Genomic DNA, 58268 nt, shown 5'->3' on the forward strand with positions numbered 1-58268 from the left:
TGTTGAAAGACCGCCAGGAGCAGACACGATGGGTTGCCTTATTCCACTGCAAGGACAGGAATTGCCTCGAGGAGGTTTGAGAGAGAACGATGTGATGAATAAACATGATAGGAATTGGTGAAGAAACAGCTCGCTGAAACTAAACATGCTAAGCTCGTGTTTCAAGACCCACCAACCGCGTGGCCTATAGGGTGTTTTTAGCTTAGCAAATGCTTAGCAATGCTTAGTAAATGTTTAGCAAATGCTTAGCAAAGCTTAGCAATTAATTGTTACAGTTCGATAGGGAAGACCGATGGTTGTTTTGAAGTGCGTTTGTCATGTGCAACTTAACCTTCATTTCGCTGTGTTTCACCTGCATCGGGTATTATATTATGAAAACTAAAACTTGCTTATTACATTATAAGATGGAGTGTGATGAATTGCTAGAACAACTGTTGGTGGAGGGGGATAGTTTAGGGGACGGCGACAAGACTGAGAGACTGGTAGCTGGCTGCTGGTGGTAAAGCCAAACAATACTTTGGGGACTACACCTCGATAAAATTCACAAAATGTCAACCGGAAGAAATCGATAAGCTGTGCACGCATCTGAGATACGCAGACTAGACTGGGGCCGAGATGACAGAGACTATAGGATCGGCTATGACCCAGATCTACACTGGTATAGTGTCGTGACTTCCTTCCCATTCCACAGGAACGCCGACTTTATCTGTGGAGGACCTTGAGAAAGACCCGCTTATTGAACACGCTTTGAGCTCTATCAGCTGTGTGCTGTACCACAAATATGGTATGTTTTTAGCCCCGTGACGGCGGCGATTATCACAGCAAAGCATTGCCAATTTAAGGAGGGGAAAATAATAATAATAGTATACAAGATGGATGCTGCCCAAGAAATGACAGAGGAGGTGAACGAGGGAAATCCACCCCAACTGGGGAGACCCCCAGGAGGTGAACCCTACAGTTACCAGGCAGAAGAACCCTAAGAGAGTCACCGGTAGAAAAGGTGGTCTAACCAACATAAGAGTAACTACACGCGGAACCGGCTCCACTCCTGTGGATTGCAGGTTAACTGCTGCAGCGGCTCTCTCATTATTGTTATTTAATAAACAACGGCCTCGCCCGAGGGGTCCTCTCCCCACAATTAGAGGTCAACCCACATATCATGTTATAAATATATATTTTTATATCATATACATAATGTCTGAGGGTAAAACGCTCAATCAACGATGCATACCACGCCACTGTGGTCGCCAGTCTAGTCAGAGGGTACGCCGGTTGACCAAAATGGTGCTTAAACAACCGACTATCAAGTTAGATTTCAATCTGCAGGATATGGGTATGCTCATAATGAACCTGAGTATGGCGATGGCCACCAAGGACATCCTCGTGAGAAACAAGGGATCCTACCGAAAATGTAAGTAAATGTAACTATATATAGGATGGCTACGATCGCCATGATGGTTGACGGGCGCTACTAAACGCCCTGGCATTTTCCGAGTAATTTCCTCTTCTTGAAACTACATGGGTCGGACGCTGAAACGAAAAACGCCAATGATTTGGCTGTGGAGAAATTACAAGCCGCGCACGCCGAAAGTACGCCAAGAAACGTGACATACAGTGGCTCGATAACATTAAACTAACAACTCCAGCGCGAGAACCATGCCTTTAAAACATTCGAGTGAGCGCTGAAGCCGCGATCGAGAATACTTCCTGGTAACCGCAACAGCCCGAACCACTTCTCCCTCAGCCCACACTCGCCAGTATTACACACCATCCCCGGGCAAAAGGACCGAATTGATCTTTATCGCTGGGCCTAGCAGCCACTGGGCGCTTGGTTGTAAAACAATTAGACTTAGTACTCATATGTGTATACCAAAGATGAGACCCGCTCGCACTAATGTGAATACATACTTAGGGGAAGACCGAGGCTCGCGGTAGGAGATGCAGGACTGAGGGGTACTGTTGTTTTCATATAAAGAGTATCAACTACACGGTTCTGTGTGTGGTATCGGGTGAAAGGTCACTACTGCCTATGCAAAGCTCACGGAGCAAACGTAGTCAGACATCATCTTATCTACGAAGAAGAAAAAGACTACAGAAAAGAACGAGGGCTTCCTCAGGATAGAGGTGTAATTAGAGATTATTTACAAGTATAAAAATAATGAATAGCTGGCTTAATTGAACATGTATCTATTACTGATGCCAAGCCTCTTATTATTAACAAACTCAAGAATTGGGACACATCAACTGTCAACTGATGATTGTTGTAAATCAGGATGTCTTCAGAGAGTATATTTTGACTGAGTCAGTTGATTTACATTCATATATCAGCGAATTTCTGGAAATAATAAAACGGGAATACGACACTGAGCCAATAATCGATACGGTTATTATTGGTGAACAAATTTTTTGAGTTACCTTCCCGGCTGCCCAATTAGAGATTGATCTAGTTATGTGTGTACACAATGTCTACTACTCGGGAGCTCAAGCAGATCGCGAGAGAGCGAGGTGTAATTGGTTACTCTCGAATGAGGAAACCAGCGTTGTTGAGATTACTTAACATACAACCCCCTCCCACGGTAAAACAATTAAAACTCCGAGCAAAAGAGCTAGGGTTGACGGGTTATTCCCGCCTGGGAAAAGCCGGGTTAGTCACATTATTATTACACGACCCTGTAGCAAAGCCCCACACTGTGAAACAACTCAAACAGGAGGCCCGCGAGTTGGGGTTAGTAGGTTATTCCCCGTGATGAGGAAACCACAGCTTTGTAGAACTATTCACGCATAATAGAGCTATTGACCTAGAGTTCATGCGCACTGAGCGCGCTGTAGGCAACTATTTGAGAGGCTGGCGCATGCATGTTGGTAGGAACATAGACATCGCCGATATCAAGCCTCTAATCGCTGATAAAGTCAATGAGGAACTAAACGATTTGGGAAGTATAAAGTTTCAAATCACAGTGAAAATGTCACTCGATAAACAGCAGGGGGGAACCCCCCATGGGGGGGTCATTGAGTACGTTCAGCCTTACTTCCGAGGTAAACAAGAAGTCGTGACTCATACCGAAACTACAGACGAGTCAATCGATATCATTTTTCAGCAGATACAAGAATACCTAGAACGCTACACGCACATGGGTTCCGGGTGGGTCGTGGATAAAATCGATAATGTCTATCTAGACATAGCTTACTATCTACTCTACTCTACTCTACCCTACTCTGCACATGAATAGAACGTACACGGAAAGACCTTGGGTGATGACTGACCCGGATGTACACAGAGTCGACCCGGGGACACGTCTGCAGGACTGGTTGAAGGCTTATCACAACAAATTTAAAGGGGAGTCGACGCTGTTCATACTGGACGACTGCAGCGTTAATCGGGAGATAACAAAAAAGAGAGACATGCTATCGTACCTGGCCTTCTCCGGCCGGCACGCAAAGCACAGCGTCTGGGTGCTAACGCAGAAGTTCAACTCGGTGTTGAAAGACCTCAGGGAGCAGACATGATGGGTTGCCTTATTCCACTGCAAGGACAGGGATTCGTTCGAGGAGTGTTTGAGAGAGAACGATGTGATGAATAAACATGATAGGGAATTGGTGAAGAAACAGCTCGCTGAAACTAAACATGCTAAGCTCGTGCTCAAGACCGACCAACCCGTGGCCTATAGGGTGTTTTAGCTTAGCAATGCTTAGTAAATGCTTAGCAAATGCTTAGCAAAGCTTAGCAATTAATTGTTACAGTTCGATAGGGAAGACCGATGGTTGTTTTTGAAGTGCTCATCATGTGCAACTTAACCTTCATTTCGCTGTGTTTCACCTGCATCGGGTATTATATTATTAAAACTAAAACTTGCTTATTACATTATAAGATGGAGTGTGATGAATTGCTAGAACAACTGTTGGTGGAGGGGGATAGGCGAGGGGACGATGACAAGACTGAGAGACTGGTAACGTTGGCTGTTGGTGGTAAAGCCAAACAATACTTTGGGGACTACACTCGATAAAATTCACAAAATGTCAACCGAAGAAATCGATAAGCTGTACGCTAGATAATGAGACTAGACTCGGGCCGAGATGACAGAGACTATAGGATCGGCTATGACCCAGATCTACACTGGTATAGTGTCGCACTTCCTTCCCATTCCACAGGAACGCCGACTTTATCTGTGGGAGGACCTTGAGAAAGACCCGCTTATTGAACACGCCTTTGAGCTCTATCAGCTGTGTGCTGTACCACAAATATGGTATGTTTTAGCCCCGTGACGGGCGGCGATTATCACAGCAAAGCATTGCCAATTTAAGGAGGGGAAAATAATAATAATAGTATACAAGATGGATGCTGCCCAAGAAATGACAGAGGAGGTGAACGAGGGAAATCCACCCCAACTGGGGGAGACCCCCCAGGAGGTGAACCCTACAGTTACCAGGCAGAAGAACCCTAAGAGAGTCGCCGCCGGTAGAAAAAGGTGGTCTAACCAACATAAGAGTAACTACTACGCGGAACCGGCTCCACTCCTGTGGATTGGCGCAACTGCTGCAGCGGCTCTCTCATTATTGTTATTTAATAAACAACCCGAGGGGGTCCCTCCCCCACAATTAGAGGTCAACCCACATATCATGTTATAAATATATATTTTTATATCATATACATAATGTCTGAGGGTAAAACGTTCGTCAACGATGCATACCACGCCACTGTGGTCGCCAGTCTAGCCGTAGGGTACGCTCGGTTGACCAAAATGGTGCTTAAACAACCGACTATCAAGCTAGATTTCAATCTGCAGGATATGGGTATGCTCATAATGAACCTGGGTATGGCGATGGCCACCAAGGACATCCTCGTAAAACAAGGGATCCTACCGGGAAAATGTAAGTAAATGTAACTATATATAGGATGGCTACGATCGCCATGATGGTTGACGGGGCGTTACTAAACGCCCTGGCATTTTCCGGGAGTAATTTCCTCTTCTTGAAACTACATGGGTCGGACGCGGAACGAAAACGCCACGATTTGGCTGTGGAGAAATTACAAGCCGCGCACGCCGAGTACGCGAAGAAACGTATACAGTGGCTCGATAACATTAACGAACAACTCCAGCGTGAGAACCATGCCTTTAAAACATTCGAGAGCGTTGAAGCCGCATCGAGAGAATACTTCCTGGTAACCGGCAAACAGCTCGAACCACTCCCTCCTCAGCCCACACCCAATGGGGGGGTCATTGAGTACGTTCAGCCTTACTTCCGAGGTAAACAAGAAGTCGTGACTCATACCGAGACTACAGACGAGTCAATCGTTATCAGTTTTCAGCAGATACGAGAATACCTAGAACGCTACACGCACATAGGTTCCGGGTGGGTCGTGGATAAAATCGATAATGTCTATCTAGACATAGCTAACTATGTGCCATTCAGAGGCGGGTGGTACCTAGACTTACCCCCCTACTACAAGGCAAAACAGGCCATGGTCAACATCAAGAATAGAGGAGACGATTGCATGAGGTTAGCTATCAGGTCAGCCTTGTTTCCAGCTGACACTCATTCGGACAGGCTTTCTAGCTATCCCCAAGACGATGGGCTCAACTGGGATGGTATAGATGAACCCGACCCCATATCCCAGATCACTAAAATAGAAAAACAGAATGATATAGCCATAAACGTCTTTGGGCACGAAGGCAACAAAACGATCGTGCACAGGGTCAGTCCAATGTTGGGTCGCCGCGTGATCAATATATTCATGATCAGGCGAGGTGATAAGTATCACTACACGTGGATAAAACACCTCAGCAGGCTGTTGCACGACCAATCGAAATACGACGGGGAAAAACACTTTTGTGAACGATGCCTACACGGCTTCACTCGAGCTTATTTATTAGAATCCCACCGGGAGGATTGTCAAGGTGTGGGGCAGACGGCCATACGAGTTGACATGCCCAAGGAAGGCGACAATATACTAAAATTCGATAACCACAAGAACCAGATGTCCGTGCCTTATGTCATCTATGCCGACTTCGAAGCCTTGGTCGAACCCGTTGAGGCTGCTGGGGGTACCCCAGGCATACAAAAAACACAGGAGCACGAGGCCTGTGGGTTTGGATACGTGGTCGTCCGTTGGTGATGGGGAAACGAAAGCTCCCATAGTGTACAGGGGTCCTGATGCGGCTAAAAAGTTTCTAAAGTGTTTGCAGGAGGAAGAGAAAAGTATTAGGAATGCGCTGCATACAGTCGCTTCCATGCGTATGGCTCAAGCCGACCGGGTAGCTCACGGCTGCAGCACTCACTGCCACGTCTGCGATAAACCGCTGAACGGCGATTCTGTGAGAGATCACTGCCACGTCACCGGTAAGTATAGAGGCGCCGCTCACAACAAGTGCAACCTCAAGCTCAGAATCAACCCCAAGACAATAAACATCCCCGTGGTCTTCCACAACTTGAGAGGGTACGACTCTCACTTGATCATGCAGGCCATCGCGAAAGTCAACGGCAACCTGACGTGCATCCCCAACAACATGGAGAGATACATCTCCTTCAGCTTGAATGGCCTGAGGTTCATCGATTCGGTTCAGTTCCTCCTGTCGTCACTCGACAGTCTGGTCAAGGCCAACGATACCTTCCCCATCACCGATCGATACACCGACGCCGAGACTCGACCCCTGCTGATGAGGAAGGGTGTGTACCCCTACGAGTACATGGATGGCTGGGCCAAGTTCGCCGAGACCCGACTACCCCCCATCAACCGATTTTACAGCAACCTGACCGACTTGGCAATCACCCAAGACGATTACTCGCACAAGATTAACATATGGAATAAACAGGGCTGTAAGAATCTGGGTGACTACCACGACCTGTACTTGAGGACAGACGTACTCCTGCTAGCCGACGTGTTTGAGACGTTTAGGAGGACGTGTTTTAAGCAGTACCAACTCGACCCCGCATGGTACTACACCAGCCCAGGTCTGTCGTAGGATGCATTGCTGAAAAAGACCGGAGTTAAGTTGGAATTGCTCACCGATCACGACATGCACCTATTCATTGAGAAAGGCTTGCGAGGTGGGATTTTCATGGCTACCAAACGATACGCAAAAGCAAATAATCAATACGTGAAGGGCTACGACCCGAGCAAGCCAACCAATCATATTCTCTACCTCGACGCCAACAACCTGTACGGCTGGGCCATGAGCCAGTATCTACCCACAGGGGGATTCGAATGGGCATCGCACGAGATCGGCTGGGGATCATCCGATATCGATGTTATGAGCATCGCGCCGGATTCGAACAAAGGCTATATCCTCGAGGTGGACTTGGAATACCCCAAGGCATTACACACATCACACAACAGCTACCCCCTGGCCCCCGAACGTATGAAGGTTAACCAGGACTGGATGTCTGAGTACCAACACAACTTGCTAGGTGGGCGGGTGGCAGACGTTGAAAAACTAGTGCCCAACTTAATGAATAAGACCAAGTACATCATGCACTATCGCAACCTACAGCTGTACCTGTCGTTGGGTATGAGGCTGACCAAAATACACAGGGTGCTCGTGTTCGACCAGAGCCCCTGGATGGAGCCCTACATCAGAATGAACACGGACCTGCGAAAGCTGGCCACCAGTGACTTTGAGAAAAACCTCTACAATCTCATGAACAACTCGGTGTTCGGTAAGACTATGGAGAACCTGAGGAAATGCGTGACCGTGAAGCTGGTTCGGTCGAAAGAGGAAGACAAGCTCAGGAGACTGAGACCGGCCTGTTTACGTGGGGATGAGCATCCTCGACTTATCCAAACACCTGATGTATGACTTTTACTACAACGAACTGAAGAAACAGTACGGCCACAGGTGCGAAGTGCTGTACACGGACACGGATTCCCTGCTGATGGAGATTCGAACCGAGGACGTTTACGAGGACATGAAGAAACGCCTCGATTTGTATGACACCAGCGACTACCCCAAGGACCATGCCATACACAGCACGGTAAATAAAAAGGTCCTCGGTAAGATGAAGGACGAGTGTGCTGGCACGCCCATAGCCGAGTACATAGGTTTGAGGCCTAAGATGTACTCCATCCTGAAGGCCGACAATGGTGAGATCCGAAAGGCGAAGGGTGTTAAGAAGCACGTGTTGAAACAACACATCAAACACGCCAGATTCAAGGAAGCCCTGTTCAAGACCCATACCTTCAGGCATAAAATGAACAGGCTTAGAAGCGACGGGCATAGGATATAAGGACTGACGATAAACAAGACGTCCCTGTCGCCAATGGACACTAAGCGTTCGATAGCCATCGACGGGATCAACACGTACGCCTACGGGCATGAGAAAATTGAACCAAGAACATAGGTGTATATATAAATACGATACCCTGTCGGGGCGACATGTCACGGAACCAGAGAAAGTTTGAGGCTATTTACTACAGCCCGCGTGGGTACTGGAAAGGAGCTAGCGCCGTACATAAGCTGGCTAAAATGGCGCGAGTACCCCCGAACGAGGTCAAAGCGTGGCTTGAAAAACAAGCCCTGTGGCAGATCTATTTACTGGCACCACGCTACGTGCCTAGAAGGAAGTTCGGTATTAACATACCCAATAGCGTTCACCAGGCTGACCTCCTGTTCCTACCCCACGACAAGAGGTACAAGTATGCCCTAACCGTCGTGGACGTGGCCAGTCGCTACAAGGAAGCCGAACCCTTGACCGCGAAAGACTCGGCCCAGGTAGCCCGCGGATTCGAACGCATGTACAAACGCAGTCCGCTGACGTGGCCCACAGAGCTGCAAGTCGGCCCCGGGCAGGAGTTCATGGGTGCCGTGTCACAACTGCTAGACAAACACGATACCAAGATCAGGCGTGGCACGGACGGAGCCCATCGCAGCCAAGCCATAGTCGAGAGATTCAATAGGACTTTGGCCGAGAGCTTATTCGGGCATCAGTATGCGAGAGAGATGGCCAACCCGGGAAACGATCGACTGAATGGGTAGCGCAGCTACCTCAGGTGGTGTCGGCCATCAACCACGAAACCACTCGGCTCACCGGCAAGAAATCAGCCGACGCTTTCAAACTAAAATCAATAGTGGCTGAGTCGGCTGCACCATTGCGTGGGAAGGAGAAACAGATACCAGATAGGGCCCTCGTGAGGTACCTCTACCTAGTACCAGCCGGGGGAACACGAAGGGGATAGTCATAAGCGAGCCATCGATCTGATATGGTCAGTCAAAACTTACAATATAGATAAAGTGGACATCAAAGCCGACGAGCCGAACTTGTACTACTGGAGAGATGGGCCAGGGAGAGGTTTCGTTAGAGAGGAATTATTGATCATACCGTACGGTACAATGTTACCCCCCAAGCAAAATATTTAACACTTACCTTGTCGGGTAATCTCAATGGCATCCTGCCAACACGACATAGAGCTATCACATGATCAGGAAAGTGCTAGTTCACGGTCATAGTGGCACAGTAGTGCCACGTGGTATGCACTATTATTGCCTAATGGGGCCGGGAAGTTAACTGGGGGTTCAAAAAAGTAGTATATATGATGGGGCGAGATCTAAGGGCCTGACAAAAGCTTTATTTGTGAAATAAAGCTTTACAGAGGCTTTTGTTGGACTTGATCTCGGACTGTCATTATATCTACTACTAACCAAGCATCCAGAAAAAGTGCCAATGAGATTAGTGCCAGTTGAAATAGGATTAACAGGATTAAGTACTCCCCGTCTGGTCATTGAAGTTGTTTTTTGTAGGACACACCCAATTTTTTATATTCTGTATTTCATTGGTTAATGTAGGACACACCCCATTTTTGTATATTCTCTATTTCATTGGTTATTGTAGGTTACACCTATTTTTGTATCAGTCAACGAATCATAATCTCTTCCTTGTTTCAATTTTAGATAAATAGTCAAACTCCATTTGTTCATCAGTAGGGTTTAGACTCCCAACACAGGTCAGCTCTATCCCTCAGCCCAGAGGGTTGTACTGACTCTCTGTGGCCACTCCATGTTATTCCATTCTTGTAAATAAATTGTGATTAGCTTCTTGCGACTTTGGACTCTTTGCTGAGTTAATTCCCCATAAGCAGACCAGCACGCCAGTTAGAAAAGGGGTTTCACCAGAACCATCACTCAGACCCAAGACCACTATTTTCCTAATATCTGAATCCTAATATATATCGCTTGTAGTGGTTATAATTAATAATGAATTTTGTATGAATAATTATTCCATGATAGAACACCCACTTTTGTCAGCTGTTGATGGATGGGATACTGTTCCAATGGAAATTTCTTCGATGTGAGATGGACAACACTTGTTGATTGTTTTCACAAACCTTTTTGGTGTAGGCATGTAGGTGTAAAATCTGATTATTTAGGCAATTTCATAAATGCCTAGATATTACAGTCATTTTAGCAATTTACTGAAAAAACAGATCAACTAAAATATTTTTATGAAGTTCCAAAATGCATAAACACAGAAGAATAGATTAATTATGCTAGGAGTTTAGCTAAAAATATATAGACGTACATTAACCTCTGTTTTCTTTCAGTCCTAACACTGAGAGATGACATTAAACTTCAAAATGTTTTGAATTGTTTAAACAATATACTAGTCAGACATATTTTGCCGCCAGTTTATAAAATTGAAATTTTAGGTGTCAAAAAGATTACCCTATTTCCCAAAACCAAAACCAAAATGTAACTATGTTTCATCTTATACTTTCAATCACACTTAGGGGTGGCATAGCAGATGTTGCAAACCAGTCAAGAAATATGGAATGTCATCCAGGTACCCTCAGAAAAAACACAATAACAAAACCAACAACAATATATGCTTTGATGTATCCAAATATCTTTCATCTTAGTGATCAGACAAAATGGATGATTCTGAGAGTATACCTGACCTGAATCATATTGATGCAGTGACAAGTGCTGACAGGTTACCGGGTAATTAGGCTCATGGCTCTCGGAACTGCTGTGTTACATACCTGGTGGTGCAGTTGGACATAGAGGCTTGTCCTGATCAGACACAATTAGTGGTGAAACCATTTTGGAACTGTCTGTTGTATCAGTCTTCTCAGGACAACCTGCAACATTCAAAACTAAGGTAAACTCTCAATGTCTACTCCACACTGTATAAAATCATTATTTTTCGCCCAAAGCATGAGGCGTGTAAAGATATATCGCACTATCAATGTATAAAAATGTTGTTTGCGTAATGTCAATAGAACATTAGCACTCATATAATAATCACAAGTTTCAATAGTCACAATTGGTTGTAAATATAGCTAATATTACCCAGGAGAAAACTTACTTTTTAAAGCAGAATTTCATCTGAAAAGATTATGATAACTTCAGATTAGAGTTACCAAATAATTGTTTTCATAATCAATAAATAGTACCTCTATTACATCACTGCCATATATTCTCTATTATAGAAATCATTGTATCCATGAAAGAAGTCATCTTCACAATGCAAACACACAAAAACTCTTGCCTTCCAAAGCAACTGCAGATGTGCAAGTGAAAGTCACTTCTTTCAACCATCAACTATCAGCCATCCTACAAATGCCCTACCGTCATGATATCAACCCCTTCTGACAAGCTATACCCTGTCAACAGTCTAATGGAATAAAGAATGATTAATCTTAATCCAAAATATGGTTAAACTCTGGTAGTGATGACTTTATTCCTCTGAAAGTGAACTTATTCCTCTGATAGTAATGAATTATTCTTCTGATAATAATGACTTTATTCCTCTGATAGCAATTACTTTTTTCCTCTGAGAGTGATGACTTTATTCTTCTGATAGCAATGACTTTATTCCTCTGAGAGTGATGACTTTATTCTTCTGATGACTTTATTCCTCTGAAAGTGAACTTATTCCTCTGATAGTAATGAATTATTCTTCTGATAATAATGACTTTATTCCTCTGATAGCAATGACTTTATTCTTCTGATAGTGATGGCTTTATTCTTCTGATAGCAATGACTTTATTCCTCGGAGAGTGATGACTTTATTCTTCTGATGACTTTATTCCTCTGAAAGTGAACTTATTCCTCTGATAGTAATGAATTATTCTTCTGATAATAATGACTTTATTCCTCTGATAGCAATGACTTTATTCCTCTGAGAGTGATGACTTTATTCTTCTGATGACTTTATTCCTCTGAAAGTGAACTTATTCCTCTGATAGTAAAGAATTATTCTTCTGATAATAATGACTTTATTCCTCTGATAGCAATGACTTTATTCTTCTGAGAGTGATGACTTTATTCTTCTGATAGCAATGACTTTATTCCTCTGAGAGTGATGACTTTATTCTTCTGATGACTTTATTCCTCTGAAAGTGAACTTATTCCTCTGATAGTAATGAATTATTCTTCTGATGATAATGACTTTATTCCTCTGATAGCAATGACTTTATTCTTCTGAGAGTGATGACTTTATTCTTCTGATGACTTTATTCCTCTGAAAGTGAACTTATTCCTCTGATAGTAATGAATTATTCTTCTGATAATAATGACTTTATTCCTCTGATAGCAATGACTTTATTCTTCTGAGAGTGATGACTTTATTCCTCTGATAGCAATTACTTTATTCCTCTGAGAGTGATGACTTTATTCTTCTGATAATGACTTTATTCCTCTGATAGTGAACTTTATTCCTCTCATAGCAATGACTTTATTTCTCTGAGAGAGATAACTTTATTCTTCTAATAATGACAACTTTATTTCTGATAGTAATGACTTTATTCCTCTGATAGTAATGCCATTATTCCACTGAAAGTAATGACTGTATTCCACAGATAGTAATGACTTTATTCTTCTGAGAGTGATGACTTTATTCCTCTGATAGTAATGCCATTATTCCACTGAAAGTAATGACTGTATTCCACAGATAGTAATGACTTTATTCTTCTGAGAGTGATGATTTTATTCCTCTGATAGCAATGACTTTATTCTTCTGAGAGTGATGACTTTATTCTTCTGATAGCAATGACTTTATTCTTCTGATAGCAATGACTTTATTCCTCTGAGAGTGATGACTTTATTCTTCTGATGACTTTATTCCTCTGAAAGTGAACTTATTCCTCTGATAGTAATGAATTATTCTTCTGATAATAATGACTTTATTCCTCTGATAGCAATGACTTTATTCTTCTGAGAGTGATGACTTTATTCTTCTGATAGCAATGACTTTATTCCTCTGAGATTGATGACTTTATTCTTCTGATGACTTTATTCCTCTGAAAGTGAACTTATTCCTCTGATAGTAATGAATTATTCTTCTGATAATGACTTTATTCCTCTGATAGCAATGACTTTATTCCTCTGAGAGTGATGACTTTATTCTTCTGATGACTTTATTCCTCTGAAAGTGAACTTATTCCTCTGATAGTAATGAATTATTCTTCTGATAATAATGACTTTATTCCTCTGATAGCAATGACTTTATTCTTCTGAGAGTGATGACTTTATTCTTCTGATAGCAATGACTTTATTCCTCTGAGAGTGATGACTTTATTCTTCTGATGACTTTATTCCTCTGAAAGTGAACTTATTCCTCTGATAGTAATGAATTATTCTTCTGATAATAATGACTTTATTCCTCTGATAGCAATGACATTATTCCTCTGAGAGTGATGACTTTATTCTTCTGATGACTTTATTCCTCTGAAAGTGAACTTATTCCTCTGATAGTAATGAATTATTCTTCTGATAATAATGACTTTATTCCTCTGATAGCAATGACATTATTCCTCTGAGAGTGATGACTTTATTCTTCTGATGACTTTATTCCTCTGAAAGTGAACTTATTCCTCTGATAGTAATGAATTATTCTTCTGATAATAATGACTTTATTCCTCTGATAGCAATGACTTTATTCTTCTGAGAGTGATGACTTTATTCTTCTGATAGCAATGACTTTATTCCTCTGAGAGTGATGACTTTATTCTTCTGATGACTTTATTCCTCTGATAGTGAACTTTATTCCTCTCATAGCAATGACTTTATTTCTCTGAGAGAGATAACTCTATTCTTCTAATAATGACGACTTTATTTCTGATAGTAATGACTTTATTCCTCTGATAGTAATGCCATTATTCCACTGAAAGTAATGACTGTATTCCACGGATAGTAATGACTTTATTCCACTGATAGTAATGACTTTATTCCACTGAAAGTGATGACTGTATTCCACTGATAGTAATGACATTATACCTCTGATAGTGATCACTTTATTCCACTGATAGTAATGACTTTATTCCACTGATAGTAATGACATTATTCCCCTGATAGTAATGACATTATTCCTCTGATAGCGATCGCTTTATTCCACTGATAGTAATGGCATTATTCCACTGATAGTAATGGCTTTATTCCACTGATAGTAATGACTTTATTCCACTGATAGTAATGACATTATTCCTCTGATAGCGATCGCTTTATTCCACTGATAGCGATCGCTTTATTCCACTGATAGTAATGGCATTATTCCACTGATAGTAATGACTTTATTCAACTGACAGTAATGACTGTATTTCACTGATAGTAATGACTTTATTCCTCTGATAGTGATGGCTTTATTCCACTGATAGTAATGACATTATTCCACTGACAGTGATGATACATTCCTCTGATAGTGTTGATTTTATTTCTCTGATAGTGTTGACTTTGCAAGCATAAAAACTGTCCTACCCTTGTAAACAAATATTTGATGATGGTCATAATCTTTTACAGCTCATGTCCCATAGATGAAGACTGGTCTTTGGTTACTAACTCTTGAAGGGTGTGAATAGTAATCAAGCTTCTGCCTACATGAGACAAGCTGCAACACTCTAGCTGCTGTGGCATCAGCTTTTGTTGTTTTGAACCAGTGTAGCTGATGCCACAGGTTAAAAAGGATCTCTCAAAAGAGCCAATGAAACGGTAAAAACGTTCCACTTAGGAATGTATGTGGATTTCTATCATCCTCAAACAAGACAGATCTCATGAATCTGTTGAGAACAGATGATTTTTCATGTCATGTTGAAGAACTGATGTTAGGGTGGAGCAGTAGTCATCAGCATTACCACTTGGTACCCCAGCAAAACGGAGAAAAACATCTACCACCATGGGAATCATTACAACCAAGCCCATATCCATTTCTTGTCTTGTGCATCACTCTTTGACTGACTGACTGAGTTTGGTTTTACGCCGCTTTTAGCAATATTCCAGCAACATCACGGCGGGGGACACCAGAAATGGGCTTCACACATTGTACCCATGTGGGGATTCGAACCCGGCATCACTCTTTGAAGGGCATTTAGAAGTGGAATACATAGGAAAAGCAAGATTTTAATGGATGTCAACTTCTTTATTGTGAATAACACGACGTTTCAGAGTGTGTGCTTGCTATGGATGTCAAAGAAGTTGACATCCATAAAAATCTTGCTTTCCCTTGTGCATCACTGACAGAACGTCTTCTGTGTCTTGGTCAGATTGAGAACAGTGAGACAGTCCACGCAAACTGTACAATGTGAAGGTCACAGTGTGACAAGTAGGAGTGCAGAACACCATCTTGTCTACAAAGTACAAGAAATTTAACTCACTTCAGCTTCATGAAGATGCTAAAGTTTGAGACATCATTGCTGTATAACAACCACTGAGGAAAGGCAGTATACTATTTGTTATGAAACTATTTATGGATAACTGACAGTGAAGAGGACCTCTGCTGAAAATCTGATGATTTTTAGTGTGATGTTACAGGATTTGTGGCAATGACAGAACAGAATTATCCTATTCCACTTGCACAAACCAATCTTAGCTCAATGTAAGATGGCTTGGATTTAAGATTGCGATCTTAGATAAAATCAACAATTGGGGTAAGAATAACTGACACTAAAGTCCTGTCTTCAATTTTCTGCAAACCCACAAAAGTTGCTACTGATATCATTAGTGGGACATAACGGAACAGCGTACAAACAACATGTACTTTCCTCCATCGCCTCAAGCACAAGGGTTTTCTTTTAAATGATCAAATTAATTACAGGGAACAATTGCTAGGAAGATGGCATATGATTACTTCCTGCATTAATATTGTCATGATACAGGAACTGACAGTTTAATATTGCAACAAGAGAATATTTTCATTAAAATATCATAATACAAATAAACACTTACATTCACTTGTGTTTTAATTACTTAACAATATTTACATTGATAATTATATATAAAAGGCATGAAACTTCATTTAACTATTTCTAACATAGCTTACATATCTTTCGAAGGACAGGTTTGATGAATAATTGTATTTTAACATAATTCTATTATGAAACTGACCATTTTACTCGATTTTAGATTATCGAATGATAAGATCCCCTGTGATATGCATTTTTCACTTGTATTTAATTATAGAATATTTCAATTATAAACTACAGACAAAAGTATTGACACAAATGTGACCCAAACAGAATATAGGTAGTTAGCAATGACTCTGTTCAACATCAACAGTCATCATACATTGGGCTAAGTTCTCCATGCTAACATGCAAAGGGAAACCACTCCCACTTGGCCATGAACTTAGATTATAGCTGCCTTTGACGTATCGTAAATGTTACAACCATTATCAATAAACAGCAGACACACTCCTTTTGGTTAGCGAAAAGGTGTGTTGTTCCTTACAAAAACAGGTAGGAATGGTACTTTTAGCTATGATCTCAACAAGTATGACATTCTCTGACCTATTCTCTGTTTTTTTCACATGTACATTTAGATCACACAGTTCAAAAATTGAAATGGCAATGGCTGAAGTAAATCAGATTATATTATTGACACACATCCAATGATGCACACCAGTTTCTCCAACTGATTCAGTGGTACCAAGACCTTATCCCCTGGCCCTTCTAGAGGGGTGAAACTCACAAAGCAGAGCAGGTTGTACATGTTTACCAGTTTGCTGAAACTCACAAAGCGGTGCAGGTTGTACATGTTTACCAGTTTGCTGAAACTCACAAAGCAGAGCAGGTTGTACATGTTTACCAGTTTGCTGAAACTCACAAAGCGGTGCAGGTTGTACATGTTTACCAGTTTGCTGAAACTCACAAAGCGGTGCAGGTTGTACATGTTTACCAGTTTGCTGAAACTCACAGACATGGGTATGCTGCTGACAAACATGGAAACATAATTGGGTCAAAACAGGATTCAAACCCACTGGCAAGGCGAATTACAGTGCCTTTTACTACTGGGCCACACATAACACTGACACACATTTCTAATGTGTCATGAACGTAAGTTCATGAACATTTCATAAATCAACTGCATCTATTCAATTCAAAATACTTACATGGAAAACGTCTGTCTGATGAGCTCAATTTCTCTATTATTTGTTCCTTTCTCCTCCATATGCAATAACAGATAATAGCTGAAATGTGAACATTGTCTATATTTTACTGTTATGGTGGTTGCCATACATGAAGGTAGCACACAGTTCAATACATACTTTGTCTTAAGAACACTCTGACCCTTATCTTGTAAGTGATGTAGGTTTTAAAACAATAAATAACTGGCAATAATGGTCACAATATGAAGTGAACATAAAGACTGAATTAAATGAAACTACAGAAAAGTGTTACTTTAGAGAAAAATACACTAATTAAACTCATACACAGCTGTTTCACCAATCCTTTATACTAGATCATAATTAAGATGTTACTTACCAAGTACTATGATAACAGTAACAAAGCCAAGGACTGCCCCTACGACGGCACCAGTATTAGAGGAATCACCTGGTGTGAGAAAAATCTACATTACTTCATCAGATCCACACAATTGGCTGACACACAAATAACCATCACCACACAAGTACCAATCACACCTTCATCTTTAAACAATACTCCCACGCATAGGATGGAAACAAAAATCAGATTAAATGTCAGGAAGTTGTTTAATAAACAATAGTCACTTGACATGTTTAGCTTCAGTTTTAGAAATAGAAATTGAAGTTAAAACTGTAAAACTGTATGTAAGCTCTAATGACAGTATGATATGTGTACGAGGCTCTCTTCTACCCAAGAATCCCAGAGGTACTCTACCTGCTGGTCGAGATGTTGTGGTTGGTTCCCTGCAATAAAGAGCGACCCATATGTCAGTCTTTACATGTGGTGAGCAGTGGGCTGCTGCCTCAAACAACTTCAGACATAACATATACTATGATTGTAAAAACTGACATGACAACAACAGGAATGGGCAAGTGGTTCATGCACCAACAATGTCTACAGATCTTCACAAGTGTACAGTACATTCGCCCTGTGCATTTAAAAGAACCCATTCATGAAATGGCAATGACCAACTGGTATAAACACATACATACACCCAAACCATGAGTGTCCAAATGAGTGGTGACACCCTACACGAGTGACTGTTCACCCAGCAGGGAAAGAGTACCCAATATGTAATGTGGATAGTAAAGCTTCCTAGCACCGATGTTCAGCTTGGATGGTATACCCACCAGGGAGGTGAAATGACAACTGGAGTGAACACAGACTCACTAGTCAAACACATACTAGTTTCAGGATAAGTGCAGTGTATAAATGTATAATGATAACAGGTTGATAACACTGACTAGGTTCACCAGGATAAGTGCAGTGTACAAATGTATAATGATAACAGGTTGATAACACTGACTAGGTTCACCAGGATAAGTGCAGTGTATAAATGTATAATGATAACAGGTTGATAACACTGACTAGGTTCACCAGGATAAGTGCAGTGTATAAATGTATAATGATAACTATAAATGTATAATGATAACAGGTTGATAACACTGACTAGGTTCACCAGGATAAGTGCAGTGTATAAATGTATAATGATAACAGGTTGATAACACTGACTAGGTTCACCAGGATAAGTGCAGTGTATGAATGTATAATGATAACAGGTTGATAACACTGACTAGGTTCACCAGGATAAGTGCAGTGTATGAATGTATAATGATAACAGGTTGATAACACTGACTAGGTTCACCAGGATAAGTGCAGTGTATGAATGTATAATGATAACAGGTTGATAACACATACTAGTTTCAGGATAAGTGCAGTGTATAAATGTATAATGATAACAGGTTGATAACACTGACTAGGTTCACCAGGATAAGTGCAGTGTATAAATGTATAATGATAACAGGTTGATAACACTGACTAGGTTCACCAGGATAAGTGCAGTGTATAAATGTATAATGATAACAGGTTGATAACACTGACCAGGTTCCACTGGTATATATTTTACATGCTTATAGGATTGGGGTTAGAAAACAGTTTACAAATCAACCTCACTTTTCCAGAGAAATCCTCCTGAAGGCAGGGTTCAAGACCAATATAATGACATGATTTACCAGCAGTGTGGTCAATCCAGTTATTAGATTAGTTTCCTGTGTTAGGGACTAGACCAGCACATGGAGCTGTCTTACCTTGTTGGGGCTGTGGCTGTAGCAGCAACTGGCACACAACTGTAATCTGGAACACACACAATCAGCAATGGTCAAGGGGAAAGCTGCAATAGTTATTCAACGTGGCTAACTGACACTGCAGCTCATCTTGGCCAACCAACACAGAATGCTCCAAGTGCCAAGACTACTTACTGCAACTCCTATACCAGACGAACAAACAGTGGCAGCAGAAAGCTCCTGGTTCCTGGATATATACAGTCACCAGCCGTTTATGATGACTAATTTCAGATCAGGTAGCCATTGTGATTGTACATCTTCAAAAGAATACACTTGATGCCATTGCCGACTCTCCTGCCGGCCCCAAAGTGACTGCCTTCATGGACTATGTGACAACCAACTGGGTTCAAGGCCAGGCCTTCACCTCAAAGATTTGGAATCACTTCAAAAACCAGGGCCACCGTACCAACAATCACCTAGAAGGATGGCACAAGGTAAAGAGACTTGTCCAGAAGTGCCACCCTAACATTTACCAGATAGTAAAGCTCTTTTAGCATGAGCAGTCTCTCACAGAGATTGCTGTCCCGAGACTATCCACCCAGTGGACAGCACCTTCAGGAAGAAAGACATACAGAACCACTGACACTCATATTTCATCAATCAAGACCAAGCTCCTCAACCAACACCTGAGTGACATGGAATATACGGACAATGTGGGTGATCTCCTTCATCTGCAGTATGGGGTGTAAGAAAAAGAAAGTTTGTAAATGTTGTTTTGTAATCTTACATCAGGGGTCTTATCGGCCAGTAATGGTGCGGTGTTTTAAAAATGAATTTGTATGTTTGTACATATGACAACAAACTAAACTATTATCATTATTGTCTTTCAGTGGCATTTAGAAGTTGTACATTGATGTCCAAGATATTTTTATGGATTAAACTTCTTTTTTATTTCCCACGCACTTGGCAGGTATACACCTTGATCACGATTAATTGCGGGTTTATGTCTCCATTCAACAGTCTCGATCAGGAAAGGCCTCCTGTAGCTGTCACTTCTCTTAGCGGTACAGCAATTAAGACGATTCCTCCTCGGCACACAAACAAATGGAAGAGGATCTAGCAATGGAAGCCCCAACCCTAGAGGATCGTGTATACCAAATACCATGCAGCTGTGGCGATCAATATATTGGCGAGACTCTCAGGCCCATTAACACCCGGGTTGCTGAACACAAGTCGTCAGTATGCAAACAAAATGATAAGTCAGCTATATCAGAGCACAAGGCAAATAACCCAAGTCATGTAATCATGTGGAATGATATCAGGGTGATTTCGAGAAATAACAACGAATGGCATCGGAGAAAACTACAGGAGGCTGTCAAGATAAGGAGACATAAACCCGCAATTAATCGTGATCAAGGTGTATACCTGCCAAGTGCGTGGGACCTCTTGATTAACTTTTGATGAACTTTAGAAAAAACGAGTCTACTATTCTTTTTGGAAAGCCTGCTATCAAGTAACCTTTGTGTAAATAGCAGTTGTTGTGTATTGACAATTCAACTTTCAACTCTATTATTTAGCATAATTTTCATCATTATGTAATTAACTCTTCAAACTCACTTATACAGTAATCTCCCTAGTGTACTGTGATGTCACTTGCATTGTGACATCATAACTCAGTTATGATGTCATAGTCCTAACTGCCAGTTCACCTGATGAAGGGACCAGGAATGGTCTCAAAACGTCGTGAGAGAATATAAAAAAGAAGTTAAATCCATAAAAATATCTTGGACATATTATCATTATTATTATTATGTTTTACAGATTAAGATGAATTATTATGTGATATTATATGTAATATGATACCCATTAGTATATTATATTATGCTAATGAAGATATTATCCCTGTTGTGATCTAAATAAAATTATGAGGAAACATGTCTTGTTTTGTTAAATATGGTAGCCTGTTTGAATCACTAAGAATGTTTTGACAGCATAAACAGGAAAGCCACATTCCATGCTCACGTAACCATAATTATTGCCGGGAGAGTCACATCAAACTTGGCTATCTGTTTTTGAAATGTGGCTTTCCCAGCCTGTAATCAGCCTAATACAATTTTTGGAGAAAAGTAACAAACATAGTTGAATATATTGAACATATGATGGTGTCATCATCAAGCAAAGATATCATTCATAATTTGTAACTATATTTTGTAACAGTAAGTTTTATTCACAGTCTGTCTTTTGAAAAGAAATTCCTTCATCATTCCTATGATTTGGTATTGTTAAAGCATGTTGTACTCACTGGCAGCAAGCTGTTGTCCATCTGCACAGGGGCTATATCGACAGTCACAGATGCTGTCATATTTGAAACAATCACAGTCCGTAGGATTGTTGGGCACATAGCCCTTCTGGTGGTCACATGAACACTTGTAGTCCTGCTGGCTGGAGGCAGACTCACATTGCAACTTCCCGTCAGCACATGCCCTTTTCTTGTAATCACAGTTTGGCTGTGTGTACTCATAGGACATCTTACCATGTTGTTGATAGAACTCATCGGAACATGAGACACAGGACACAGTCTCCTTCTCTGTGTCTATATGGGCATGTGTACCTACAACATACAATACTGTACCGATACAGTCTCCCTCTCTGTCTATATGGGCATGTGTACCTACAACATACAATACTGTACCGATACAGTCTCCCTCTCTGTCTATCTGGGCATGTGTACCTACAACATACAATACTGTACCGATACAGTCTGCCTCTCTGTCTATATGGGCATGTGTACCTACAACATACAATACTGTACCGATACAGTCTGCCTCTCTGTCTATATGGGCATGTGTACCTACAATGGGCAATGTGTACCGATACAGTCTCCCTCTCTGTCTACAACCTCATACTAATGGGCACTGTACCTACAACATACAATACTGTACCGATACAGTCTCCCTCTCTGTCTATATGGGCATGTGTACCTACAACATACAATACTGTACCGATACAGTCTCCTCCCCTCTCTGTCTATATGGGCATGTGTACCTACAACATACAATACTGTACCGATACAGTCTGCCTCTCTGTCTATATGGGCATGTGTACCTACAACATACAATACTGTACCGATACAGTCTCCCTCTCTGTCTATATGGGCATGTGTACCTACAACATACAATACTGTACCGATACAGTCTCCCTCTCTGTCTATGTGGGCATGTGTACCTACAACATACAATACTGTACCGATACAGTCTGCCTCTCTGTCTATATGGGCATGTGTACCTACAACATACAATACTGTACCGATACAGTCTCCCTCTCTGTCTATATGGGCATGTGTACCTACAACATACAATACTGTACCGATACAGTCTCCCTCTCTGTCTATATGGGCATGTGTACCTACAACATACAATACTGTACCGATACAGTCTCCTCTCTCTGTCTATGGGCATGTGTACCTACAACATACAACACTGTACCGATACAGTCTCCCTCTCTGTCTATATGGGCATGTGTACCTACAACATACAATACTGCATTGTACTGATACAATCTCCATTTCTGTGCAGGGAAGCTTGATAAATATGTACTCAACTTATGGATGAGATCAGAGGATACATAATTTTAATACTTTGATCATGTCATGTACCATCAATACATACATACATACATATCCCCAAACTAGCCATCCTCACATTTCAAGGTCCACAGAAAACGTTTTAAAATAAAACAACATTCCGACTGACGTGTAATGTATAGCTGACACCTGTTAAATATATTTGATAATTTCTCCCCTCGTGAATTACCTGGTCCACATTTTGAAGCAACAGCACACGCTGAGGATATCTTGTCCCCACTTGCATCGTACTGGCAGTGGAATCTCCTTGTTGGGGATTCCTGTTTACATCTCTCGTCATACTCTTTCCACTTGTCTAAGATAGGACTGGGGCAGGACGTCAGGTCCAGTTTCATGGCTGACATAGTCACAATATGGACCAAACAACAGACAAGCAGCCATAACATCATATTTTGACCGGGTTAGAACTCAAATAGACCTATATGGATGTAGGCTTATTTACGTCTAAGAGTATGGTTTACCAGTTTTATGCCATATTCAGTTATGACTCTATGATATGAATCATACGTTATGCTTACAGCATACACATACCAGTTGATCATACTTCTGCGCGACAAGTTAACAACTTGAGGATCAAATAAAAGTACTTTCAGGTTGTTTGTACATAGTCATGAGAAACATTTCCCCGTTGGTGTTGTTTCTCCGCAATCCTGATCCTTCGTTTGTTGTCGCTGCGAGAACGGGGAAATCCCCATTTTAAACCGGTTCCCGTTCGTTCCTGCGCCCGAATTTCTGTGGAAAGCCGAACAAGAGCAGCGACACCAATCGGGGGATCCAGGAACCAATTTATCCGTATTCCCTATTTACTAATTAGCTGAAAGTTTCCAAACTCTGTTCTGAAAATTTAACTTAGCTGAGTGGGTTAGGCGGCTGACTTTGTGTGCTGGCGATTAGGTGCCTGACTCTGAGGGTGTGAGTTTGAATCCCGGATGGGGCCACATACCTGGGCCTGCTGTATGTAATAAAACAAAAAGTGGTAAAAACAGATTGTATTACAAGAATAGTATTGACAAGCATAAAGTCGATGAACGTTTACATGATAAACATTATCAATGTTCATGATACATTTGCATACTTTTACATAGTCTCATCATAAACACCTATAGTTAACTCCGACTTTGCATCGTTTGAAATCTTCCAAAAAGGATATAAGTTTGTACATTTTAGCCAGCAGTCAAGCAAATGTGCGTTCCATTAATGCCATTAGATGCTAAACACGGAGTTGAGCGCTCAAGATACTAACTTGTGCGCTCAAGATATTAACTTGTGCGCTCAAGATACTAACTTGTGCGCTCAAGATATTAACTTGAGCGCTCAAGATAATTTTTATTTTATGAGGTCCCTTCAGCGCTTCCGTACTAACTCGTGCGCTCAAGATAGATTTTATTTCATCAGGTCCCTTCAGCGCTTCCGTAGATAACAACTGTGTTGTGTGATTACGGTTTTTTGTCAAACGATGACATATTGTAATAATTGAAACAAAGTACTAAATTCTTAAGCGCAGTCTTTGTTTTTTAGTATTTTCGATGATATGTAACAGTCTTAAGGGCGTTGCAGAAAGGTGCGAGTGAGTCTGTGGGATGACTCCACGCCCTGCTACATTCGTCCTACATATACTCATGCAAATAATGGTTGTGATTTTTTAGGGCCGTTTCGGTTTTGCCTTTCAAATGCCAGTTTGACGTGTAAGCCTTTTGACTAGTGCTATTTTCGGTTTGCTGGGCTCTGTCTCTCAAACCTGCGCGTCATCAACTTGTTTTATAGAAGAGACGGATCCCAGTTTATTGTCACGGACAGGAGCCAGTGGACTAAACTCCACACATGACTGGTCTTAGAGAATGTACGCGCAAATGATTTGTTCTGAGATCTTTTGGGACAGATCCCAGTAAGAATAGGAAAATAAGAAAAGTCATGTTTTGAGTCTACCACCAACTAAAAACAAACGGAGATGTTGAGAAGGGAAATTCGTTACATGAAAAGGAGATTCAGCATACACGTATTGTTTCCTAGTCTTTAAAATCCGTCATTAGTTTCCACATCGGAACCCACTGTGCATGTAAACAGGTAGATGTATTGCTATTGCGTAGTCAATCTTTTTCTAGTTGGCTCTACGTCCTTGTAAGTAGTGTTCCCTGCTTGAGTTTCTTCTTAACAAACTAATTTAGTTTTGTATGTAACGTACGACAATAGTTCATGTTTTGGAAAAGTGGTATATTCTAAATCTACCATTGAAATTGGGTGTTGGCGATTAGGTGGTTGACTCTTGAGAGTGTACTGGGTTCGAATCCCGAATCTGTACTTTACTGAGAAAGGGTAATACCAAATATAACATGTGTTGCAAGTATGTGTTTGTGTTATGGCTTGTATCTTTGTAAAATCACCATGTCAGAAAGATATGCTGCTCTCCTAGAGTAAAAGAAAATGTATATTTATATGTTTTAGTGAGTGAGTTTAGTTTTACGCCGCCCCACTCAGCAATATTCCAGCTATATGGCGGCAGTCTGAAAATAATCAAGTCTGGACCAGACAATCCAGTGATCAACAGCATGAGCATCGATCTGCGCAATTGGGAACCGATGACATGTGTCAACCAAATCAGCAAGCCTGACCACCCGATCCCATTAGTCACCTATTACGACAAGCATGGGTTACTGAAGGTCAATATTCTAACCCCGGACCTTCACGGGTATAAATGTTTTAGTGATTATTAACAATATAAATAAATAGTAGATTTTTAAGGCCTCGCCTCCTGAAGGTTTGGCAAAGGAGGAATGTAGTTGTACAATCTGTCAGTGTTTCCATCTTTTTTTTATACAGCCTGATGATGATATATTCCTAGTTACCACCATACATCTCAGCTTGGCAGTCATAACCCTCTCATATCATGTTAGAAGCAGCTTTTCCATCATAGGAAATGCAACAAATTATGTGATCATCACCTTAAAGATTGTTTGCAAATTACTGTGATGAATTATTGCAAATGGCACCTGACTAACTAATCCACTCTAGGCAGAATACCAGCCTCTAAACAGGTGACAATAAATCTCGAGGCATACTGATCAGACTGGAAACACAAAATATATATGAAAAGATCTCATTTTCAGTGAAAGAAACTTGTTATTTGTTTAACATCATATGTTTACATGTGTTGTAGATATTTGAATCAAATACTTTATTGAATCAGGAAAACCTTTTCAGACATCACACAAATATAGGTTATCTCAAACCTTTAGCATGCCTTCCATGATAATTATTGGGCGGTGGGGTAGCGTAGTGGTTAAAACGTTCGTTCGTCACGCCGAAGACCCGGGTTCGGTTCCCCTCATGGGTACAATATGTGAAGCCCATTTCTGGTGTCCCCCGTCGTGATATAGCTGGAATATTGCTAAAAGCGAGTGTAAAACTAAACTCACTCACTCACTCCATGATAATTATGAAACAAAGTGTATCTGAATCAATAATTTCAGTAGTCATGGAGACAGCACATTTTATCTGAGATGCCATACCAAATTTCCTTGGTAAACAAGGTTTTGTACAATGTTGATATTTTCTTCTAAGTTGTTATTTCTTGATACAAAAGAGTAAAATAATACATGTAAGCCACTTTTCACTTATTGGTCCTGTTGTAAATAAAATGCAAGTCTTTTGTCGAAAGCAACAACATAAGTTATTTCTATGATAATATTGCAATAGTAACTGTAAGTCTAACAGTTAAAGTGTTCGCTCATCACGTCAAAAACCCTGGTTCGATTCACTTCATTGGTACAATATGTGAAGCCTATTTCTGGTGTCCCCTGCAGTGAATATTGCTAGAATAATACTCACTTATTGAGTCAGTTGTTTTGGGAAGTTAGCTGATACTGTTCATGTGTTTAGATGTGGTCACTCCCTTCCAGATATGTCTTTTGAGAAGTCCCCCATGCAGGCGGTGAGCCACCCTGTACAGAAATATCCCATTAAAAGACTGGAACCATCAGTATCCAAGTTTCTCAAGGTTCTTGAGATAGACTTGGACAGACTGCAGAGACACAGGCTGAATATGGAGAAGGTAGGGAAGACATGATGTGAGCTGGTTCAGAATTAGAACTTTTGTATGAGAGGTTGTTGTCATCATGATAGTCATGTACACAGATGATCATGTTGCAGCTCAAAATACAAACTTTGTCCTAACTGAAAATGGAAACCATTTTAACACTTCCATGTTCATTTGGTTTTGGATAATAAGGAACTGGCTACATTTCATTCCACATGTTTAATACATCCTGTATTTAGCACCGTGATGTTTATGACATAGTGTCAGTAAAGTGTCTGTGTGTTTCAGCTGCTTTCACAGGAGAACTGGAAAGGCCTGAACAAGGAACAGATCAATGCCTCCCGCACCATCCAACAGATAAAGGCTAACATTCGGGAGATTGAGAAGGCCCGCGGGCAGATAGTGGAGGAGGACCTGGCCAAATTTGATGACAAGGTGGAGTGCATGAAGGAGAAGGCTGTCCAGTCCATAAAGGCCTTTGTTACTGAAACTCTCCCAACCAACTCAGGTAGACATGACACAGATGCTGTGCTGGGTATTTCAGTGTGTGGGGATACCTAATCTATAGAGGCCTTTGTTACTGAGACTCTCCCAACCAACTCAGGTAGACATGACACAGATGCTGTGGCTGGGTATTTCAGTGTGTGGGGATACCTAATCTATAGGGGCCTTTGTTACTGAGACTCTCCCAACCAACTCAGGTAGACATGACACAGATGCTGTGGCTGGGTATTTCAAGTGTGTGGGGATACCTAATCTATAGGGGCCTTTGTTACTGAGACTCTCCCAACCAACTCAGGTAGACATGACACAGATGCTATGGCTGGGTATTTCAGTGTGTGGGGGATACCTAATCTATAGAGGCCTTTGTTACTGAGACTCTCCCAACCAACTCAGGTAGACATGACACAGATGCTGTGGCTGGGTATTTCAGTGTGTGGGGATACCTAATGTATAGGGGCCTTTGTTACTGAGACTCTCCCAACCAACTCAGGTAGACATGACACAGATGCTGTGGCTGGGTATTTCAGTGTGTGGGGATACCTAATCTATAGGGGCCTTTGTTACTGAGACTCTCCCAACCAACTCAGGTAGACATGACACAGATGCTGTGGCTGGGTATTTCAGTGTGTGGGGGATACCTAATCTATAGGGGCCTTTGTTACTGAGACTCTCCCAACCAACTCAGGTAGACATGACACAGATGCTGTGGCTGGGTATTTCAGTGTGTGGGGATACCTAATCTATAGGGGCCTTTGTTACTGAATATCTCTCCCAACCAACTCAGGTAGACATGACACAGATGCTGTGGCTGGGTATTTCAGTGTGGGGATACCTAATCTATAGGGGCCTTTGTTACTGAGACTCTCCCAACCAACTCAGGTAGACATGACACAGATGCTGTGGCTGGGTATTTCAGTGTGTGGGAGATACCTAATCTATAGGGGCCTTTGTTACTGAGACTCTCCCAACCAACTCAGGTAGACATGACACAGATGCTGTGGCTGGGTATTTCAGTGTGTGGGGATACCTAATCTATAGGGGCCTTTGTTACTGAGACTCTCCCAACCAACTCAGGTAGACATGACACAGATGCTGTGGCTGGGTATTTCAGTGTGTGGGGATACCTAATCTATAGGGCCTTTGTTACTGAGACTCTCCCAACCAACTCAGGTAGACATGACACAGATGCTGTGGCTGGGTATTTCAGTGTGTGGGGATACCTAATCTATAGGGGCCTTTGTTACTGAGACTCTCCCAACCAACTCAGGTAGACATGACACAGATGCTGTGGCTGGGTATTTCAGTGTGTGGGGATACCTAATCTATAGGGGCCTTTGTTACTGAGACTCTCCCAACCAACTCAGGTAGACATGACACAGATGCTGTGCTGGGTATTTCAGTGTGTGGGGATACCTAATCTATAGGGGCCTTTGTTACTGAGACTCTCCCAACCAACTCAGGTAGACATGACACAGATGCTGTGGCTGGGTATTTCAGTGTGTGGGGATACCTAATCTATAGGGGCCTTTGTTACTGAGACTCTCCCAACCAACTCAGGTAGACATGACACAGATGCTGTGGCTGGGTATTTCAGTGTGTGGGGATACCTAATCTATAGGGGGCCTTTGTTACTGAGACTCTCCCAACCAACTCAGGTAGACATGACACAGATGCTGTGGCTGGGTATTTCAGTGTGTGGGGATACCTAATCTATAGGGGGCCTTTGTTACTGAGACTCTCCCAACCAACTCAGGTAGACATGACACAGATGCTGTGCTGGGTATTTCAGTGTGTGGGGATACCTAATCTATAGGGGGCCTTTGTTACTGAGACTCTCCCAACCAACTCAGGTAGACATGACACAGATGCTGTGGCTGGGTATTTCAGTGTGTGGGGATACCTAATCTATAGGGGCCTTTGTTACTGAGACTCTCCCAACCAACTCAGGTAGACATGACACAGATGCTGTGCTGGGTATTTCAGTGTGTGGGGATACCTAATCTATAGGGGCCTTTGTTACTGAGACTCTCCCAACCAACTCAGGTAGACATGACACAGATGCTGTGGCTGGGTATTTCAGTGTGTGGGAGATACCTAATCTATAGGGGCCTTTGTTACTGAGACTCTCCCAACCAACTCAGGTAGACATGACACAGATGCTGTGCTGGGTATTTCAGTGTGTGGGGGATACCTAATCTATAGGGGCCTTTGTTACTGAGACTCTCCCAACCAACTCAGGTAGACATGACACAGATGCTGTGGCTGGGTATTTCAGTGTGATACCTAATCTGTATCAGTGTGTGGGGGGCCTTTGTTATGAGACTCTCCCAACCAATCAGGTAGACAGGACACAGATGCTGTTATTTTTCCTTATCCTGACTCATGCTTATTGCTTGTCCTCTTCTTCTTGCGAACATAGTGGAACACGTGTATCTCCCAATTGAAGTTCCCTTCAATAAAAAATCACTAATTAGTACTCACCACGAGTTACCTCCCTTCCACAAGCGCGGGAACGAGGGCGCCACCTCAACCCATGTGCCTCACTCTCTCCTTCTTCGCCCAGTGAGCTGGACGTGAGAGCGTCTGTGTCTCCCAACACACTATATCCTTTATTTATATTTAGTTTAGTACCTCTTATATTCAGTTATAGAGGTGTAACTAGTATCCTTATTCAACTTGCATTGATTATTAGTCGTGTTTCTGCTGTTTTATTCACGGTTTGCCGTGTTTGTTCAGCAGTTTACGTTAATGAGAATCTGCACAGGTTGTAAACTACGTTATTCCGCTACCGATCCACATTTAAAATGCCCTAGTTGCATTACTCCATGTTCTATTGTTTCTCGTTGTAAATTATGTATTAATTTACCAATTTCTGCCTTTGATAAATATTTATGTTCCGTTTTGAGATGGAAGGCAGATAAATCTCGCAACAATCTTCAATCATGGCTAATAGATCGGAATAATATACCCTGTCAACTGTTGACTGACGACCCGCCACCGGCTGGTGGCCTGCCTGAGTTTCCCTCTGGGGATAAGCGTGGGAAGCAGTCCGCTATGTCCAAGAAGCGACCTGCATCTCAAGACATTCCGTCTTCACAGTCTAAGACTAGGAAAGCGTCCACATCATCTCAACGTACGCTTCGAACCCCCAGGTCCACAGCTTCGTCAAAAGGGAAATCTACGAAAGCTACAAATAATTTTGCCTCCGATATTCTACCTGTCTCAGAATTATGTTTATATGATGATGACATTCCGATTATCATTCCAGATGTACGTCATAAGAAACGTCCAGTACCTGCTACCGTCACTACAGCGCAGATCAACACGCAACCAGAGATGCCTACGCTGACGCCGGAGTTTATGATTGAGGGTCCCGTCACTTTCACAGAGAGGCCACCCTCAACGCCAGCGCAGACCGTCCCAGACGACCTGGTCAACCAAATCATGAGACTGATGGAGGACCGTTACGGTTTACAGAGGCCCCAGAGCCACGGGCCCCAGAGCCCAACCCATAATAAGTCATACAGGGCCCCAGAGCCCGCCTTGGCTTCGCGTAGGGCCCTAGAGCCCACAAACGCGCCTCCGCAAAGGGCAACCCAGCCCGTAGCGATCACTTCGCAAAGGAAGTCCCAGGACGCCTCCGCAAAGGAGCTAGAGCCTCTCCAGTTGCGAGGGATATCGCGGTGAAGGAGCGCTTCGCCGAGCCCACACCCTGTAGAACACAGAGGTCATTCGCGAAGCAAGCGCTCATATGTCGATTCGGACACTGACTCGATACATTCGCGAAGGTCGTGAAGGCTAAGTGGCTCCAAATCTACCTGGCCCAGAAGATTTAGAAGAGCTTCGCGAAGTCCCCAGCGTTCGCCGAGGATATCTCCTCCAAGGTCTCCTTACACTAGCCACTCGTCAGTCCGTTCACCACAGTCCTCTCATAGATCTTCCTACAGATCTAGGACTATGACATGTGACCCTACATCAGAGGAAGAAGGTATCATTTTCTCTGATGCTGAGATTAGATACTGGATGGTGAATGAATTACAACTTGCCTCCCCATCGAAGAACGAGAATTCAACTCAGACTTACCTGATGAAGGATGATGATGTAGACAATATCACCTGACCTCCTATTGACCAGATTGCAGCGGTACCAGCTAATCTGGATACAGCCTGTTCCAAATCTTCGAAAGTCCAATCTACACATTTCCCGGTCTTCAATGCCAAGAAATTTGTTGGACACAATATGGACCCCTTTTTCAAGGCCCAGGATATTGATGACAACTTTAAATTAATCAGTGATGCCAAGTCCAGAAGTTACAGAGTAGACGATCGCAAAATTGGCTCCAATTAGATACCATCTCCAGGAGAATGTTCTTTGGATTGAATAGATCTAGAACTATTAATGAAACTCTCATCACCAAGTTCAAGAATTCTACAGAGGAGGAAGATAGAATGATCTACTCAGCTCTACTCATGCAGAAAAGAGACCACCAATTTCTTACAGAGCACCTGTCAGCTTACTGAAACTACTACCATGGCTCGTCGGCAAGGCTTACTAGCCTCCTGCTCTTGGGATAAGCAATTTCACAGAATCTCTATACACAGCTCCATGGTCATCAGCCTTACTGTTTGGTGGCAACATAGACAAGGTCTCCAAAGAAGTATCTAAAGACTCGAGAGAGGTACTTATGATCAGATCCATGGATACCTTAGCGAACGTCATTAAACAGTCAACACAGAGATACTCGGGCAAGTCTAAGTTTTCGGGGCTACAGAAAGCACGGGACAAGAAATTAGCTGCAGCTAAAGATCCCAAGGATTCTTTTCGTCGCCCATACAACAAATTTAGGGGAGGATCAGCTAGAGGCAGATCATCCAGAGGTGCCCGTGGATTTAGACGATGAAATTCAGGTTCGGAACGACTGGAGTCTTCCACCCCCAGCCGTTCCAGTACAACCGTCTCAAGTGGGTGGACGCCTTCAGCTACACTGGGAAAACTGGGGAATACTACAAGATCCATATGTATCCAACATCCTACAGCACGGATATCTAATACAACTCAAGGCCAAGCCTCCGTTAACAGTCAACCCACAGGGTTCAACGTTCAACCGGCACAACTACCTATGTTAAGAGAAACAGTACTTACTCTACTAAACAAACAGGCCTTAGAAGTTCTGGATCAACGAAACATCTTACCAGGTTTCTACTCCCCAGTTTTCCTAGTGCTGAAGAAAAATTCCAAGGAGAAGTTTCGTCTCATATACAACATGAGCATCTTCAACAGAGAATATCTATGCAAACCACCAACGCTTTGCAGATGATACACTTACCGCAACTCCTCGCATTTAATTCGTCCCAAAGATTACATGGCCAGCATAGATTTGCAAGACGCATATCTACACATTCGATTCATCCCAACTCAAGGAAATATCTAAGATTTATCCTAGACGGAAACATTACCAATGGAAGGTTCTTCCCTTCGAATCACATCGCCCCTTGGGTATTCACAAGAGTGACCAAGCCTATTGTCTCATACCTACATCGTCAAGGTCTTCGCAGCTTTTACCTAGACGACGGTATACAAGTGGATCCAGATCCACAGCCGCCTCAGACTACAGCTGAACTTTATAATCAAGCTACTAACACAATTAGGATGGTTAGTAAATCTACTCAAGTCGGACCTAGAACCAACGCAGGATCTGCAATTTCTAGGTATAACGATTTCTAACAGCTCAGAATCGTATTGTAGTCCCGAGGACAGATGGATCAAGATCCAACAACTTATTCCTCAAGCCCTACTCTCTCCGTTACCACTACGGCAGTGGCAGAGCCTATTGGGACTACTCACATCAGCTCAAGACTTGACAGTCAGAGGCAGGCTTCAATTACGTCCGTTACAAGTCCTCATCAATGCTCATCTTGAGGACCCTCTACCATTCAGTCTACCAGATTATGTCAAACCACATCTACTCTGGTGGACCAGGAGATTGAATGTTTGCGCAGGCGTCTCCTTAGTAGAGCCGGAATCGAAAACACATCTCTACGTGGACGCGTCACTACAAGGTTGGGGAGCCCACCTTGCCGGCAGGACAGCGTCAGGCCTATGGAGCAATCAAGAGAGCAAATGTCACATAAATCTGCTAGAGATGCAAGCAGTCATAAATGCCATAAGTCACTGGAGCAACCTACTACAGAACACTCAGTTGATGGTTCACACAGACAATTCAACAGTGGCGTTTTATGTGAAAATCAGTCAAACGCAGAGCCTCCATCTCATTTTGGTCGCGCCCTACTGGCCAGCGAGAACTTGGTTTCCAGATCTCATTCAAGTAATGGGAAAACCAAGTCTTCAGCTCCCACAACGCGCCAATCTATTGATACATCCGCACACCAAACAAGTGCACGAAACACCAGAAGCATTCCAACTTCACGTATGGATTGTATCAAGGCATGTCTGAATAAGAGAGGTTATTCTGCCAGAGCGGCTAAAGCGGTCAAGCTTGCACTACGTAACTCAACTCGTAACTTATACGATGACAAATGGCACAGTTTTGTCAATTACGCTGCTAAGAAAGGATTTACAGCCAGATATGCTACACATCCTCAAGTGGCAGATTTCTTATGTTATCTACGGCAAACTAAGAATCTAAAAGGCTCAACCTTGTCCACTTATCTTGCAGCTATAAGTTCTGTCATAACTATGAGAACGGGCGTCAAGTTAACAAAAACACCAGAGTTACTCGCTTTGTTACGAGCGTTCCGATTGGAGGATCAGAAACGGAAGTTTCACGCTCCAGCCTGGGATCTAAATATAGTGCTCCAACACCTCACTAGTGAGGCTTATGAACCATTGCTATCTACATCGTTTGAATCACTGACCCACAAAACCTTATTCCTGTTAGCACTAGCTACTGCCGCCAGGATGTCAGAGATTCACGCATTGGATTACGAGAGAATACGCTTTGATGATATTCATAACATCGCTCATCTGGGACTTCGCTGGGATTTTATAGCGAAAAACCAACTGCCAGGTCAACCAGACAGATTATTCCACGTCCCAGCTCTCTCATCCATACTTGGACCGCATGATACGATGGATCTATCACTATGCCCAGTAAGAGCACTGAAAATATATCTCCAACGATCCAAACAGAGCAGAGGGAAATTCAAGAGATTATTTATCCCTATATCTACAGCTACGCAGACGGAAGTCTCACGTACTACTATCTCTATCTGGATCAGAACTGTCATACTACGTGCCTACAAGGCTGCAGGACTCGACCCTCCAAGAGCTTCTAATCCTCACGAAATTAGAGCGCTAGCCTCAACTCTCGCTCTACATGGGAATTGCTGTTGAATACCATAATGGAGGGATGTTTCTGGAGATCCGATATGGTGTTTGCCAACCACTATCTGAGAGATATCACCACCGAGGACGTCTCAGGTATCCACCATTTCGGGTCCCATGGTCCTCGCCAACAGTTGACAGTTCCACGGAGAAGATAAGTCTATCTTACAGATTTTATACTTATCTGATAACAGTACTAATAGCTACATGCTATCTATATATTTTGCTTAAGTTTAATTTATTATCTTAAGCTCAGTACTATGGTTTTATATCATACTATATATAAGCTTACAACTCCTAGGAGTTTTGCTATTATATATATGTTCAGCTTAAGTTTCATCAATCCTTAAGCTCAGTCATATGGTCATATTCATAAATGTATTAGCTAACAAACTCTAAGGAGTTGGTTACTATTATACAGCTTAAGTTATAATTATATCTTAAGCACAGTACTATACTATTATAGCTTAAATATATGCATATCTTAAGCTTAATACTTTGGTTCATTTATAAAAGTATCCACTATAAACTCACAGAAGTTTATACTATCACATTAATAGCTTCAGCTTACATTAATGTTGTATATACTTTTATCATATTCAGTAAATTGTAATAACCTTTATATGGCAGCTGATAAGTTAAGCAGCAGGAATTCATCAGTTCAGTGCCTTTATGAAGTTCCCATAGGGTTATTACAATCATCACAGTTCAAATCACTAATTATTAAAATCCAAAGTATATATATTCCCACCTCCTTTTCCATCGGATTCTACAAGCAATAAGCATGAGTCAGGATAAGGAAAAATATGAAATTTTTAGAGTAAAATTAATATTTTATACTTATCCTGACTCATGAGGTAAGCCCTCCCGTCCTCCCCACTTAACACTTTGGATTTCTTCGGAAAAATAAAGTGTCGGGCTCGAAACAAAAGGAGAGAGTGAGGCACATGGGTTGAGGTGGCGCCCTCGTTCCCGCGCTTGTGGAAGGGAGGTAACTCGTGGTGAGTATTAATTAGTGATTTTTTAATTGAAGGGAACTTCAATTGGGAGATACACGTGTTCCACTATGTTCGCAAGAAGAAGAAGACAAGCAATAAGCATGAGTCAGGATAAGTATAAAATATTAATTTTACTCTAAAAATTTCATTTTTACTGAGACTCTCCCAACCAACTCAGGTAGACATGACACAGATGCTGTGGCTGGGTATTTTAGTGTGTAGGGGATACCTAATCTATAGGGGCCTTTGTTACTGAGACTCTCCCAAACAGCTCAGGTAGACATGACACAGATGCTGTGGCTGGATATTTCAGTGTGTAGGATAGCCAGTCTGTAGAGGCCTTTGTTGCTGAGACTTCCACTTAGGTAACCACAGCAAATCAAGGGAGACTAGTAGGACTGGATATTGCCCTGATTCACATTTTGTGATATGTTGCAATAATTTAAGAGATATTGCAATACATATTGTGATATATTGACTGGAATGTTTCTGTTCAAGTGCATACATCATAAATTCATAATAGCTCTCTGTGTGCGATATCACCTTCTTAGTTGCTGTTACACCATACTTTCATGCTTCCTGTCCCCATCGTGTATGGCAATGGTTTACCGATAAATAACATGATATAGAGCCTTAATGTGGAATGTTTAGTTGAAGTATTGCAACAAAATTTTGCGAACATAATAATAAAGGTAACGGTATAACATGATTTTCATGGTCAGTGTTGTTTGTTCCAACAGAACGCACTTCAATGCAGTATTTAATGATCCTCATAATAAACAAGTTGACATCGATAAAACTCTCTACCTAACATATGTGCCATTATGAAACAAACAAATATAACAAAATAATGTGAATTCTGAAATGGTCACTCAGAGCCAGAGGCTCTACTAATAAGTCCAAATTAAAAATTGGTCCATTTGAGGCCACTTAATTCCTCAAAAACATCACATATGAAACCATTCAAACCAACAAAACTTAGAATATTTGGCACGTTTGGAGCCACTTAAAGATAATTCCACTTGTAAAATGTTACATGAAGCCAACAGAACTAAAAGTATATTTGGCACATTTTTCCTTATCCTGACTCATGCTCTTTTGCTTGTCTTCTTCTTCTTGCGAACGTAGTGGAACACTTGTATCTCCTATTGAAGCTCCCTTCAATAAAGAATAGACGTAAAATCACTCCTACCAAGAGTTATCTCTCCAGCCGTTTTAGGCGGGAAACTGTGGCGCCACCGTGCCCACATGCCTCACTCTCTCCTTCTTCGCCCTGTGGGCAGGTTGTGAGAGCACCTGTGTCTCCTATACGGCACTATATCCTTTAATTAAACTAGTTATTCTCCTCTATTCTAAATCAGTGAGGCATGAGACCCACAACTATTTGGGGCACGCCTTTTGAACAGCGAGAATATGAATTCCTATTCTCATACAAGACCTAGGACTGTCTCTACTGCAACTACCAGAGTGTATGAATCTACTAGTACATCCTCACACAAAGCAGGCGCACGGCAACCCGGAGGCGTTTCGGCTGCACGTGTGGACGGTATCAGGCATGTTTGATCAAGAGAGGATATTTCGTCAGAGCAGCGAAAGCAGTCACACTAGCTTTACGCAAGTCTTCACACAACTTGTCTGAAGACAAGTAGTGACGCTTCGAGACAAAAGATACGTTTCGAGGATCGGCTTCACAGCCATGAAAGTGACACATCCTCAAGTGGCGGACTACCTTTGTCACCTAGACAAAGGAAGCAGTTAAAAGGGTCAACACTCTCAACATACCTAGCGGCATTGAGATCAGTTATCGTCATGAGGACGAGTGCAACTGACAAAAGTACCAGAGTTACTGGCCTTACTACACCCTTTTAATTGGAGGACCAACATCAGAGATTTAAAGCTCCGGTATGGGACCTCAGCGTTGTTCTACGACATCTCACTAGTGACATCTACGAACCATTACAGAGAACATCATTAGAGTTCTTGACGCAGAAGGCGTTGTTCCTGATAACATTAGTAACAGCAGCAAGGAAGTCGGAAATACATGTTCTGGATTTGAGAGAACACGATTTGATACAAATCAAATATCGTGCATATGGGACTGAGATGGGACTTCATAGCAAAGAATCTACTGTCAGGTCATCCAGACAGACAGTTCCACGTCCCAACACTATCATCAACCCTTGGACCACAGGATACGCAGGTCTTATCCTCGTGCCCAGAACGAGCATGGAAAGTTTACCTACAACGTTCCAGGTACATGAGACGGAAATTCAAGTGTCTTTTCATCTCGATATCAACAGCGGCACAGACGAAGGTCTTCCGCACTAAGATATCAAGCTGGATCAGAACTGTCATCCTACGGGCCTACAAAGCAGCAGGACTGGATCCTCCAAGAGCCTCCAACCCACATGAAGTGAGAGCTCTAACGCAACGCTCTCTATACTTGGGAATCGCTCTATCAGGACGATAATGGAGGGCTGCTTCTAGAAATGGGACATGGTGGTTGCCAACCATCATTTGAAGAACATCGCCCCTGAGGACGGCTCTTACTTTCACCATTTCGGCCCACTTATTGTAACACAACAATTGACAGTCCCACTAAGGCGCTGAGACGGAGTCTCGCCCTTTGTATCGCATGACTTAATAAGCTTACACTCAGCGGAGTTCTGCTTAAATCACAATGCTCGTCTAACAACTAGCATAAGTGATATGACCCAGTACTTGTAAGGATACTTGTACCGGAATGGGTCGCTTCTCCACTTGATGCTTGCATCAAGAGATAGAGTCGCAAAATCCACTTAAAATGTTAACAGAAGAAAGGACCAAAAAGTTAACTATTGTGGTCCCCCCATTTAAAGGCAGCTGGAAGGTCAGGGTCGCAACAGCAGCAGAGTTTACCAGTAAATAAGTTACGAAGTTCCCGTAGGGGGGTATATAATGGCGTAAAATTCACTAAAAGAAATCCTAAAGTGCTTTTCCCACCACCTTTTCTGTCAGTTCTACAAGCAAAAGAGCATGAGTCAGGATAAGGAAAAATATGTAATTTTCTGAATAAAATTGATATTTTATACTTATCCTGACTCATGAGGTAAGCCCACCCAGCCTCCCCACTAGACACTTTGGATTTCCCTGCAAATTCAAGTGTCGGGCTCATAATCAGCTCAGAGAGTGAGGCATGTGGGCACGGTGGCGCCACAGTTTCCCGCCTAAAACGGCTGGAGAGATAACTCTTGGTAGGAGTGTTTTTACGTCTATTCTTTATTGAAGGGAGCTTCAATAGGAGATACAAGTGTTCCACTATGTTCGCAAGAAGAAGAAGACAAGAAAAAGAGCATGAGTCAGGATAAGTATAAAGTATCAATTTTATTCAGAAAATTACATTTTTAGAACACTTTTTGTTGCTATGGAAATCAAGGGCAAATAATTCAAAGGGAGCTAACTCTGGAAGACCCACTATATTGCAGAATCTGAACCATATCGCGATATTCATATTGTGAGATACTGTACCAGTTTATCGGTAATATTACACAGACTCAGAGACTAGTTTAAGTGTCATGCTACATGAGACCGCTCTGAGAAGACAAATGGATAAATATTAGTACAGTCTTTTAACTGACGTATGAAAGGGTTTAGAAACAGTAGGTTGAAGGATGTTGTAGATGTTATTTAATATATAAACAAAAGAAATTAACAATGAACAGTATCATGTTAACTTTGATAGATTCCTGCAGCTCCTCGCCCACCACACCCTCCTGCCCTAGCGCTGACATTACCTCCACCAGTCTTCCCTCATCACTTGGCAACCACCAGGTCCAGCTTCATGTCGTCCCCCACAACACAGAGGCAGCAGCATCATGGGAGAACCTACAGGAGGTAATCCTCTCACTACTGGGCTGTACAGCATTAATCTGTACTTACTGTTAGTCCTCTCACTACTGGATTACACACTTAATCTGTACTTACTGTCAGTCCTCTCACTACTGGATTACACACTTAATGTGTACTTACTGTCAGTCCTCTCACTACTGGGCTGTACAGCATTAATCTGTACTTACTGTTAGTCCTCTCACTACTGGATTACACACTTAATCTGTACTTACTGTCAGTCCTCTCACTACTGGATTACACACTTAATGTGTACTTACTGTCAGTCCTCTCACTACTGGATTACACACTTAATCTGTACTTACTGTCAGTCCTCTCACTACTGGGCTGTACTCCATTAATCTGTACTTACTGTTAGTCCTCTCACTACTGGATTACACACTTAATGTGTACTTACTGTCAGTCCTCTCACTACTGGGCTGTACACTTAATCTGTAATTACTGTCACTCCTCTCACTACTGGGCTGTACACACTTAATCTGTACTTACTGTCAGTCCTCTCACTACTGGGCTGTACACTTAATCTGTAATTACTGTCACTCCTCTAACTACTGGGTTGTACACACTTAATCTGTACTTGCTGTCAGTCCTCTCACTACTGGGCTGTACACTTAATCTGTACTTACTGTCAGTCCTCTCACTACTGGGCTGTACACTTAATCTGTACTTACTGTCAGTCCTCTCACTACTGGGCTGTACACTTAATCTGTACTTACTGTCAGTCCTCTCACTACTGGGCTGTACACTTAATCTGTAATTACTGTCACTCCTCTAACTATTGGGCTGTACACACTTAATCTGTACTTGCTGTCAGTCCTCTCACTACTGGGCTGTACACTTAATCTGTACTTACTGTCAGTCCTCTCACTACTGGGCTGTACACTTAATCTGTACTTACTGTCAGTCCTCTCACTACTGGATTACACACTTAATGTGTACTTACTGTCAGTCCTCTCGCTACTGGATTGTACACATAATCTGTACTAACTGTCAGTCCTCTCACTACTGGATTGTACAAGTAATCTATACTTACTGTCAGTCCTCTCACTACTGGATTACACACTTAATGTGTACTACTGTCAGTCCTCTCACTACTGGATTATACACTTAATCTGTACTTACTGCCAGTCCTCTCACTACTGGATTACAATTTACATTTAGGCTGTACATAGCATCTGGGAAAAGACAAATCTCTAAATCATTGCTTGTCATTTGTTATTTCATGATGCTATGCATGATCTATGAATGAAACATACCTTTCATGGATAATGTACCTTTCAAAGCAAACTGGCCTCCTATCGGTTGTCTGACTGAGCTAAAGCCTGTATTAAATACCAATTTATCTGAATTTACATTAGTTTTCAAGAATGCAAATTAAGTTATTCTATCTTTCAAACAGTGTATGGCTTCCATGATTCCCCATGCACATATTCCTGCTGATCTGTTTTTTCAGAACCTGGTAGAGCTGAATGAGATGATCCATGAATTTGCTTCAATGGTCGATGTATGTATCAACTATAATCTAACACTGAAAATGTCCTATCTATGTATGCTACAACTGTAATGTGACATTAAAAATGTCTAATCAATGTATGTATTTGCTATAATCTAGCATCAAAAGTGTCCTATCAATGTGGGTATCAACTATAGTCTAACATCGAAAGTGTCCTATCAATGTGGGTATCAACTATAGTCTAACATCGAAAGTGTCCTATCAATGTGGGTATCAACTATAGTCTAACATCGAAAGTGTCCTATCAATGTGGGTATGAACTATAGTCTAACATCAAAAGTGTCCTATCAATGTGGTTATCAACTATAGTCTAACATCGAAAGTGTCCTATCAATGTGGGTATCAACTATAGTCTAACATCGAAAGTGTCCTATCAATGTGGGTATCAACTATAGTCTAACATCAAAAGTGTCCTATCAATGTGGTTATCAACTATAGTCTAACATCGAAAGTGTCCTATCAATGTGGGTATCAACTATAGTCTAACATCGAAAGTGTCCTATCAATGTGGGTATCAACTATAATCTAACATCAAAAGTGTCCTATCAATGTGGGTATCAACTATAATCTAACATCAAAAGTGTCCTATTAAAGTGGGTATCAACTATAATCTAACATCCAAAGTGTCCATATCAATGTGGGTATCAACTATAATCTAACGTTCTGTAGAGCATACTGCCTGTGACTATGAAAGTAAGACGTACAATGTGATGGCATTTGTGACTTGAATGTGTTTGTTATGTTCACAGCACCAGGGGGATCAGTTGGACCACATAGAAGACAACATCGACAAGGCGCAGCATGATGTCAATGCAGGAGCCCTTAGTCTTGGGAAGGTATGTGATGTGTCAGTAACAGTCTTTGTGCCAGGGTTCATTATGATCTGTTCGTGGCTAATACCCAGCCATCTTCTTGCAATAAATATTGAGGCTTTTACAGGATTTTCTTTCACTTTTACCTTCAGATTCTCATCAGATATTTGTTACAAACTAAGGTTGAAGTGTGATGAGTCAGATGAGCTACAAAGCCTTGTGGCCAAGGTATATCTTTGTCTATGGTGTTCGTAAGCTAGTCATGTTTCTGTTCCTTGAACATATGTGTCTCCATGCATTAATTGGACCAGCATCTTTGTGTTTCAGGCAGCCAAGTACAAGGCGGTCATCTTTCCTGTAGTAGGGGCTGTAATAGGAGGGGTGGTGGCAGGACCCGTTGGAGCGATTGCTGCCGCCAAGCTTGGTGGAGTTGTAGGGGTAGCAGCAGGCGGAGTGGCAGGTCAGTAGGTTTTCAGCCGTTCCAATGGTTTCACCTGAAGTACCCTGGTTGTTAAATTCAACTCACGCTCGTGTGAGTGATAAGGAAAATTATCTTTGTTAATAAGAGCTCAGTGTGTAGGCCTGTGCAGCTTCCTTAATTTTCCTTATCCTGACTCGTGCTATAATCCCATTTTCCTTTCAAAGGTTATGTGGAAACCTGAATCCCTTTGTTCCCAAGAACAGTCAAAATTCACTCACCCATGTAGAGCCCCACTTTCCCACCAAAGCCATCCCATTGACCTGAGCCATGCTCTTATCACTCTCTCCTCCATCGCGGACGGTTGGGGCGGTTTCCTGGGTCCCTTTACGGCTTATATACTTTTATCCTTAGGCCAAATTTTCAAACTAAAGCCGTGAATTGTATTCTAGAACCTTCTATTATCATAACAATGTATTTATTTAAGTAAATAACAGCTAATTTCTGAGATTTTCTCACTCCATTTCAGGTGACTGTTTGTACACGGTCGCATGTAAACAATGCCTGATTCACACCCTGTGTGCTCCTCTTGCTTGAACACATCATGTTCTTTTGCCTCACGTTGTATATGTTGTGCTCATTTATCAGAATTTGCATTTAATTAATATCATTTTACCTTATCCTGACTCATGCTTATTGCTTATCTCCCTTCTCCTTTCGACGGTTAAGTGGAAACTTGAATCCCTTTCAATTCCCTGAGGCGATCGTAATATCACTCATCCATGAGTAGCCTCCCTTTTCCCACCAAAATGGGTCCCTTTTGCAGCATACATCCTTTGTTTTTTGGCCTTTTAGTCTAAATTTGTGGCCGTGAATTGCATTAAGATACTTTTTAGATTCATCACGATGTATTTATTATGTAAATTTCTACTATATTCTGTGTTTTACACTCCATTGCAGGTGGTTGTTTACCAATGGTGGCATGTCAACAGTGCAGATTTCGTTCATCTCCAGCTGATCCTCACCCTGTTTGCCCCTCTTGCTGTGATTATTCGTGATCCTTAGTCTCACTTTGTGAATATTGTGTATCAACCATCTTATTTAATAAATATTTGTTAGCACGTTTACACAAGGTCTCAGATAAACAAAAGCATATCAGCAAGGCAGCGACTGTGAGGGGTGAATCTCAGGCATCGGAGTGTGAGTTGTCACAGATCACTATGGAGAATTCCCCCGGGGTTTCTCCCATCTCTGTTGCTCTTACAGAGACAGTTACTGAATCTACTTCTGAGAGGAAGTCACCACACAAGAAAGAGACTGAACAACAACGTTTGGCAATTTGGAAAAGAAAAAGAGGGCGTCTAGATTGTCTGGACATCGTCATCAGCGAGATCTAATCATCTACACATACTAATAGATCAGAGGGGTCTATGAATGCACCTACATCATTCAAGAACGCCTCAACGTATCTAGACAGATCACCACCGGTTCTCGAACCGCAGATCATCTTGACGACTTCACAGAGCACGTCTAGTAGTACCCCTGCAGGGTGCGTGAACCCTAGTTCTCAGAAACATACATCCAAGACGTCATCACCTAAAAGGAAACATTCGTCTCATCACAGATCTTCGTCTACAACGTCAGGGTCCGAGAACCTTTCTAGTGATAATCAGCATACTTCGCCGCAGTCCGTGAACCAATCTAGTTTGGGTCTACCGCAGAGAGAATTAGTATCTGGAGAAGAGTTCGCGAACTCTCATAAACGGAGATCGTCATCTCATCGTCGTCAGCAGCGAAGTACTGCGACTACATCGCAGACTTGCCCGAACCCTTCGTATTCGACAAACCCGTCCGTGGACCAGGATTTTGTGGCTAGTGTTACACGACAAATAGTCTTAGCTATGCAACAACAACGTTCAGCGAAGAATAAACAGCCGATTACTCATTCTACTCCTACGGCATCTTACCCGTGAAGGTCCAGGTTAGAATATTGATCTTCAGTAACCCATTCTTGTCGTAAGAGGCAACTAACGGGATCGGGTGGTCAGGCTCACTGACTTGGTTGACACGTCATCGGTTCCCAATTGCGCAGATTGATACTCATGCTGTTGATCACTGGATTGTCTGGTCCAGACTTGATTATTTACAGACTGCCGCCATATAGCTGGACTATTGCTGAGTGCAGCGTAAAACTAGACTCACTCACTCACTCAATCACTCAATCACTCACTCCTACAGCATCTATCAACGATTCTGTCCATGATGAAGCTTACGGGCTTCAGATACCAGTGTCCATGAACTAGACAATTCAGCTATCTGCCTAGACTCTGAAGTTTTGTCTTGGATAGCTGATGGCATACCGATATCTTCGCCATCTCATAACTCGAACTCGTCTGAGACATATAGCATAGTGGACGAAGATTTAGACGTACGTTCTTTGGACTAGCTAGATCTCGAGCTATCAACGAAGCTTTGATCATCAACTTCCAGAACCCGAAAACGGAGACACAGAAGAAAGATCAGGAATTTATGTCCAATCACCTGGTGTGTACATCGGCAGGATTGACCTTAGTTCGTCAACAAGGACTCCTCTGTTCTTGCAACTGGCCAGACTATCATATTAAGTCCCTATTGCGGCAACCTTGGGCTGCATCTACACTATTTGACAGCGTCTTGAGAAGTATGCAAGGACAACAGAGATCAGGTGCTCAACAGATCCATGCAGATGATGAATAATATGTATCGGCAATTGTTGCATCGAGGACTATTCTGCTCAAAGTTCCCAGGTGTACAGAAGGCCAAGCATAAGAAGGCTTCAGGCTTTCACGAGGCAAATCAAGGAATTTTCACCGACCATACAACAACTCAAGAAGACGTTCCGGGAGAGGTCGCTCATCAGGAGGCTCCTGCTCCTCGGGTCAGTGAAGATCAGGTTCGGACCAACTGGGTCGTCCCTCACAGTTGTGGGACGTCTAGGCTACTACTGGGAAAATTGGAGAATCCTACAAGATGACTATGTTCTACAGGTGTTACGTGAAGGCTACGAGATTCAGCTCAAGGCGACACCACCTCTCACGTCACACCACAGGTGCATCATTACCCAAAGCTTCACCTCAGCAAACTGACGGAAGCCATTGAATCACTACTTCTAAAGAACGCCGTAGAGATTCTAGAATGCAGTCTCACACCAGGATTCTACTCTCCAAGCGTGTATACATTTACATAATATACAAGATAGCAGGTTATAAATAACAACAATATTTCATTTTTTAAATAATGTATTAAATATGTGATTCAGTAATTTAGAAAGGCCTTTAAGGTCGCTGGTAGTAGACAAGAGTATCTTAAAGATGGACAAAATTGGAAATTCTAAGTATTTAGCATTCAGAGATTGATGTTGCAGTTGGAGAAAAGCTTCATCTAAACAAGTAACTCATCTCCAACAGCATTTGAAACACAAAGTGGACATTGTCGGTCTTCACATGGAATGCTTAACCATCGGCCTGACTAGATGTTCTGAACTTCAAAATATATATTATATTTTTAAACTTATCCTATCTCACGACTTACACCTCTCTCTCTTCATTCGACCATGAGTGGAAACGAATTAAAACTTTGCTCAAGACCTACCTTGCCCCTCTCCCCGTGCTGTGCATGCCTTCCTGTCTCAGTCGTGCTCACTAGTCCATGACAGCACGAGGCATGCGCAGTCCTCACCCACGTGATCACCTCACATACTCATTCTCTTTCTTGTCGCTCCACTGAGTGGACGTGGAAAATTTTTCGTCAGAGAATTGCTCAAAATGGTTAAGCCTGTTAAGGCCAGTAAACGGAAGTTTTGCGTCCGTTGTAATAAAGTATTTTCAGCATGGGACCCTCACACGTCGTGTTGATTGTGTGGGTGCTTGTGACTGGGACACGCTGTCCTAAGTGTTCAGGTCTGTCTAATGAGGCGTTTAAATCTTACAAACGTTGCTTGTGCCAGGCGTTTGGCAGATAGGGCTAGGACTATTTCTGCGGGGTCTGGTCCATCTCCCGCTAAGAAACAATGCTTAGATCGCCCCACCCTCACTGCTCACCGTTCTCAATCGTCGTCTCGCCTGGCCGAAGATTTTATGGACAACCGTCAGATTCCTATTTATCTGAGAACGTGAGACGGCTTTTAGGGGAGGTTCCCTCACCCAGTTTACGTTCTCAGGAGCGTACCAGGGTGGTAACGACCGATATTTCTTCTACGCCAGACCTGCGATCTACATTATCTCGTAGGTCTGTTTCTTCGGAACGATCACAGACTTCGAGAACTTCTAAGCATTCATCGTCAAAGCGGGGATCGGCGCGGTTGGAACGTATTCCCGTTCTCCTAATTCCACGGTTTCATCTAACCGGAACAATTCACCCACACGAGTTGAATCACCATCTGGTGCGAAGGTTCGAATGCGTTCTTCCACGGCTGGCAAGAGTCGTTCTAGGTCTCGTTCACTTTCTAGAGCCGACTCACATAGCCGAACCGGCTCACCTTACCGAACCGGCTCACCTTGCCGAACCGACTCACATCGCCGAGCTGGCTCACACAGCCGAGCCGACTCACTTAGCCGAACCGGCTCACCTTACCGAACCGGCTCACCCTGCCGAAGCGACTCACATCGCCGAGCCGGCTCACACAGCCGAACCGGCTCACCATGCCGAACCGACTCACACGGCCGAACCGGCTCACACGGCCGAACCGGCTCACCAGAACATCCTCGAATGAGTTCAGTTGATCGAACTGATTCACGTAGTCGAATGGGTTCCTCTGGCCGTACTGTTTCACGTACTCAAATAGGTTCACCAGGACGAACCGCTTCACATTCCGACTCAATTCACCTCAACAGGTGTTTCCGTTCGACTCACCACAGCGTTTTGATTCCCCGTAGTCGGTTCAGTCTCACCTAGTCGAAGTGGTTCGCCATTTCCATCCGGTTCACCTAACCGCTTGGTGTCTTTGCGTCAGAGGGATAATAGAAATCGGTCTCATTCACCTCAGGGGAATCAGAATATCCCCTCTAGCCAGCCTTGTGCTAGTAGCGTCTTCACGGTCAGTGCCTTCCCATGATAGTACACATCAGCAACGCCGTTCTGTACGCGGGTGGTTTCACCTGCTAGGCAGCGTTACGCTTCAGTGGATCAGCGTTCACCTTCACGCCTTTCCACTTCTATTTTGCCCGTCACAGATTATTGCTGAGTCTTGGAATCCTGCTATTGATTCCGCTCCAGCGCCGGATTTAGATACCATGCTTCGTGCCGTTACGTCTGCTTGGAATCAGTGTCACTCGTCCTCACATGTTCAACAATCGTCTGGCGTACTTAGCAATAATCGTTCGTGGGATTTGAGGATCGGACTCGATCTCAGACTACTTTCCTTCACCTGGGCAGTCAGACATCTCCACTCCTGATGGCAGTTTTGATGTTGTTGAACCGGCTCACGTGTTAGCCTGGATAGTTGAAAAACTTCAGCTACCTCTTAGTAAATCTCCAGATGATTTGGCCACGTCTTATGCCATGACTAATAGAGATGTTGCCAGTATCACACTTCCTTTGCGCCCATGTCTTCAACAATTGCCTTCTTCTCTTGACGCGGCTTTCAACAAGCTTAGAAGGGACGAAGGATGGTTTGTCTGCTCCAAGGTTCAGACCATCCACGGCACATACTCATGGTGTGAAACTTTGGTCAGCGGCACCTTCAGTCGATGATGACATTTCCATGGTCTGTGGCAAGCGTTCCATTTCGCCCAGATTTGGTGGAAGACAGGGAATTGGCTCACTTAGATACTACGGTTAGCCATGCTATCCCTGCCATTAGCTGCATTATTTCAGCTGTTGGCGCTGTTGCGGAGGCGGTCAACCATGCATATCTGGACCAGGGCGCATACATCAGGGTAGTAGTATGACTCTGATTTTAGACCAATTCCAGGTGGTCTTCGAGCAATTGTCTCATTTTTGGCTATTTACTTGCAATACGGCGATCGGGTCCGTTGAATTTCTCCTCATGGGAAGATAGATTCAAGGCTGAATTATTTCGTCAACCATGGTCGGGGATCACGGTGTTCAGTGGGGCTATTGCTGAAATCGCATCCAAGGTGGACCGTCTTAACCAATTTCAAGTATCTGTTGATCTCTTGGAATTGCAAAAATTCAGCTCCAAGATTCTATTCGCATGGCTTAACCGCATTAATTTATTCCCTTCCAACCCAGACCTCCGGGACTGTATGAAAGGCACGGCCTTCTCAAGCACGCGTGGCAGAGGCAGGAGGCCATTTTCAGTGGTTCCGCGATCACGCCGCCTCTATCGACCCGACACGGAACTGGACATAGACAGTCCAAACAGTGACTCCACGGAAGTCAGAGCTCGGATTGGTTCTGCCGGATCCGGTGGTTCCAGTGTTCGATTCCCCTGTAGGAGGGAGGTTAGGTCTGTTTGCTCCCAACTGGGAGGTTCTGGGAGATCCTTTTGTCACAATGACTCTCATTCACGGCTATCGACTGCCTGTGGTCGGGGATCCACCCCTCACCACTCAACCCTTGCAGCAAATATATCCTCTGGATCGGGCTGCAGTCCTTTCGACTACAATCCAAACTCTACTGGAGAAACATGCAATAGAACACCTAGATCAGGTGTGCATAACTCCAGGATTTTACTCCCCGATTTTTCTGGTGCCAAAGAAAAACTCCAGCAAGTTGCGTCTCATCTTCAATATGAAGACATTCAATGCTCGATTCCTGCAACAACCACCTCATTTTCGCATGGTATCGGTCAGTCTTCTCCGCTCAATTCTGAAGAAAGGGATTTCCTCATATCCCTAGATCTTCAAGAGCGCATACCTGCACATTCGATTCACCCAGATCATCGGAAATATCTCAGGTTCACCTTCCGGGGGCCATCACTACCAATGGAACGTCCTTCCATTTGGAATCTCTGACCCGTGGCTTTTTACTTCGGGTGACCAAACCCATCAGCAGTTTCCTACATTCTCGGGAGTGACTTTCGAAGCTATATCGACGCGATTGTATTCAGGCACAACAGGATCCAAACGTTCTTCAAATCCATCGGGGAGTTCACCATCAGGCTGCTCAAACAGTTAGGGTGGCTCCTCAATTCTACGAAGTCGGAGTTAACACCCACTCGCAGACTTCAGTTCATAGGAGCAATCTTCGACACAGAACAAGCCAAGTTGTTTGTTCCCCAGGACAGGTGGACCAAAATTCAGCGTCTGGTTCCGCTTAGCCTTGATCACCCCAGAACTCTCGCCAGTGGCAAGAGTTGCTAGGCGTCTTAACGTCAGCTCAGGCTCTGACTTACAGAGGTCAACTGCAGCCGCCCACTTCAGTTATTTCTGCGCCCTCATCTTCAAAACCAACAACCCTCAGGTGTTGATTAGGTTACCCAGGGAACTACGCCCAATTCCTCGTTGGTGGCTCAAGCGTACAGAATGTTTGCCCGGCGTCTCTTTGGTGCCATTCAGTCCAACCCATCAGTTGTTTGTGGGCGCCTCTCTAGAAGGTTAAGAGCCCACTTCCTTCAGCATCAAGTGGCAGGGCAGTGGTGAGTCGAAGACAAGTCACTCCACATAAACATTCTGGAGTTCAAAGGCAGTATTACTGGCGATTCAGCACTGGGCGGCTCTACTCAAGATGTCTCACCTGCTGATACAGTCCGACAACTTCGGCGGTAGTGTGGTACATCAATCACCTAGGGTCGGACGGGCTCAGCAGCACTCTACAGTGGACGTTTCGTTTCTATCTTCTGATAGATTCTCTCAACATCGCCGCAAGAGCCAGGCACATTCCGGAACAAAGAGCGTGATTGCCGCTGTCTCTCGTTCAGTCGCCCGTCGCCTACAGAGTGGCAACTCCTGCCCAAGATTTTTCGGACGATAATTTACCCGATCTCTCGACCGAAAGTGTCGATCTGTTTGCCACTCGGTTCAACTCCCAACTGCCGAGATTCGTATCTCCAATTCCAGATCCACTAGCTTGGGATCACGACGGCCTGGCCATCCTTCTTGGGGCCTCAGCGCTTATCGTTTCCACCTCCGCTCTACTTCACAAGGTGATTCAGAAAATTCTGTTAACCAACAAAGTACAACTACTTTTTGGTAGCTGCATTTTGGCCAGCGAGAAGTTGGTTCGTCGGGCCTAAAAGTCTAGTCAGTCGAAGCAGCATTCCTCTTCCCGTCGCGGGACGACCTACTAGTTCATCCGCGACTCGGCTGTATCACGCGAGTCACCACAGACGCTCAATCTTCACGTATGGCACATTTGCAGAAATCACTAATAGCCAAAGGTTATTCTCACAGAGTGGCCTCAGCTATCACTGCAGCTCATCGTACGTCTACCCGTTCTTTGTATGACGATAAGTGGAAGAAATTTGAATGTTATTGTCGGGTCAGAGGATCGCTTCCCCTACTACTGCTTAGCCCCAGGTTGTTATGAATATTTACAACATTTGGCGGGCTACAAGGAAACTCAAAGGTTCCACTTTAGCCACCTACTTGGCGGCTCTTAATTCGGGTCCTAGCCACTTAACTTCTGCGACGGTTGTTTCGACGGTACGGAACTGCAGTACTTTACGCCGTTCTTTTAAGCTAGCCGACCAATCCAGGAAATTTCGTCCACCAGCTTGGGACTTATCCGTGGTCCTGCACCACTTAGTGTCCGAGCATTATGAACCCTTACAGGACAAGGAGTTTGAACAAGTTTCATTCAAGACCTTTTTTCTTATTGCCTTGGCCACAGCGGCACTTATATCAGAACTGCATGCTCTAGATATCAACCGTGTCCGTTTTGGAACAGAGTAGACATGGCAAGGTATTGTTGGGATTGGCGCTGGGATTTTATTGCAAAACCAGTTGCGGGTCAACCTGATCGTCTTTTACAATCCGCCTTTGTCTACCATATTGGGTCCAGCAGATGTTGAAGATCTGTCTCTTTGTCCAGTCAGAGCACTTCGCGATTTACCTTAAAGCATCGCAGAAGAGCGCCCGTCCTGCGTAAGAGGCTATTTATACCCTTGTCTACGGCTTCCAAGGCGGAAGTTTCTCGCACAACACTCTCATATTGGCTACGAGCTACAATACTACGAGCCTACACTTTTGCCGGTTTGCCACCACCTACGGCAGTCAACCCTCATGAAACCAGGGCTTTGGCTTCTACTATGGCGTTGCATAGCAACTGCTCGTTAACTGCCATAATGGAGGGGTGTTTTTGGCGATCTGACACGGTATTTTCGTCTCATTACCTCAGAGATGTGTCGGTGACGGATATTCAAGGCCTTCATCAGTTTGGACCACTCGTCCTTGCCCAGCAGTTATCAGCGGCACAACATCGCAGATAATGAACTTTCTTGTGCTCCGATGCTATATGGATCCCACTTAAAGAAGAAGAAAAAAAGGTGCAGTTGATCCCAAGTCGCGATCGTTTCTGCTTGTGTACAATCTGAATAAATCTGAAAAACTTTTTCTGATTTACGTCTTTATTTCTTCCGGGATTTAGATTTTCTCCTCTCATTTGTTTGAGACTACAGAGAGTCGCCACCTCACTTACTGTCCTCTGCTCCACGGAGTAATTAAGTCAGTGAAGTGAGTCCTTCCCGAAGTGTTACACTTCGTAGCGTTCATGCTCCTAAGTGCCTATACACATCTATGTGATCTTATTGTGGTAAGTAATGGAAGTCATAAGATGATGTTGTGGTACTGAACGTTAAAAATTGTGAGTTTTACCGATTCACTTTCTCTTTCACCCTCCTCGGGGTGTCTGTGGGGGTTGTTTCAAGCAGGGCTGGCCCGATACTAGTCGCTTGACTTTATTACGGGGGTACCTTGGAAATCGTGGCGAGCGCGACTGATTACACTCGTTAAGCCACGTCCTTTCACTTTGTGAAGGTAGTGACTGAACACCACATTGCTCGGGAATCCCGGTCCCCTGGGAGCAATTGTGCTTAATAAGTCAATGGGTTCGACCTAACCCCTCGCGACGAGTAACTTGGTAGTTATTGCCCTACCTTGCAGTTGCTTTTCACGGTTGTTTGGGCGTAACACTAGCTGTTATCGCTTGAATTCGGTAATCTATGACCCACCTTCCTACCGTGGATAAGTGCAAGTCGTGAGATAGGATAAGTTTAAAATTTGAAAATTTTAACTATAAATTGTATATTTATATACTTATCCTATCTCACGCCGAGCAAAGTCCCTCCCTACCTCCCCACTACATAGATTACCACCGTTCCGGTTTTGTCCTTTTATGGCTCCAAGATCGAGAATGAGTATGTGAGGTGATCACGTGGGTGAGGACTGCGCATGCCTCGTGCTGTCATGGACTAGTGAGCACGACTGAGACAGGAAGGCATGCACAGCACGGGGAGAGGGGCAAGGTAGGTCTTGAGCAAAGTTTTAATTCGTTTCCACTCATGGTCGAATGAAGAGAGAGAGGTGTAAGTCGTGAGATAGGATAAGTATATAAATATACAATTTATAGTTAAAATTTTCAATTTTCCTTATCCTGACTCATGCTTATTGCTTGTCTTCTTCTTCTTGCGAACATAGTGGAACACGTGTATCTCCCAATTGAAGTTCCCTTCAATAAAAAATCACTAATTAGTACTCACCACGAAGTTACCTCCCTTCCACAAGCGAGGAACGAGGTTTCACCACCTCAACCCATGTGCCTCACTCTCTCCTCCTTCGCCCAGTGAGCTGGACGTGAGAGCGCCTGTGTCTCCCAACACACTATATCCTTTATTTATATTTAGTTTAGTACCTCTTATATTCAGTTATAGAGGTGTAACTAGTATCCTTATTCAACTTGCATTGATTATTAGTCGCGGTTTCTGCTGTTTTATTCACGGTTCGCCGCGGTTTGTTCAGCAGTTTACGTTAATGAGAATCTGCACAGGTTGTAAACTACGTTATTCCGCTACCGATCCACATTTAAAATGCCCTAGTTGCATTACTCCATGTTCTATTGTTTCTCGTTGTAAATTATGTATTAATTTACCAATTTCTGCCTTTGATAAATATTTATGTTCCGTTTTGAGACGGAAGGCAGATAAATCTCGCAAACAATCTTCAGTCATGGCTAATAGATCGGAAGCTAATATACCCTGTCAACTGTTGACTGACGACCCGCCACCGGCTGGTGGCCTGCCTGAGTTTCCCTCGGGGGATAAGCGTGGGACGCAGTCCGCTATGTCCAAGAAGCGACCTGCATCTCAAGACATTCCGTCTTCACAGTCTAAGACTAGGAAAGCGTCCACATCATCTCAACGTACGCTTCGAACCCCCAGGTCCACAGCTTCGTCAAAAGGGAAATCTACGAAAGCTACAAATAATTTTGCCTCCGATATTCTACCTGTCTCAGAATTATGTTTATATGATGATGACATTCCGATTATCATTCCAGATGTACGTCATAAGAAACGTCCAGTATCTGCTACCGTCACTACAGCGCAGATCAACACGCAACCAGAGATGCCTACGCTGACGCCTGAGTTTATGATTGAGGGTCCCGCCACTTTCACAGAGAGGCCACCTCAACGCCAGCGCAGACCGCCCCAGACGCACCTGGTCAACCAAATCATGAGACTGATGGAGGACCGTTACGGTTTACAGAGGCCCCCAGAGCCACGGGCCCCAGAGCCCAACCCATAATAAGTCATACAGGGCCCCAGAGCCCGCCTTTGGCTTCGCTGTGAGGGCCCCAGAGCCCACAAACGCCTCCGCCAAGGGCAACCCAGCCCGTAGCTTATCACTTCGCTAAGGAAGTCCCAGGTCAGCCTCAGCGAAGGAGCTAGAGCCTCTCCAGCTGCGTAGGGACATCGCGGGAGAAGGAGCGCCATCGGCCGAGCCCACACCCTGTAGAACACAGAGGTCGCTTGTGAAGCAAGCTGCCATATGTCGATTCGACACTGACTCGATACATTCGCCAAGGTCGCTAAGGCTAAGTGGCTCCAAATCTACCTCGCCCAGAAGATCTAGAAGAGCTTCGCACAAGTCCCCAGCGCTCGCCGAGGATGTCTCCTCCAAGGTCTCCTTACACTAGCCACTGGCCAGTCCAGTTAGTTCACCACAGTCCTCTCATAGATCTTCCTACAGATCAAGACCACCAAATTTTAAACTTATCCTATCTCACCTAATTTGCACTCTCTCTCTTCATTCGACCTCATGAGTGGAAACGAATTAAAACTTTGCTCCAGGCCTACCTTGTCCTCTCTCCTCGCTGTGCGTGCCTTCCTGTCTCAGTCGTGGCTCACTAGTCCATGACAGCACGAGGCATCGCGCAGTCCTCACCAACGCGGATGATCACCTCACATACTCATTCTCTTTCTTGTCGCTCCACTGAGTGGACGTGGAAAATTTTTTCGGCCTGAGATTTGCTCAAAATGGTTAAGCCTGTTCAGGCCAGTAAACGGAAGTTTTGCGCCCGCTGTAATAAAGTATTTTCAGCATGGGACCCACACATCGTGGTGTTGATTGTGTGGGTGTTTGTGACTGGGACACACGCTTGTCCGGGTGTTCAGGTCTGTCTAATGAGGCTTTAAATCTTACAAACCTGCTTGTGCCAGACGCTTGGCAGATAGGGCTAGGACTAATTCTGGGATCTGGTCCATATGCTGCTAAGAAACAATGCTTAGATCGCCCCACCTCACTGCTCACCGCTTCAATCGCCTCGCCTCTCCTGACGAAGATTTATGGACGCTTCGTCGGATTCCTATTTATCTGAGAACGTTAGAAGGCTTTTAGGGGGAGCTTCCTCACCCAGTTTAAGTTCTCATGAGCGCATTCAGGGTGGTGGTAATGACCGATATTTCTTTCTACGCACTGCTTCCTATTTCCACGGCTGGGAGGAGTCGCCTTCGAGGTCTCGTTTCACTTTCTCGAGCCGTTTCACTTTACCCGAACCGCTCACCATGCCGAACCGCTCACATAGCCGAACGGCTCACCCTGCCGAACCAGCTCATTGCGGCCGAAGCCGCTCCACCACAACATCCTCGAATGAGTTCAGTTGATCAACCTGATTCACGTGAGTCGAATGGGTTCCTCTGGCCGCATTCTGTTTCATCGTGAATCGTAGGGGTTTCACCTGACCGAATCCGATTCACGTCATCAAATGGGTTCACCTGACAGAACTGATTCACGAATCGAATGGGTTCACCTGACCGAATCTGATTCACGAATCGAAGGAAGGGTTCACCAGGACCAACGGGCTCACATTCCGACTCAGTTCACCTCAACATAGGTTTCAGTTCGACGCCATTCATCTCATAGTCGAATCAATTCACCACAGCGCTTTTGATTCCCAGAATCGCTCAGTCTCACCTGGTCAAGGTGGTTGGCCATTTCGATCCGGGTTCACCTAGCCGCATCGGTGTGGTTTCGCCAGAGTGATTTCGTAGTCGGTCTCATTCACTTCAGGTGAATCAGGATATCCCGCTTTGTCAGTCTAGACTCAGTAGCGTAATTTGGCGCACACTGTAACAATATTTACTTTCTCGGATCTCCAATCGCCATGTTCCTGGAGCAAACATTGTCGGGAATGTGCTCCTTTATTAAGGACGCGTTTAGAGCATGTAGACATGCTTGCTCCTCGATGGCTGGCTGACAGAGCTCGCTACACTTCAACAGTCGATCACTTTAACTTTTAACGACCGGTATTAATCGCTCGTCGTCCGCAGGCAGTTTCCCATGTCGGACGATGATGATTTTATCGGGCGATCATTAGATGTCTTCTCGTGGTTCCGCCATCAAAACGCTTCTGTGTTGCCAGTTGACTCACATCCGATCTACATCGCCAAAACGCCATACCGAATGGATTCACCACACCGAATCGGTTCGCCATACCGAATGGATTCACCACACCGAATCGCTTGCCATACCGAATGGTTTCACCAGACCGAACTTGTTAAATTGCCGAACCGATTCACCATTAACCGAATCGGTTCGCCATACCAAATGGATTCACCAGACCGAACCGCCAAATCGCCGAACCGATTCACCAGATCGAACTGTTTTCGCCCGTATGTGAATCACGACATCGACTCAGTTCGCCATAATATTAAGACTGTTTTTATCGCCAAAACAGTTCACATCATCGATTCAATTCACAGCACCGAAACGATTCACCTCGGCCGAACATTTCACCTCACCTCACCGGGTTCACCTGAGCGCTTAGATCTCTACATCAGCTGAGATCATTTAACCGCTTTCGTTTACCGAACCGATCCAGATCAGTCCACGATTCAGATCACATCGACTGATTCAGATCACGATCAACTTTTCCGCTCACCACCCTGAACTGATTTACCAGCCGGCTCGCATCGCTTCACCAGGTCGAAAAGCTCTCAATCGTCGAACCAGATCACCTGGCCGCTCAAGATCAATGTACAGAGGTAGTAGCTATGTGCTTCACCATGCCGATTTGATTTACATGTGATGCTAGTAGCAGTCATCTAGAGATATCACGCTTTCGGCACTTGACGGCCTGACGATCCCAGTTCTCAGGAGTCTTCCGTGGACCGGGGATCATCTCATTCTAGATTTAATCTACCATCCGATCTTCACTTTTGATGAATGATTCGTTCAACGATTCTAACCTTCGGTGTAGATGTCAGTTCTGCAACCACCGATATGGCATAACTAGATAATGCTTACTAGCCAGGAATACTCTACGACGCCTCGGATGAGTCTTGTTACTACAGACTAATGGTAACAGCTTGTTTTGTATCACTGGGTGCAATTGTTGCAGATGGTCTGGCCATCTTCAGCTCCCTTTGTTTTACATGATAAGCAAGTTTCTGGACAGATAACAAATGGGTGAAGTTCTTGCGCGCATGGTACCAGCAATGTTTTGTCAAATAGCCAGCATAGCTCAGCCCGAATTTATGGGTTGCGACTTCGCCTGGTTAACCAAAGACCATGTTGTCCGTATTTTTGTCACCGTGTGTAACGCTTGTAAAATGGCGGACTACTGTTTGTTTACCGAATTTTGATGATTAGAGTGACTATGAGGTGCCCTTGCAGAATTCTCTTGTTCCCAATGCAATCGGATACCAAGTCCAGCCTTTTAAATGCAAGTAACAACTTCTAACACTGCCATTCCGTAAGAGGAATGTGTCGGGATTTTGACAGCCAGTCGAGAGAGACTGCTTACTGAGGGTGACGGACAGAAACACCCGCGTGAACGGTTTGACTAGTTCAAAGCACGGAGTTCAGAGGTCACTGCATTATGCAAGGACTGTCACCAGGCAGCTGCATCTTCTACCTATATCACTCCACCTGGTGCACCATTATTTTGTTCGCCAAAAGAAACGCTCCTGAGGTCACCGATCCTACTTAATTTCTACAATTTGTTTATAATGTGAACGCTCCTGTAGGTTGACTGACAATCTCCATGCGCCGAACATACTACATTGAGCACTGGCCAGAACTGACGAGCTGTCGAATTTATTGAACGCTCTTATATCAGGAGATATCTTTTGTCAGAGGCAAGAGTGGTTAGACCTCATTTCCTCGACCTGCGATGGCCGTGGGGTAGCCTGAGTGGTTAAAGCGTTGACTCGTCACACTAAGACCCGGTTCGATCCCCACATGGGCACAATGTTAAGCCCATTTCTGGTGCCCCCCGCGTGATCTTGCTGGATTATTGCTTAAGGCGGTGTAAACTAAACTCAGTCAGTCA

General features: G+C 43.4%; 2 protein-coding genes across 3 annotated transcripts; one reads left to right on the top strand and one right to left on the bottom strand.

Moving 5' to 3' along the window:
• Nucleotides 1-10964: 10964 nt before the first annotated feature.
• LOC124258905 lies at nt 10965-23768 on the bottom strand. 2 transcript variants are annotated; one of them, XM_046692968.1, is made up of 7 exons: nt 23585-23768; nt 21713-22021; nt 19435-19480; nt 18062-18090; nt 17687-17755; nt 17314-17391; nt 10965-11071 (listed from the first exon to the last, which is right to left on the bottom strand). In XM_046692968.1, exons 2-7 carry the CDS (start codon nt 21936-21938, stop codon nt 10965-10967), a joined length of 555 nt encoding a protein of 184 aa, XP_046548924.1. In that variant the 5' UTR covers nt 21939-22021; nt 23585-23768. The 2 variants fall into 2 exon arrangements, with proteins under 2 accessions (XP_046548924.1, XP_046548923.1); XM_046692967.1 differs by having other exon boundaries at nt 23223-23766.
• Nucleotides 23769-24908: 1140 nt separating this feature from the next.
• Nucleotides 24909-50102, top strand: LOC124258908 (syntaxin-17-like). Its single transcript, XM_046692972.1, has 9 exons — nt 24909-25117; nt 26950-27101; nt 27375-27594; nt 39654-39805; nt 41271-41321; nt 42080-42166; nt 42470-42606; nt 45340-45648; nt 49784-50102. The coding sequence occupies exons 2-9, from the start codon at nt 26952-26954 to the stop codon at nt 50100-50102; spliced, it is 1425 nt and encodes a 474-aa protein (XP_046548928.1). The 5' UTR covers nt 24909-25117; nt 26950-26951.
• Nucleotides 50103-58268: the final 8166 nt, after the last annotated feature.

This window comes from Haliotis rubra, unplaced genomic scaffold (genome assembly GCF_003918875.1).
Source record: "Haliotis rubra isolate DU_JTF1 unplaced genomic scaffold, ASM391887v1 Scf701, whole genome shotgun sequence".
Taxonomy (NCBI): domain Eukaryota; kingdom Metazoa; phylum Mollusca; class Gastropoda; order Lepetellida; family Haliotidae; genus Haliotis; species Haliotis rubra.

Excerpts from the sequence above, each read along its gene's own strand:
- LOC124258905 (XM_046692967.1), bottom strand. The coding sequence starts at position 23,442 with ATGATGTTATGGCTGCTTGTCTGTTGTTTGGTCCATATTGTGACTATG. Across the intron at positions 17,756-18,061 it reads CACAACATCTCGACCAGCAG|GTGATTCCTCTAATACTGGT; the intron begins GTAGAGTACCTC and ends TTCTCACACCAG. Across the intron at positions 11,072-17,313 it reads ATCAGACAGACGTTTTCCAT|GTTGTCCTGAGAAGACTGAT; the intron begins GTAAGTATTTTG and ends TGAATGTTGCAG.
- LOC124258908 (XM_046692972.1), top strand. The coding sequence starts at position 26,952 with ATGTCTTTTGAGAAGTCCCCCATGCAGGCGGTGAGCCACCCTGTACAG. Across the intron at positions 27,102-27,374 it reads ACAGGCTGAATATGGAGAAG|CTGCTTTCACAGGAGAACTG; the intron begins GTAGGGAAGACA and ends TGTGTGTTTCAG. Across the intron at positions 45,649-49,783 it reads CCTCTCACGTCACACCACAG|GACAGGTGGACCAAAATTCA; the intron begins GTGCATCATTAC and ends TTTGTTCCCCAG.